At 47.4% G+C, this 65,931-nt stretch overlaps 3 protein-coding genes and 1 pseudogene across 9 annotated transcripts; 1 reads left to right on the forward strand and 3 right to left on the reverse strand.

The window, feature by feature from the left end:
• Positions 1-2,755: 2,755 nt before the first annotated feature.
• ST6GALNAC4 (ST6 N-acetylgalactosaminide alpha-2,6-sialyltransferase 4) lies at positions 2,756-18,609 on the reverse strand. 5 transcript variants are annotated; one of them, XM_028715449.2, is made up of 7 exons: positions 17,625-18,609; positions 15,442-15,506; positions 15,038-15,181; positions 12,026-12,211; positions 10,394-10,596; positions 9,066-9,173; positions 2,756-6,917 (listed from the first exon to the last, which is right to left on the reverse strand). In XM_028715449.2, exons 2-7 carry the CDS (start codon positions 15,451-15,453, stop codon positions 6,728-6,730), a joined length of 843 nt encoding a protein of 280 aa, XP_028571282.2. In that variant the 5' UTR covers positions 15,454-15,506; positions 17,625-18,609; the 3' UTR covers positions 2,756-6,727. The 5 variants fall into 5 exon arrangements, with proteins under 5 accessions (XP_028571282.2, XP_028571278.2, XP_028571277.2 ...); XM_028715445.2 differs by having other exon boundaries at positions 10,394-10,806; positions 17,636-18,596; XM_028715444.2 differs by having other exon boundaries at positions 10,394-10,806; positions 17,625-18,596.
• Positions 18,610-28,254: 9,645 nt separating this feature from the next.
• PIP5KL1 (phosphatidylinositol-4-phosphate 5-kinase like 1) lies at positions 28,255-50,494 on the reverse strand. Its single transcript, XM_028715386.2, has 10 exons — positions 50,134-50,494; positions 45,610-45,810; positions 42,422-42,472; positions 41,336-41,490; positions 36,294-36,418; positions 36,123-36,157; positions 33,750-33,805; positions 32,816-32,928; positions 30,874-31,033; positions 28,255-29,251 (listed from the first exon to the last, which is right to left on the reverse strand). Exons 1-10 carry the CDS (start codon positions 50,149-50,151, stop codon positions 28,675-28,677), a joined length of 1,491 nt encoding a protein of 496 aa, XP_028571219.2. The 5' UTR covers positions 50,152-50,494; the 3' UTR covers positions 28,255-28,674.
• On the forward strand, positions 29,790-30,541 carry LOC114589208 (10 kDa heat shock protein, mitochondrial pseudogene; annotated as a pseudogene).
• Positions 50,495-54,114: 3,620 nt separating the features above from the next.
• Positions 54,115-59,729, reverse strand: DPM2 (dolichyl-phosphate mannosyltransferase subunit 2, regulatory). 3 transcript variants are annotated; one of them, XM_028715468.2, is made up of 4 exons: positions 59,592-59,729; positions 58,507-58,596; positions 56,934-57,036; positions 54,115-55,933 (listed from the first exon to the last, which is right to left on the reverse strand). In XM_028715468.2, the coding sequence occupies exons 1-4, from the start codon at positions 59,592-59,594 to the stop codon at positions 55,875-55,877; spliced, it is 255 nt and encodes an 84-aa protein (XP_028571301.1). In that variant the 5' UTR covers positions 59,595-59,729; the 3' UTR covers positions 54,115-55,874. The 3 variants fall into 3 exon arrangements, with proteins under 3 accessions (XP_028571301.1, XP_077778897.1, XP_077778898.1); XM_077922771.1 differs by lacking the exon at positions 59,592-59,729 and adding an exon at positions 59,251-59,295; XM_077922772.1 differs by lacking the exon at positions 59,592-59,729 and adding an exon at positions 59,093-59,244.
• Positions 59,730-65,931: the final 6,202 nt, after the last annotated feature.

Below are 65,931 nucleotides of genomic sequence, written 5' to 3' on the forward strand. Positions count from 1 at the left end.
CCGGGTGCGTCAGACGGTTGTTCCCCATGGTTACCATGCTCTCGAAGTACAGTCGTCATAGCAACTCTGTCTCACAGATTTAGGTTTCTCAACATTTCCGGAGAAGGAGGCTCTTTGCATGGGGGCAAGGAAAGCCCCCTCCGTTTTGAACGCTCCTCAGCCAACATTTAATGCACCTTTGCTTTTAATGCAAACAAGCATTTGGTTTTTATATGTGGGTGTGGTGGTCCTAGCTTTAATTTTCTTTGTGTGGGGTGGGTGGGTATTTTAAACCCTTTAGTTATCTGGATGATTTGAGGGGGTGCCTATCAAATTTGCAGATGATGTGAGGCATAGCTAATGCCACAGAATACAGAATCAAAATTCAAAATGACCTTAACATATTGGAGAACTGGGCGCAAGCTAATGAAATGGATTTCAGTAGGGACAAATGTAAGGTTCTGCACTTAGGCAGGAAGAACCAGATGCACCAATATAGGATGGGGGACACCTGGCTTACTAGCAGTACATGTGAAAAGGACCTGGGGTCTTGGTGGAACACAAGCTTAACATGAGTCAACAGTATGTTTCAGGGTTATCTGGTCCAACCTCTGCAATGCAGGAATCTCAGGTAAAGCATCCATGACAGATGACCATCCAACCTCTGCTTCCAAACCTTAAAGGAAGGAGAATCTACAACCCCCTGAGGGAGGCTGTTCCACTGTTGAACAGCTCGTACTGTCAGAAAGTTATTCCTGATGTTTAGTCAGAATCTCCTTTCTTGTAACTTGAAGCCATTGGACTGAGGCCTACCCTCAAGAGCAGGAGAATACAAGCTTGCTCCATTTTCAATGTGACAACCCTTGAGATATTTGAATTTGGCTATCGTATCTCCTCTCAGTCTCCTCTCTTCCAGGCTAAACATACCCAGCTCCTTCAAGCGCTCCTCATAAGGCTTGGTTTCCAGACCCTCGATCATCTTGGTTGCCCTCCTCTGCACACGTTCCAGTTTGTCAACATCTTTCTTAAATTGTGGTGCCCAGAATTGGACACAGTATTCCAGGTGTGGTCTGTTCAAGGCAGCATAGAGTGGGACTATTACTTCCCTTGATCTGGATGCTAGACTTCTGTTGATGCAGCCTAGAATAGCATTAACGGTTTTTTTGCTGTTGCATCACAATGCGGATTTGTGGTCTGCTCAGGCCCCTAGATCTTTTTCGCACCATCCTGCATTTTTCAATGGATTTTCCTATCACTTTCCAAACTGCAAAAAGCCCTGAGGCTTTTAAAAAGTTTATTTGTTGCACTAGGGCAGCAGAGCTCCTAAATATTCACTTTGTGTGTGCAAACCTCAACAAGGAATATGGGGAGCTGCCTCATTCTGAGTCAGACCACTAGTTCATCTAGCTCAGTTCTGCACACTGATTGGCAGCAGCTCTCCAGGGTTTCAGGCAGGGAATATTCCAGCACCACCAGGAGATGCTTGGGATTGAATCTGGGACCTTCTGAATGCAAAGCAGATGACGCGGGTGGCGCTGTGGGTAAAACCTCAGTGCCTAGGACTTGCCGATCGTATGGTCAGCGGTTCGAATCCCCGCGGCGGGGTGAGCTCCCGTCGTTCGGTCCCAGCTCCTGCCCACCTAGCAGTTTGAAAGCACTCCAAAGTGCAAGTAGATAGATAAGGTAAAGGTAAAGGTACCCAGTGGCGTAGCATGGGTTGTCAGCACCCGGGGCAAGGCAAGTAATTTGCGCCCCCTAACCCGTGGATTTGCGCCCCCTAACCTGTGGATTTGCCCTAACCCCAGTTGTTGCGCCCGGTGAGACCGCCCCCCCTGCACCCCCCACGCTACGCCACTGAAGGTACCCCTGCCCGTACGGGCCAGTCTTGACAGACTCTAGGGTTGTGCACTCATCTCACTCTATAGGCCGGGAGCCAGCGCTGTCTGCAGAAACTTCCGGGTCACGTGGCCAGTGTGACAAGCTGCATCTGGCAAGCCAGCACAGCACACGGAACGCCATTTACCTTCCCGCTAGTAAGCGGTCCCTATTTATCTACTTGCACCCAGGGGTGCTTTCGAACTGCTAGGTTGGCAGGCGCTGGGACCGAGCAACGGGAGCGCACCCCGCCGTGGGGATTCGAACCGCCGACCATGTGATTGGCAAGTCCTAGGCGCTGAGGTTTTATCCACAGCGCCACCAGGTACCGCTTTCTAGCGGGAAGGTAAATGGCGTTTCCATGTGCTGCGCTGGTGCTGGCTCGCCAGCTGCAGCTTCGTCACGCTGGCCACGTGACCCGGAAGTGTCTTCGGACGGCGCCGGCTCACGGCTTCTAGAGCGAGATGAGCACGCAACCCTAGAGTTGGAAATGACTGGCCCGTACGGGCAGGGGTACCTTTACCAATGGGCCTCTCCCTAAGTTCCAGTATGCGTTTGGATCCCTCCCACAAAATACTGGCTGTCAGGAGGCACCCTGGCTCAGGTCAATTGAGGAGCCAAGTCCCCAATAAATCCAAACTTTCAGTGAGTTATTTGTTTTCCCCCTCTCCTCTCAGAACAAAGAGGGCATTGTTCATGTCATACTGTCATGGGGATGGGGGGAGTGCTGAGTGCAGCAGACGCCATGGAGACTCAACATTCTTTTTGTCAGAACTACATGTGGGATTTTGGCTCAAGGGGCATCCATAGATTTGTTCATGCTTTGGCGACTTAAACCAGTGATATGAACTTGGTAAGGAAAATGGACAATGTGACAAGAACACCAGGACACCAATAATGGTTAATGTTCATCTAGTTTATTGTTGCCGCAGAAGATAATTTTAAAAGTACTTTTCAAAACAGAGAGAAGATAACTATGCATGGGGGAGGGCAAAAGAGAGCTGAGCTTCGATAGTTTCTGCTTCACAGCTTTTCTCTGCCACTGCTCTCAGAGGATGAACCTGCAAAGCAGGGACAGAGAGCCTGTGGTTCTCAGGATCTTGGGATCATGCAACACTGCCATTTAACGTGAATAGCAAGCTTCCTGCACCTCCATTTATTTCCCGTTATCTATATGACATCCTCTAAATCACTGCCTTTCTGCACTTCCTCAATCTGGATTTTCTCATCTTCTGCTTTTCAGAGCATCCCTGGCATGAGAAAACTCATAAAGAGGAAGGGGAAAGTATGGGAAGGCAGTGATTTGAAGGATGTCATGTGAACAGTGGAGGGAGATTGGAGGTAAGGAAGCTTACTACCAACGTCAAACAACAATATGGATGAGCCTATTATCAGACTATGACTTGGCCCTAGTGGGAATTGTAGTCCACAACATCAGGATAGACACGCTCCCCACCCGCTGCATCTAAAGACACATTTCTCCACCTCTTGCATGCAACTGGGAATGCCTCTTCTTAAGAGCTGGTATGGGGAAACCATGCAACTCCCCTCATCCCAGAGTATTGGTCATGCTGGCTGGGGCTGATGGGAGTTGGAATCCAATAAGATCTGGAAAGAATCAGGTTTTCCACACCTGCTTCTCTTTGTGTAGGAGTCTCCCACCAGCTCTTTTCATGACTCCCTCCATTTGGCAGAGCAAATTGTTGGAGAGTGGGAATGCTAGGACAGAGCAGGACCTTTTCAGCTGTGGCCCCAGTGATACAGCTATTCTTCTCTAAAGAAGCCGGCCTCAATTGCAAACACCCTGTTTCCCATCATGATTAGCCTTTACCTTCATGAATTCCTTCAGCCCTCTTTTAAAGCTATCCAAGATAGTGGCCATCAAATCTTGTGGGAGTGAATTCAATAGTTCAACTCTGTGCTGTGTGAAAAAGTACTTTCTTTGTCTGCAGCTTCAGTGGATTTCCATGAGTTCCAGCATCGTGAGAGGAGAAATACTTTTAGTCACTTGCTTCACTCCATGTGTAATTTTATGTGCCTCTATCATGTTCCCTGTCTCCTCAGTTTATTGACCTTCCTTTCTGAAATAAAAAGCCCCAAATCATGGCAACCTCTCCTCAAAGGGGAGTGGCTCCAGCCCCTCAATTGTTTTAGTTCCGCTTTTCTGGAAGTTCCCCCATTCTACAATATCGTTTTCAGGTGTGGTGACCAGAACTGATCACCATATTCTGAGTGTTAGTGCCATAAAGACATTGTGATAGTGGCTGTCTTATTTTCTAGTCTTCTCAGAAAGAAGAGCTATAATATTTTCATTGTGGGGCGGGGGAGGAATAGGATTGAAATAATTTGCAGTTCAGGATTTTTGTTTCTGACACAAACATTATTTTTATCCTTAATGTACGGCTTGGCAGCAGTGAGACACTTGACTGTGAGAAATGCATTTAACAAAATAAACAATAATCTTACCAAATGTTAAAAGGCTGATCTATTCCCCATTCCAGTTCCTCATTTACCATAGCATGATGGGTGTGCTGAATTTTTCAACTTTCAAATTCCCAAAAATGAGGGATGCTAAAAATTTGTTACATGACTTGGCAATTCAAAAGATATTTTGGTTAAATTAATTATATTAATTTAACCAAAATATCTTTTTGCTTCGTAAATAAAATGTGTGTAAAATTGCATAGGAATAGTTAAAAATGATTGCCAGGTACTTTAACTGCATGTTAAATATTAATATAATTATGTATTTATTCATATTACTGTTGTTTAGCATTACCTGACATTTCAGAAGATAAAATTAAAATTATTTGGTTTTCTGAAAACAGTTTATGTGCTTCATCAAATGTAAACTGAGCCAGCCAAATGTTGTCAAATCACAAAAATAATAGCAGATTTGAAGTCCTCACACCCAAAGAATATCTTTAAGACCCCCTCACTGAAGACAGAATGACACGCCCTACTATAACAACCTATTATTATTATTATTATTATTATTATTATTATTATTATTATTATTATTATATATCCCATCCTTCCCCCGAAGGAGCACAGGGCTATAGCTTGGTTGAGGCCCTCTTTATCATCATTGCACATGGCACTTCTACAAAGCCAGAGAGGTTCCCTCACTGTGAGAAGCCAAGTTACAGGGAACCAGACAGAGGGCCTTCTCGGTGGTGGCACCCGCCCTGTGGAACACCCTCCCAGTAGATATCAAAGAGAAAAACAACTACCAGACTTTTAGAAGACATCTGAAGGTGGCCCTGTTTAGGGAGGCTTTTAATGTTTGATGGATTACTGTATTTTAATATATTTTTTGGAAGCCGCACAGAGTGAGGTGAGTGGGGCTGAGAGACTTCAGAGACGTGTGACTGGCCCAAGGTCACCCAGCAGCTGCAGGTGGAGGAGCGGGGAAGCGAACCCGGTTCACCAGGTTACGAGTCTACCGCTCTGAACCACTACGCCACACTGGCTCACACTGGTAAGCCTTTCTCCCAGGGAAAAGGACCGCTTGGAGGGCAGGGTGTGTATTTTTAATTGGGACTGCAGTAGATGGGGGTCAGGAGAAGGGTTGACTCCCTTTCTCACAATTCCAGCTGCACCTGCTATTTCTTCAGGAACAGGAGTGGGCACCTTTTCCCTCTCCCTGTTGGGGGCCCCGTCTGCCAGTGAGAGAGGGGCAGCATCCATGGTGTGGCACCCCACTCTCTACTTCCATACTAAGGCTTTCTCTCTCTGGCTGCCACCCACTTCCCCCCTCCTCGTCACCTGCGTAAAACAAAGCTGAGGGCCACATGAATTTAGTCTGGGGGCCATCTGCGGTTGACAAGGTACACATCCCACCCCTGTTTTCCAACAGCCAAGACGAGTGGAGCACAGCAGTGTATTTCCCAAGTAGCTGCCTCTCATGCTCAGAAAGGCCATGCACTGTCAAGTCCTTTCCATGCTCAGGTTTCTAAAATGTTTGATAATCTCTCGGAAACAGCTGAAGGGAAACAGAAGCACGGAAGGCGGTGGAGATAAGAGGAAGCAGCTGAAGGGGTGGGGAAGGAGTGGAGAGGCCCACAGAGCCACGTGACCCACACACACAGCAAACAGCCACATGGCAGCCAAGGCTGTTTTTGCTACTGAGCCCTGCAGTGAGCCTTCTTTGTCCTGGCTGAGAGTCTCAGGCAGAAAGGGGTCGCTTATTTCATTTCATTTTTTTATTTCATTTTATTGCTAAACCACGTGATGTTCAGCAATCTCTCAGCAGTGCACAAAACATAGGAACAGTTATCGTGGAAACAGATTACTGTATCGTCCCCCTCGTCTGCTTCCCAAGATCCCATTAACTCAGGGAGTAGAGAGCTTTTTATCAGGTAAACTACCTGGGATCTGAGGCATTAGAAAACGTTGCTGCCTAATCCAGGTGTACTTCTCATCACACAATGTGTCAAGCACAGAAAACATAATTGGTGAAGTAGGCCGCAACAATCCCAACACTAGTGAGGATTGCTTAAATATATATATATATATACTACTATATTTGAAATGTTTCCATCCCTCCACTTAAAAAAAATAATTCCAAAGTGTTTCCCACCTACCCATGAGAAGGACTTTCCACTCAGTGTTCAGGAAGAGGAGAACAACTCCTTGCCTCTTGACCAGAAGTTTAGAAATACGTGGCCAAGGGAAATGGAAGAGGCCCTGTACCGGCTGCTCTGCATCCTGAAGCCTCATTGCCCTTTGAAAACCACGCATGCAGGAGCCAGCACTTTGTGCAGAACCAAACAGTGACAAATATGGCTTCCGTCACAAACGTTTGAAGATCGAATTCATAGAAAATACCAAAACAACAATAGCACCATGGGTGGCCTGCCGCGGGCCTCAGCTACCCATCTGGCCACGAAGGGTGAGTGAAGACAATGTTCCTTTTCTTTGCCCAGCGGGAAAAGACGGCCTTCTCTGTGATGAAACGATGCCCACCATGGGGGGCTCTTTCATGGGTCAGGTACATCTTGCATTCATCCAGTTCGCCCTTTTCAAAGTAGTGGTAAGGCACAGTGGGCTGGCTTCTGTCTCTGCCAATCGAAGGACGACAAAAACACAGAAAATGAAAACCGGGTTGCTGCATGCTTAAAGCGGCCTGGACCACACCGTCTGACAGGTTAAGAGCTGGGCTACCATGTGGCTCCTCCTACTGTGAACCCATGTATCCTCCCATCTGCATTACTGCAATGCACTGTAAGTGGGGCTGCGCTTGAAGGAAAAGGCTGCAGCTATTGCGGAATGTGGCAGCAGCTGGGTTGCCCCTGGTCCTGAAAGCTGGTTGCCGGAGAGCTACTGGTCTAAACTCAAAGCTTGGGACTCAAGTACTTATAAGAGCGCCTTCCCCCATAGCAAGCATCTTGGACCCTGTGACTGGCAACTCTACAATTCCATGAATCTATGATTCTTTGGGGACCTCCTATCTCTGCAATTCTGTGATTCTGCAAGCAATGCAGGTACCCCTTCCCCTGCGAGGCAGGAATCTCATACATGGCAGATGGCCATTCAACCAATGCTAAAAAACCTTCAAGGAAGGAGAGTCCACACCCTCTGGAGCAGAGACATAGCGTGTTGGGGGTGGGCAGAGGGGTTGTGGCCCCAGGCGCACATTTTTGAGGAGGTGCAATCAGGCACCCCATGACAGGCATAGAGCCCTGGCAACTGAGGCGCAGCGGAAGGTGGGCTGGTCTAGTGGGCAGGTGGATGGAGACAGTGGGTGGGGAGCCTATTGGGAGTGGGCTCCGTTCATCCTCTCTGCATGCACACCCCTGGTGTGTGCCCCCACCTCAGCTACTTAATCCGCCAGAGGAGCCCAACACTTGCCCTAACATATATATGAAACTATACGAAACTGCCAGGAGAGATCATCAGGGGGTTCACCAATATGCAGATGATACTCAGCTCTAGGTAAAGGCAAAGGTACCCCTGCCCGTACGGGCCAGTCATGCCAGACTCTAGGGTTGTGCACTCATCTCACTCTATAGGCCGGGAGCCAGCGCTGTCCGCAGACACTTCCGGGTCACGTGGCTAGCGTGACAAGCTGCATCTGGCGAGCCAGCGCAGCACACGGAAACGCCGTTTACCTTCCCGCTGGTAAGCGGTCCCTATTTATCTACTTGCACCCGAAGGTGCTTTCGAACTGCTAGGTTGGCAGGAGCTGGGACTGAACGACGGGAGCGCACCCTGCTGTGGGGATTCGAACCGCCGACCATGCAATCGGCAAGCCCTAGGCACTGAGGTTTTACCCACAACGCCACCCGCGTCCCCGATACTCAGCTCTACCTCTTATTTAAATTGGAACCAGTGCAGGGGTGAACGTCCTGTGTGGGTGTCTGTAGGCTGTTGTGGGGTGGATGGCAGTCAAAAGATTGAGACTGAATCCTGACAAGACAGAAGTATTGTTTCTGGGGGATGGGGGGGTGGCAGGTGTGGGGGATTTGCTGGTCCTGAATAGGGTGACTGCTCCTAAAGGACCAGGTGTGCAGCCTAGGAATCAATATGGACTCCCCATGGAGACAAAAGGTAAATTCTATGTCCAGGGCAGCTGTCTACCACCTCCTGCTTGCAGACTGTCTTGCCAGAGTGGTGCATGCTCTGGTTATCTCCCACTTGGACTACTGAAATGCACTACCTTTGAAGGTGACTCAGAAACTACTGTAATCCAGAATGCGGCAGCTAGACTGGTGACTGGGAACAGTGTCCTGGACCATGAAACAAGGATCCTAAACGATCTTCACTGGCTCCCACTAAATTTCTGAGCACAATTCAAAGTGTTGGTGCTGACCTTTAAAGCCCTAAATGGCCTCAGCCCTGTATACCTGAAGGAGTGTCTCTAGGCCAGACATTGAGGTCCACCTCCAAAGGCCTTCTGGTGGTTCCATCACTAAAAGAAGTTACAGGGAACTAGGCAGAGGGGCTTCTTGGTGGCGGTGCCCACCCTGTGGAATGCACCCACTATCAGATGTCAAGGAGCTAGAAGACACCTGAAAGCAGCTCTGTATAGGGAAGTTTTTAATGCTTAATGTTTTGTTGTTTTTGTATATGCTGGAAGCTGCCCAGAGTGGCTGTGGCAACCCAGTCAGATGGGCAGGGTACTATTATTATGTTTATTATTATTCTTAAATAATGTGTGTGTATCTCTGCTTACATATTGTTTCATACCCCACCTCCCTGTGCCATACCTGCAATAGTTCTCGCTGACCATGCCAAAGACAAAGATCTGCTCACACAACTCCATCGCCAAAACCATTGTGAACCAGCCTGTGCTCAGGAAGGAGCCAGATTTCATCCTGTGGATTTGGGAGAGACAAGGCAAACACTAACATAGAGACAGGCAAATCTGTCAATCGCAGCTTCTCTCTGTTTCTCACTTTTCCGAATTTTTAAAAAAGTCACCATGAGAATTCATAGGGCTTTCAGTGTGGATGCATATTTCTGTGTGCAATTCTGCCTGAAATACACATTTTTTTGCAAAGCATTCCCCCCACCCAAAATGCAGCACGTTTTGTATATCATTTTGGCTAGTATTTGTTCTGCACAGAATCGTGAAGGGCTGGAGGATGACTCCTAGGCCACCAAAGCTCAAACCTAGGACTTCCTGCATGCAGGTCAGATTAGACCAATTCATGGAGGACATGGCCACCAACAGCTACTAGCCACAACGGCTAGGCTCTGTCCCCACTGTCAGAGGCAGTGTGCCCTGAACACCAATTGCTGGAATTACAAGCAGGGAGAATTGGTGTTGTGTTTATGTCCTGCTTGTGGCCTTCCCATTGGGACATTGGGTTGACCAGTGAGACAGGGTGCTGGGCTAGTGACTGTAGCTAGCCAGCAGTAAACTACACCAAGCACATTGGAGTTAACTCTTTATTAGCAAAACCAGGATCTGTCAGGCCCAATGAGCACAGCTACTCATATCCAGCAGGTCTTGCCCCCATGAAGCACTGAAGGTCCCTGCCTCCCCACAGCTGCCTAAGCCCCCTCCTCTCCGCGGATTTTCCTAAGCAATTTGAGGCTGCATCTGTGAGAAGCCCACTTCTCCTCTGCCCTCTTCATGCCTCTCCTGGTTCTGGGAGACCAGGGTGGAGGAGGGCTTGTCGCAACTGGAGGGGGAGACACTTGTGCCTCTTCACCGGCCAGACTCATCTCTGCCTCTTGGCCTCTCTCCTCTCCTGCTTCAGCTTCTGCCTCTGATTCTGCACTGCTCTCTGCTGCACACTCTCCCTTCTCACTAAACCCTGTTACCCTCTTCTGCTTCTGGCACCTCCTCCAGTCTTTCTCGGACCACTCACTGTCTTCCCACCACCAGTCCCTGGGCAAAGAATCTGAGCCTTCTTCCCTTGGTGGTTCCCCAGCTAGTTCCTCCCACCATTCCTCGGAGTCCAACCAGTCCATGACAGCTGGACATGCCCCCTTGGCTGGATCCAACGGGCTCTTCTTATATCCTTGGCAGATGTGCTTCACCATTATGGTCCCTGCCTGGTGATAACCCACTCTAGCCACCTCTCACCTGTTCTTCCCTGTCTCCAGCAGGAAGAGCTCGTCACAGTGCACCATCATCTGGTCAGTCAGCGTGTAGAGGTGCAGGCTCGGGTACATCTCCTTCACCTTTAGGAGGGTGCGGTAGACCAAGCCCACCTTCTCCCGGCTCATCAGCCTGGTGGGGCCCCAGATAACATAGATTGTGTCCCGGGACTGCTTGAAGAAATAGCTCTGGTTCCGCAAGAGCAAGGGGATGCTGGTATGAGAAACGACCCGGATAGTGCTCCTGCCACCCACATCCTCCTCGTAGCCCTGGGTGGGGGCCTGATTCATGCGCAGGACACACTCCTTCTCGTCAATCTCCTTCCCAGAACGCGAACCCAGCATCTGCCCAGAACTCGATACCACAGCACACTGGCGACATGGCACTCGGGCCAATGGCTAAAGGTAGAAGAGAATTGAGCCTGGAGGGAGCTTAGAGAAGACCAGAGGCAGTGGCTAAGGCTACCCTTGCTGCACTGCCTCCTTTTCCCCATTAAATATAGGAACCAAACCAAAAGAGAAGACAGACGTTTTAAACAAAATTGGGTTTTGCCTCTACAAAGAGCACCCTCTTTTGGAAATTCAACATGCATCTGAAAACTGGACCAAGGAAAGGGAGGGGATTCCCCCATCCAGAGTGAGGGTAACACTTCCTGATCTCACTCTGAACTGGCTTCGTGACACTGACACACAGCCAGATCTAATTGGCTGTCTGGTAATGTGGTGTCATCCTGTTCAGTGGGTGATATCCAATTGACTGGTGGCGCATTATGAGGCCAGCTTAAAAGAAAAGGAAGGAGAAAAAGGAGTCCTGCCAATTAGGCAACTAATAGCCCACAGGAAATGTGAACTGTGAGGAGGAGTAAACAGAGTAATTTTGTATGCTATTGAAGCATGATTTTCTTTTTGGTGAAAATTAAATTAATGCATCTTTACTCTGGCATTTGATATCTGAGAGAGAGATATTTCAGGACCCACCTCTCACGTCTCACCATGGCCTTTGGTTTTTATTCATCCAGGGTTTATACTGACATCCCAGTGAGAACTACGAAAACACTTCGGGCAAGCAAGGGATTGTTTTGTTTTGTTTTTAAATTTCTATACTGCTTTATATTTTTAATAAAAATCTCAAAGTGGTTTACAGCATATTAAATCAATAAAACAATAGCCGGGCAATGTTCCTCCGGCCTCATGAGGAGCCTCTTCAGTGGGGCTGGTGAGTGTGGGCCCTGCCCCCTAGGCCAGGTGGAAGGGGCCTTGCAGGGAGCGGCCTTCAGGCCTCACAGCCCACACTCACCAGCCCCACTGAAGAGGCTCCTCATGAGGCCAGAGGAACATCGCCCGGCTGTGGGGCATGGAGGAAGTCACATTTCTGAATGCTCCCCACCCCATATGTTTTGCTTTAAAAAAAAAAAAAACCCTGCAAGTAGAAAACAAGCACATAAGGGAGGAGGTAAAACCCTCCCCCTGCTTTTTGCTTATGGGGAGGGTTTCTTTTCTCTCCTCTTCATGGAGGATGAAGAGGACACCCCACAATGCAACCTGAATTGGTGCCTCTCAACTGACCAATGCCATGGTTTGACAATGGTCGCTTTCATAACTGGGAGGCTTGACTCACCTTCCCATCAGGGACGCTGATGTAACCCTCAAACTGGGCAGCTCCAGGACCAGCTGGCAGGACTCCTTCTTGCTCTTCCGGGTGACGGCAGCCAAGCCAACACAACGACAGACAGAAGTAAGGGCAAATCAAGATGTACAGGATGGAGCAGGCGCACAGGATGACCAGAGTTAAAAACAGCTGAGACTGAAGAAAAAGAGAGAGGAGAGTCTGAGCTTCCTCTTGGCAGGCAGAAAGGCAGGTGAACATCATAGCCCGAGGGCCGCATTCTCTTCTGGGCAACTTTCCAAGGGCTACATGCCAGTAGCAGGTGAGCCCAGAGGTAAAAGCGGGTGCAGCAACAACAATAATAATAATTTCATTATTTGTACCCTGTCCATCTGACTGGGTTGCCTCAGCCACTCTGGGCAAATGTTAAATTTTATGTTTGTACTATAGGCTAGTTTCTACACACTCCCCTCTCTAGTCTCTTTCCACAAAAGCAGGAGACGCCGCCAGAGTTGAAGGACATAAACACTCAAGCACAGTGCAAACAGCCTGGGGAGACGGGGCCTTGCTGAGGAGTGTGGCCCAGGGAGAGTCCCGAGGGCCAGAGAGAGGGGGGCATTTAGCCCCCAGGTGCAAGGGTCCCCATCATTGCATTAGGCAGGGAGCGGTCTTTCAACTGAACCTCCTAACAGGGACTGAACCTGGGACTCTGCACATGCAAAGGTCGCACTCTGCTGCACAGCTGGGGTCCTGCTCTGTAGAAACCCTGGCACTCTAAGGACCCTGGGAAAGCAGCGCCACATTAATTGTCCTACAGGATGCTAAAAGACACTTGCCCAAGTGCATCTTGTGGAAATGACAGCAAACAGCTTGATGGCAAACAACTTTGCTGCAGGCAACGCTGAAGAAGTCAGTTTGAACAAAGTCCACCTCACACCCCTTTTCAGAAGAGGAGCAAGTTTGAGGTCTGGCAACTCGCCAAGAAGAAGAGCATTCCAAGGGCAGATCAAGTGAGGAAACAAATATACCAGAGTTGTCCCACATATCTGCCTCTCAGGTTACTGGCAAGCCTGCAAGGGGACTGGAGAATTTCACTTCCACTTTTAGAATCAGAGAATCATAGAACTGGAGTGTTGGAAGGGATCACGAGGAACACCTAGTCCAACGCCTGCAACGGAGGGATCTTTTGCCCAAGTGGGCTAACCAAAGTTCCCTGTTGTGTCCAGACTCGGAGGGATGGGGAGAACTCTTCATTTTAAACCAATGATGGGGAACCTGTGGCCCTCCAGATGTTGCTGGACTACAACTCCCATAAGCCCTAGCAAGCACAGTCAATTGACAGGGATGATGGAAGTCAGAGGTGGTTTTAGGGTAGTGCTGCAACAATGTTGTAAAATGGAGCACAAGGGTGGGGGCGAGTCCAAATTTTACTGTCACACAGGGCACTTCTGAAATTTGAATGCCCCAAGTCTGCCATTGTGGAAGTCGTAGTTTCCCACAGAAAAACATGGTTCTCCATTTCCAGAGATATGGAGGATTTATTTTTCTTTCTAGGGAACCTTTCAGAGGCAAGCATGCCAGTGATTTTTGGGTGGGGGGCAGAAGCAAAAAGTGAGCAGAGCAATGAATGCAAATGTTTACTTTTGTATGGTAATGAGATTCTCCACATTCCCCTCTACCGTCCATGCGGACAAGTATAAGAGGCAGTGTTTGCGGACACCTCGTATCCAAGCAAAAGCAAAAGGAGGGTATGAAGTTGGGGCAGTGAGGTGTGTGGCTTGGGGAGAACCCAGGAGGCCAGGTAGAGAGGTTTGGAAGGCCCTATCGTGCCTTGGCCTATGATTCCACACACCTGGTTTAAACGATGGTTAGTTCAAACAAGCCAGGATCAAACTGTGGCTTAAGAACCACTAAGCAACATTCTGAGTTTTGACTTAATGCGGAGATGGGCTCAGTATAAAAGCAGTTGACTAGTTCACTGGGTAGAGCCTGAGACTCTTAATCTCAGGGCCACGGGTTTGAGTTGCACCTTGGGCAAAAGAGTCCTGCGTTGCAGAGGGTTGGAGTAGATGACCCTTGTGGTTTCTCCCAGCTCTGAAATTCTATGTGTCTATGAGATATTATTTTAATTAATTAATGGGTCAACCTCTTTATCTTGTCCAGGGCAATTTACAGCCAAATATTTCCAAATGTTTTACTTGCAGTCACACTAAAGAACGAGGGGCAAGCGCCACAGGCTAAGGTTTGCACACACCATGCTACAGCACAGTAATCGTCTCTGGACTCCAATTCCCATTAGCCCCAACAAGGCCCAATGGTCAATGAACCTGGGAGCTGGGGTCTAACACCACCTTCCAAAGGGCCACAGGTTAGCCACCCATGGTTTAGGCTGTTTCTGAACAGGGCATTCAACTCAGCCTTACATCGGCTGCTCTGCACCAAACCTCTGTCCCACTCAGACTTCACAGGTCTGCCGATAGTCCCACCTGCCCTTTTTTCCATGAGCTAAGTGGATGGCGATCACTGTGCTCTTAAGAGGCTTGTTTTAGATGCCATAATTGGCTTAGGCCTGCATGGCGCGAGATCTAACAGCAAAGAAGCTTAAAAGAAACAGAGCTTTGGTTTAACTGGTTGCAGGTTAAATTCCTCCCCACTCCACGCAGGTGAGCAGTGAAGTGGCCACACATGGAACAGAATTAGGTATGTGCCCACAACAGGTTTTGGGGAGCAAGATCTTAAGGTTACACTGGGTCTAAAAGAAACCACCATGGATGGGGCAGGCGCTGTAGCTCAGCAACAGAGGATCGGATTTGCATGCAGAAGTTCTCAGGTTCAATTGCTGGCATTTCCCAGTATGCCTCAAGCAATCCTCAAGCAAAGGATTCCTATGTTCCTCAAGGCCAAATGTTGCTGGACTAAAGTCCCCATCTTCAGGGGAATAGCTTCAGTGTCAGAGAATCAGCTTCGCACGCAGATGCCCCAAGTTCAGCCCTTTGCTGAGAACCACAAGGACTAGAACCTTACTTTATCTTTAGGTGAAGAACAACAGCTCAGTAGCAGAGTGTATGTTTTGCAAGCAGATGGTCCCCAGTCCAATCCCTGGCATCTCTCAGAAAGTGCTGGGAAACAATTCCTGTCTGAAATCCTGGAGAGCCCTTGCCTGCCAGCCTGTAGACAAACAATCTGACTTGACTTGAGGCAGGTTCCTCTGTTACTAAAGCGGCTGCATCTGCTGGGCAAAAGGAACCCAAGAGGCAGCGTTCTGAAAGCAGGCAACCCCCTGGGAAGGTGTGCTATGCCAGTCAAATGAGCAGAAGGCAAGGAGGCACATGAGGAATGTTAAATGGAAGGAATATTCCCATGGTGAAAGGAGCGTATGAGTGCAGACTCAGATCCCATACACACCTTCTCCCCAATTGCATACTTACAAACAACTGCATCCTTTTAAGGTCTTATCAGCCATGTATCTTCTCTGGGCCTTGAGGACAATGCCCTGGAAAAAATAAAACCGATTGTTTAAGAGACTGCTTCTTAGGACATCTCCACCACATGAAGACATTTGAAAAAGAGAGAGGAAAAGTGGAAGGAGTGCTGCAGACCATTTTTCATACTTGGATATTATCCTTTGTGCTGGGCATGGTCAGTTCAATGGAAGTGAAGTCCAATACACTTTATGGCACTGTTTGTGTCTGTATGTGTGTTCAGTGGGTGTGGTGGGAAGACTGTTTCATCAAACCTGTGAGCTTATGGCCCTCCATATTTTGTTGGACCACAATTCCTCATCATCCCTGACCATTGGCCAGGCAGGCTAGTACCCCATCCCTCCTGTGCAGGTAGAAAATGCTGCAAGACCTTCCAGGTGGGAAGGGGGAGAACAAATATCCAGGAGGACCTATGAAACTAGATTCAGGAGAAGGGGAAATGCCGCTGAGATTTGTAGGGTGGAAGGGATCCAAATACAGTCATACCTTGGGATAAATACGCTTCAGGTTGAGCGCTTTTGGGTTGTGCTCTGCGGCAACCCGGAAGTAACGGAGCGCGTTAATTCCGGGTTTTGCCACTCGCAGATGCGCAGACGGTCAAAATGAGATCACACACATGCGTGGAAGCAGTGAAATGCGACCCGCACGGACGTGCTGTCGCGTCTTACGTTCTGTTCAGGATGCGAATGGGGCTCCGGAACGGATCCCATTCGCATCCCGGGGTACCACTGTAATATGTGCAGACAGAGTCAACTAATTCTACTTTTGTCCCCATCCACCTCCCTGCTGAGACTAAGGAGGGAGGCAGTGTGGCCACCCATCCCCAAAACAGCAGTATAGTTTGTGTCTCTGCTTTGCCCCAATTTAAAACTAAGTCAGAACTTTCAGAACTTGTCATGTTGGTGACACACTTTTTAGACATGCCTCATTTCATGAGACTGTAATTTAGTTTTACTACCAAACTGGAGGTTAAACTAACCCCAGGTGGAGCACAGGCTTTGCTTGCAGAAGATTCTAGAGAGGTGTAGTATATGTGCATATGTATGTATGTATGTGTGTATGTATACACCTACACACAGGAAGCTGGTTTGTTAGGGCACACAGGGCTCTGCCTCACCACCTCAGCCTGTGCTCAGCCAGCTTTTTTGATTACAATCAGCCCCAGAGATGGCACAGACTGTCAGCTGCCTCCTCCTTAGTTTTTTTATTTAACTGCGGGTAAAATTGAAGCTAATCTGTTGGCTAACATTCCTGCAAATTATTTACTGTTAGATATGTAGGCTAGGCATCAAGTGGCACCTTAAATCTAGCCTTGCAGAATGTCTATTTGCACTACTAGATGATCCTCAGAGTCCCTTCCAGCACTTTTACGATTCTATGATTCTATTATCTCAGCTACATTGCTCTTAGAACAGTTCACTTGTCCTGGGATGCAAGAAGGAAAAGCACTCACAGTGGAAATGGTATTACTTTCTATTTTGTTCTCTTCCTGTCACTTGATCACAACAGCCTGCCTTTTTAACACCTCTCTTCAGCATCACTGATACCGTTTTATTTCAGGCTCTGTGAACTTTTGGCAATTTGGGCAGTTTCAGCTTCTGTAGTGTTGTTGGATCAGTCACAGGAGTTTTTCCTTGTCTGTGGTGGACTTTACAACTAGATTCTTGCTGCTGTGTGATTGATGGGTTGGACTTTTTGATTTCATTATTTTACTGAGTGCTTCAGGTCTGCTCTTCTTACCATACATGTTGGACTTGAGAATACTGTATTTCTATCAGGCAACTCAAAAACTGAGTTAAATAAACAAGTAAAATTTTATAAGTAATAATGAGAATAACTGACAACAATACTGTAATCAAAATAAAAAATTAAAATACTGTGGGTCCCTTCCAACTGTTAAGTCACACCCCAGTGAAGACTCACTGAAATTAAATGGCACGACTAGCTTAGATCCATTAGGGCTATTTTGAATAGGGTTTAGTTGGATACATCACAATCACACACACACACGACCATTTTTGGACAAACCACATGCCCAAATATGTAATCTTAGCCGGATACCGCGGGGGCACAGTTGATCAAAGAGGAGGAGGGCGTTCTGCACATGCTCAACAGCACATTCATCATACCTGCTCTGTACGTGAACTCAAGGAGGGGGCGGAAGCGATGGGTGGTCTTCCTTCCACACGTAAAAGCAAGACTTGGCCTGGGAGCCCTTTTGCTGCTCCGGCTTCCCCGGCTCAAATTCAGACCGCTGACTTCACGAAGCTGGACGAGAGCGGAGGCGCAAGAGGAATTGGGGCCCCCGCTGCTATCTCGGTGACTCGGTCTGGGAAGAGGAGACGTGCGCGACTCTCACAGCGCTGCAGAGGGCCGGGAGGAGAGGCGCGCATGGCCCCCGAGGGCTGCCGCTTGGCGAGGAGGTATCCTTCCCAAGGCGCGCTCTGCAACTAGACTTTGATGTGCCAAAAGGCGCGGCGGGAGGCGGAGGCGGAGGCGGCGACTGGGACTTCCCAGCCTAGCTGTTTGCTCGCGGGTTCCGAGGAACGGGCCTCGCCCGGCGTTTCGCAGCCTCAGCCGAGGTCTGCGCGCAAGGCGGCCGCACGCTCTCCAAAAGCGCAACGCTGCGCGCAACCGCTCGGCCAGCTGGTGCTCTGCTTCCTTCCTTAGCTGATTGCGACTCCGCCCTTTCCCCTCCCAGCGCCGGAGGGTTCGCGCGACCGCAGCTGTTCCCTTTCGCAGCGCGCGGGAAACAATTCCAGGCCGGTTGCCTTGTGCCGAAAAGCACCGCCTCTCCTTCCAGCTCAGGCCCGGGCCGCCGGCTCCCCGAATGATGGATAGGTTCTTAGGCTAGGGTTTCAGGAAAAGAGGGTTCTTCCTATCCCTAGCTAAAGATGTTCCACCTCGGTCCTTTGGGGTGGGGGGAACAAAATGAAAGAAAAATTGGAAGGGGGAAAGCTTGTGCTTCTGCGCCCCTTCCTAGGGGCTGCGATCCAAAACGCAACTTACAATTGGGAATCTGCCCTCGGAAATCCCTGCCCCCGAGGAAGCGCATTGCAGAGCCCTGACCCAAGAGCAAGGGCAACCTTCGGCAAGCCTCGTCGGTGCGGGTCGTTTGGCGCTGTGGCATACTAGCTCAGATCCATTAGAGCCAGTGGCTTCCTGCCAGTCCTACTTAGAACCACCACTGGGGTGGTCCTGGCTTTCAGCTTCCCCTGCCTTAGCCTCAGTGTTGCTGGGAGGGTGGGCACAAAACTTGAATTACACAGACCCTGCTTGTCGTTGGCTCTGGCGCCAGCCACTGTTGGCCCCCCTGTCTTCTGCTCTACCAGCCCCAACAGGCAGCAGCCACCAAGGCCTACAAAGCCCAAAGTGGGCAGATGTTCCTACGGTTGGAGTTACCACTCAAACTTTTGACCAGGACTGCTGTGAACATTTTTTGATCTTGATTCCGGAGATTAAGAAGGCAAAAGGAATTGAAACCTACCTAATTTATTTTATCTGGGTTTGGGAATTAATCCAATACAAAAATGTTTCCCTGTACCCGGCACATCAACACCTCTTCATATTGTGTTAAATAATATTTCCAATTTCGGAATTGAAAAGTCTTTGATTTTGATTTTAAAAAATAAAAGCAAGAAAGACAATTTTCTACCTGTGATCCCTTGGGAGATGTTTGTTGATGGTGCCACTTTCAATTACAACTGGGTATAAATTATGGGAGGAACAAGAACATCTTATAGGGAAAGGGAAGAGCATAGACCCCCCCCCCCAAGAAAAACTGGCTATGGGAGGCTCAGGAGAATCTCCAGAAAAGCACACTGTGGAGGAGAGTTTCCTGTCTCCCACTCAGTGAAGAATTCGAACTCAGGCTGCAGAGTCTACCAAAATCTTTAATGCTCAGATCAGTGTGATACATGGGCAAAATGCCGTTCAATGGCACAGCAGGTGCTACACATAGCAAAGCATTGATCCAGGAACGACATATACCCCAATTTAAGAGCTAACTCTTCTTAAGCCCCCTCCCCAATAAAATATTTGAAGGGGCTGGGACTCCCCCCAAAAAAGTTGATGGGTATTGCCATTCAAATGGGGGGGTGCGCCATGTCATGGGATTGATTATGGAGGGTGGTGCTTACTGCCCCCCCAATATTTTATTCAAGTTGGTACCCCAGCAACCCTGTTATTAGGGACTGGGGTGGGCACTAATACACATTTGTATCCACTGTATTAATGGACAGAGGGACTTTTTTATGTGCCCTTATGACCAACAATGGTGGAAGGAGCGAGCCAGATTCTAGTGAGTGAGACTGTCCCTGGCTATAGTACTGGTTTTAGCCCTCTCACTGGTCAGAGCTGAAGGAGCTAATGGGCAGAGGGAATAGGAGAGGGAGGCTGGGGGAACAGGTTTAAAATGGAAACAAAAACCAGTTTCGGTTAGATTTCTTTTCAAAACTATTGTTAATTTTTTTTTTAAGTAAGCAAAGGAATTGTAAGGCACAGAAAAATTATTATTTACCACTTTAAAAAGAGATACAAGGGAAAACGAATACAAATGAAAGAATGTGAGGGGCGAAATCAAGTTTATTTACCTTGCAACCAACAAGTCATTGGGTGTGAAAAGGAGCACAGGAAATGGTAGGTGGATATGAAGTCTGCTTCAAGCAGAGTGAAGAATAAATACAGAAAATAGAAGGCTTTTCTTTTAAAAGGCAACTGGAGAAGCCATTTCATAAAAAGAAGAATGGGGTTTCTTTTGTCAAAGTTGTTAGTTGTTTGTTTGTTTTCTATACCGCCCTATACCCAAAGGTCTCAGGGCGGTTCACATAAAATATCAAATACACAAAATCAAAACAATAACAGCCCAATAACCCCGCCCCCCCCAAGAGAGCCAGCATTTTTAAAAGGGTATAGGATATAGATCAGGTCAGGCAAAGGCCTTGTTAAAAAGGGACGTTTTTGCCTGGTGCCTAAAGTATATAGTGAAGGCGCCAGGCAAACTTCACTGGGGAGAGCATTCCACAGGTGGGGAGCCACTGCAGAGAAGGCCCCTTCTCATGTTGCCACCCTCTGGACACAGGCCTTTTCCTGTGCCATCACCACACAATAAGGTACATCTTTTGGTGGGACAGGCATCCTTGCTTTGTTCCAGCTCTTTTTTTTTTACAGACCTCACAAAGCTACCTGTGCCTGAAGCAGATCTGCTCAATTGACAAGTAAGAGGCAGTGTCAGAGCTCTTGATATATCAAGTGAACATCTGCAACATAGGAATGAGAGATACCTGCGTCTTGACTGCGCTGCTTTAGGTAACCTGCTGTTTTTGCTCCTCTGTGTCTGGAGGGGAGGGCTGCTCAAGACCCTAGTCTCTTCCAGGTACATCTCAGTGCCACAAGAAATGGAATTTTGCAAGCCTTCAGGAAACTTAACGGCAAGTGAACTTCACACTCCACAATTCAGTGATCTTTTTCAGTACAATCCTTTTGTGCTGGCCTCTCCATTTCCGTTTGCTTGATCTCTTCACAGTTCTGTCCAAGAGCCCACCACACTCAGGGGAAGCCAGCTCCTCCTGCAGAAGTCAGGTTGGTAAGAACAGCTGTGTTCCATTTCTCTAGAACTGGAGGGAATGGGCTGGCGACAAGCTAATGAGTCCAGATTGCTTTTCACAGACCAGCAGAAGGAACTTCCAGGCCCATGAATTCACACTTCAGAGGGACAAACAAAAAGGTGACTTTCAAGACTGGAACCAGCCTCTCTCTCTGTTCTGCCCTGAAAATTAATGGCAGTCAAAATGGCACTCTGTGACTTAAACACATCTAGGTGAATATCCCTAGCTTGGCAAGGGATAAAACTTTGATTGTGTTCTGTCTGCAACTTCATAACTCTTAAGGGTTTTCTTTTTCCTGAGAGAACATTCAATATTCAGAGTGTTCGCTCAGGTTTTGCTTTTCACCTTGTTGCATTGCCCCCCCCCCCCCCCCCAAAAAAGCAAAAGGCGCTGGTGGTTGGCACTCCTGGTTTCCAGGACGGGGTTCAAGTCCCTGCAGTGCCCTTTCTTACTTCCAATGCAACCTCTCTCTCTACCTCTCTATCTCTTCCTCCCTAAGAACTAAATCAAGTAAAGTGCTCCCCTGATGCATTACTGGCATGTGTCTTAAATAAGCCGTATTACATGGATGCTTCCCATTCTAGCACTCCCAGACATAGGGAACAAAATACTTCTTTTTTTATTGAAAAAAGACTGTCTCTGAATTTTGCATTGTTTAGGAAGAAACCTAAATATACAAACAAATGGATCCTATTTAGATTATGCACAATGTGGAAAAAGCCGGGATGAAAAAGAAATGGCATCACGTTCACTCATCAGCATAAGAAGAGCAGCAAATATAAGATGCTCAGGTGTCCTATTTTACAGAAGACAGTTGTCAGTTTTCAGGGCTATCAGAGGATGTGGACAGGTGACCATTCTCTGTATGAAGGTGTCCTCTATTTGAATGGCTGTGCATTCCAGGTCTGGTTGATACAGAAGGAAGAGCGGGGCACTGAAGTTGCCCATCAACAGATATCACCTTGGCAGCAGACTAAGCACAAACGCACAGGCCACAGTCTTCCCCACTACAGTGAGATGTATAATATTCCCATGTAGAATGATAGGGCAACCTAACACTTCAACCATACTCAAGGTAATATCATATATCCAGCTAAGTCATATACGGAATCACTGAAATTAATGGGTCTAGTGACTATGACTTAGTAGGATATAAACTACTTTTTAAATGTGCATCTACACACAGCGTATACAAATCGGTGCCCATTCCTTTGGCCAAGTGTCAAAGGCCACTCTAAACAAAGATGTGTCCAATTTCTGCAATTGAGAGTATCTAGGTATGCAATATTGCATGTTCAGTCAGGCCCTTTTGTTTTCTCCTGATCGTGAGGAATGCGGTTTGACCCTAAGTAAGTTTACTTCGAAGGAAGTCCGAGTGCTTCCAAAGACTTACTCCCTAGTAAGTGCACGTTGGGGTAGGGCTATAGCTCCGTTTCAGAGCGCATGCTCTGTATGCAGGAGGTTGGGTCCCAGGCATTTCCACATAAGGCTGCTAGGAAACATCCTTACAGAGCCACTGCAAGTCAGCGATACCCAGGCATTTGAAGAACTATTCAACCAGATCTTCAGGAGGTCCAGAATTGCATTTTGCAACATTTTCCACATTAGTTTGCGGAAATTTCTTTCTTACTTCGGGGCGGTATGTTGCTGAAAGGGAACGGCACACCTTCCCCTGCAGTGAGATTTTCAAATTCCAGTTATCTGGAACATGCACATTTTTGCTAATTATCTGAGGAAACATTTTATAGTAAACTGGAAGAGGAAGTGTGAGTTACTGGTGCCCCCCCACACCCCAATATGTACATATATTATATATATTGGGGAATGGAGCACCAATGACTCACACTTCCTCTTCCAATATTTATTTTAGTGCGTGTAATTCCCCTCTTTGAGAAAGTTCCAATATTACTGAATTAGAATGAAGTGCATGTGACACAAAATGTGACACTCATTTGATACCAATATTCTGGGCCTGGTTACATGACACAGAAGCAGTGGCGTAGCGTGGGGAGTGCAGGGGGGGGCCGGCCGCACCGGGCGCAACATCTGGGGGGGGGGCGCTCACACTCACAGCTCTCTGCCCCTACCTGGCTCACTCACTCTAGGGGGCGCAAATTACTTGCCTTGCCCCGGGTGCTGACAACCCACGCTACGCCACTGCACAGAAGTGCTCTGGCCTGGCCAGAGACCAACTTGGAAATTTATACATGATTCTACAAACCATCGTGTTCACCATAAATCTACAGCAGTACTCTTAAACCTCTCTGTTGTTTTACAGCTTTCTCAGAAAATCAAGCATGTGTGAAAGGTCACAGCCACGCCATACACGCGAAGCGCATTTAAAGCACACGGTCACACACCCAGAATCGTAGGAACTACAGTTTACCCCTCAGTTTCTACGGACAGCTTGTAAAGACTTTTCCTTTCCCTGACCCATAAAATTGGACCTAGTCCATTGTGCTTGAATCTCTTCCATTTTTATCTGCTCTTACATATTTTTATGCTGTTTTATGGAATGCCAAATGATATTGTTTTGGTAAAATATGCAGGGATATCTGATATGTAAAATGAACCATGGAAAGAGAAGTCAAAGATATCTTAAGGATGTAAAAGTGAGTGCTTTAAATGGTAAAACAGAAAAGTCAATAAAAATTATATACCCCTCCCCCAAATGGTTTTAAAAGGAACGACACGAGAAGACTCGGGTCTAGTGAGCTGCATCCCCTAGGACCCTCGTTTATTAAACCCAAGACAGTACAAAGTTATTCAAAGGAGCGGTTTTCTTTTGCACCTTTCCCTTTCCAATTTCCCGCCCCCGGAGGGAACCGGGCAACGCCGCCTCCCGAAGCCGAGAGCGGGGCAGGGCCTGGCCAGAGGAGGCGGGCGTCTTTCTCCGGGAGGGCGGCCGCAAAGGCCACGAGGAGGGTTAGGCCCGCCTGGCAGGCAAGGAACCGAAGCCGGGGACGACGACGCGGTCTCTCCGCCGACGCCCCCCGGCCAAGGCTCCATCCTCGCCACCGTCCCGGGGAGTCTCTCGGAGGGCAGGGCAGCCGAGTCAGGCGTCCAGAGGGCGAGGGGGGAGCAGGGGCGTCCCTTGCTGTGGGAGTGGGGGACTTCCCCCGCCACGCGCGGAGGGCGGCTCGAGCTGCACCTGTTGGAGTCCCGCCTGCCGCGCGGACCAGGAACGAGGCGGGTGGAGAGACACAACCCCGGGGCTGCCCTTTCGCATGGAGGTTTCTGCAGCAGCGCCTCTTCCTTTTGGAAGATGAAGCAGCGTGGCTGGATTAGAACCTCAGGACGCAAGGATAGCTAGTTGTTCCAGCCTCTCCCTGTGTGCAGCAAAAATGGCATAGGTCTGTCATCCGGAGGTGGCTGAGCAACCCATCTTTACTTGGTTACCCCTGGGGAGAGGAGGTTCAGTCTGCAGCAAACTTCTGTCCTCCTGCCCAGTGAGCAGGAAATAAACGCCTCAATGGATTCTAGTGATGCACCTGCACACTTGCAAGTCCTCACACCCACAAAGTCTCCGAGTCCCACCTCCTTGGCTTCCCCTTGAGTCATGGCGTGATTGCTTTTCATATTGCTTGAAAAGTGCACAGAGCTTAAAGAGGAAATTGGGAGAGTGATCCTCGCTCCCGTTAGGTTTAGGATTAAGGCTGTGTGCGCACTCTCACTCCCGTTGACTTTGAATGCAGTGCACAGAGTAAATGTGCAGATAGGTTGCTTTTCTCAATCTGGATCTAAGCTGGGGGGGGGGTTGGGGGGATGTCATCAAAGTACAGCATTTCACAAGACGGTATACAAGATAGATATGGATTGTGGCTAATGTGGTTGGAGTGCACTGGGTGCAGAATAAGTAGGAGTGTGTACACCCAGTCTAACGGCTGTCATTTTTACCTAGATCCTTTGGGATAGCAAGATTTGTGATTCGGGGGGGGGCAGAGGAGTGACTATAAGAAGCAGCACCCACCACCCACACAGATAACCGCTATTGTGCCCACAGGCCTGGAAAGCTTTGAACCTCTAGAAAAGATTGTTCTGTTTGTGGAATAGGTAAAGGGACCCCTGACCATTAGGTCCAGTCGTGGCCGACTCTGGGGTTGCGGCGCTCATCTCGCTTTATTGGCCGAGGAAGCCAGAGTACAGCTTCCGAGTCATGTGGCCAGCATGACTAAGCCGCTTCTGGCGAACCAGAACAGCGCACGGAAACGCCATTTACCTTCCCGCCGGAGCGGTACCTATTTATATACTTGCACTTTGATGTGCTTTCAACCTGCTAGGTTGGCAGGAGCAGGGACCGAGCAACAGGAGCTCACCCCGTTGTGGGGATTCGAACCGCTGACCTTCTGATTGGCAAGTCCTAGGCTCTGTGGTTTAACCCACAGTGTCACCCGCGTCCCTTTTGTTTGTGGAATACACCAGTTCTAATTCAGCAGTGTCAAAAATGTAGAAGATGGGGAGAAAAGCTCCAGCTATCACCCAGATAAGGGCACTTTTAATTGATCAGCTAATTAGTTACAGTGGTACCTCAGGTTACACACGCTTCAGGTTACATACGTTTCAGGTTACAGACCCAGAAATAGTGCTTCGAGTTAAGAACGTTGCTTCAGGATGAGAACAGAAATCGTGCTCTGGCGGTGCGGCGGCAGCAGGAGGCCCCATTAGCTTAAGTGGTGCTTCAGGTTAAGAGCAGTTTCAGGTTAAGTACGGACCTCCGGAATGAATTAAGTACTTAACCCGAGGTACTGCTAGGTTGGCAGGAGCAGGGACCGAGTAACGGGAGCTCACCCCATCGCGGGGATTCGAACCGCAGACCTTCTGATCAGCAAGTCCTAGGCTCTGTGGTTTAACCCACAGCGCCACTCGCGTCTCCTTAAGACTTTTAGGCTGGGTTTATTTCCTGAACTTTTAGGCAGTTTGTTTGTTTGTTTGTTTGTTTGTTTGTTTGTTTGTTTAAAGAAGGTCCAAATTTGTTTACTAGACTTAGATCAGGGGTCAGCAAGCTTTTTCAGCAGGGGGCCGATCCACTATCCCTCAGACCTGGGGGGGGGGGGGGCGTACTATATTTTGAAAGAAAAAAAATGAACAAATTCCTATGCCCCACAAATAACCCAGAGATGCATTTTAAATAAAAGGACACATTCTACTCATGTAAAAACACACTGATTCCTGGACTGTCTGTGGGCCGGATTTAGAAGGCGATTGGGCTGGATCCGGCCCCCGGGCCTTAGTTTGCCTACCCATGAGTTAGATCTACAGCAGGGATGGGAAACCTGTAGCCCTTGCAATGTAGTTATGATTCCTGTTCCCATCATCTCTAGCCTGGCTGGGGCTGGGAGCTAGAGTCAAACATTACCTGGAGGGCCACAGATGTTCCCAAGTCTTGTTTCAAACAAATGCACTGCTTGTTCTCCTGTCCCTGTTCTCCCTTACCCCATCCCTGATTCTTTCCCAGCTGAAAAACTTGCTATCCCATCAGCCCCAGCCAGAATGGCCAGTGAGCCAAGGATGAAGAGAATTGAAGTCCATCATCATCTGGAGGGTCACAGATTCCTCACCTCTGAAAACAGGACCTTCTGAGAACTGTCGCTGACAACTCTTTTTCTCAATTACTCCTTAATACAGTGGTTTCTTAAACTTTTTCCTTTGGCCCACACTTTCAGAATAAAAATTTGCTTGCGCAAAGTTTTTATTGATAATACATTGGAAATACAACCAGGATTGTACTCAGTATTACTTGGAGCTCTTGCTCTCATTTTGAAAAGATACCCATCCATATTCTGTGAATATATATATATATATATATATATATATATACATGGTATATATATTCTTTGTTATCAAAATACACTGAAATGTTTAAATGTTTCTTTGATGGAACCTTCCTGCTACACTTGCCATCCTCACACTTTGAGGACCATTGCCTTAACAGTTCTCAAAATTATGGAATAGTTGGAGATCCATAACTGCATGCATTAACTGTCTGCAAATATAGGAGAGCATATATTTATTGAATATATGGGAAATAATTGTGTACAGCTGAAAACGCTGGCAGAGTTAAGATAAATCCAACAGTGTAAATAAGGTTTGATGGCTGCAATAATGGAATACTGATTGGTATAGTTTTTGTAGAATATGCAGGGATTTATGATATGTAAAATGAACCATGGAAAGACAAGAAGGGAAGTCATTGCTATCTTAAGGATGTAAAAGGAGTTTTTTTAAATTGTAAAACAAAATGTAATAAAAATTCTGTGTGTATACACAGAGAGTGAGAAAACAAATATAGGAGAGCATTAGTGCCCACCCATTTCAGTGCCATGCCTTTTGTACTGCCAGAGGACAAATGAACCGTTGTCTCTGTGTGGAGCTGGAGCAATAGAGCCTGTTGATCATGACCTTTTGCATTCCAGTTTGTATTATGAGTTTGGGGTGTTAACATGGGTTTCCAGATCCCTCTAATCCCTGGATCCAGCAAGTGTTAAAATATAAGCCATGCGGGCTTTCTAATGAAAGTTAAAGCCAGAATTTAGAGTTGAAAGTGATGAGATGGCAAGCTGGAAAGCCAAAGAGGCAGAGCAATGGTTGGTATCTGTATGGGTCCAAGACTGCAGTTATGAGAGAAGAAAGACCCTTTTGGGGTGTTAATGCCATGAACCCCTCCATCATAGCCTTAGCTTGTATATATAAATAAACCATATATCCTAAAGACAGCACTGTCTCCACTGGGCCTCGTTTCCAAAAAGAAACATGAGCCCTGGGCGAGCACCAAGAACCCCTGGAATTTCGCACTGCTCACAGATTGGAGTGTTGTGAGTGGGGGAGAGGTTGGTTCTTCCCTTATTAAGAACTCTCCTGGGAATTCTGCTAAGAATTGTTTTTTTACGAGATGCTTTATTCCGTATTACTGAAAGTGTTTCCCAAAAAATATTCCCAATTTTAATGAATATCAGTGCAACTTTCTTGTCAGCTTCTTGAAGGGAAAACAAAGTGTGCGTATAGCTATTTGTTTTTTAATCGTTTGCCATCAGTGGGTTGCTGTCGCTGCATGTCTGATGTCTCTTCTCCCCTCACCTTTAACTCCACCTGGCCTCCTTAACACCTCTGTATAACTATGCTCAATAACAAGCTGGGATGCAGAAACACACACAAACACTTTTGTAGATTCCTGTATTGTCACCACCCTCATATCCAGGATGCAGCAATTATGTTTACAATGTCCAGGATTCAGATTTAAATCCCAGCAGTTGCAGCGTCTCAGCTTTTCAAGACACACGTCTCCCCACCCTCACAAAAATACACACCACTCCTGCAGAAAAACCTATTCCCTTCTGGCCCTGTGACATAACCCAGCTACCAGGATACAGGGGAATTTTAGTTTCCTGCAGATGTTGTCCCCATCCCTAGACACCAAAAAGTTTCCACAACGACCTCCAACTCCCTGGAGCAGTCACTTCAAAGCTTGTTCTTGTGTACTTGTTGTTTTCTCTGCAAGGCATGTAGGGGACAAGTCTCTGGGGACAGTCGGGGGATGTTTCCCTCAGCCCTCCTGCAACTGCCCCCCTCCCTGCGTTCATGCGGTATGGTCTTGCACCCATTTGCAAAGCCTCCTAGCATAATAGACGGGGCCAACTGTGGAGAAACTTTTATCCCGGAACCGAAGGGTCTTCCAGAAATGCTCCATCTTCTTGCGGAAGTTGTAGACTGTGAACAGGTCAACGATGCCTATGTAATAGCGATAGTCAGGACCATCGATCACGTGCAAGGCATTCCGCGTGTTGGGAAGGAGCCGCCTGTTCTGGGCCAGGTGGAAGAGTGACTCCGCCAGATGGCTGAAGGTTTGGGGATGCCCACCCTCCTCTGTTCCAACAGGACACTGGGCAGTCGGGTCGAAGTTGATCCCATGGAGCACGTAAGGAGCCAAGACTTCCTGCATGAAGGTCTCGCTTCCCCTAGAAGAGTCTGCCTCCTTGTCTGTGTTTGCTTTCCTCTTCAGGTACAGCGCCAGCATGTTCTGGATGGTGTACCTGCTTTCGGGAGAGAGCTTGTAGAACTGGTCCACACTAGAAGAATAGCCATGAGACGTGTGAGACTCCTGCAAGGCGTTCCCAAAGTTCTGGTTCTGGTGATCACAGTTAGTGTCAATCGACCTGTCAGGGGAACATAAGCGCATTTGAAGAGCCTTGCTGGGTCAGGCCAAGGCCCATTCAGTCCAACATCCTGCTTGTATAGTGGTTCCTTTCAAATGCCCTTTTTTGTCAATTCATGACAGTTATATGCAATACTGTATTCAGTACTGTTTGTGCCTGCAAAGCTTTCAAGGCAGACATACTCCTACATTTCCAACCAGTCCCCCCTAACTTCACCTGAAACCAGGTAACTTTTTAATACCACAAGTGTTCTTTAGTGGTGGACCATGGTGTCTCAAATTTCAGGGGAGCCCTGTACGATGCCAAAATTCAGTGCCCCCACGCCTCTTGACGTCCATTAAACATCATAGTTGTGGTGTCCCCTGTGGGGCCCGCAAGGCTTCGTGCCAGTGTGACCCAACCAGTTGCACTCCCCTAATTCCATCTAAATGTTATGGGGAGGGGGAGTTGTCCCACTTAAGTTGCACTTAGGAGCTCAAGAGAGCCCCTCTGGCCAACAATAATATAGTAGCACAGGGGAAGCATCACAGAACAACTTAGAAAGCAAAATGACATGTGGATGGTCCACCACAATTGAAATATTATTGCATCAGTGACCTGCAAAAATGTCTGCAACAAGTCACTGACTGCAGTAATAGTGCCCTGCTATGCCTTTCACACATGGAGCAACTGGGAAGAGCTTTTGGGGGCCATCCATAAATAAGATAGTATAGAATAAATACCGGTAATTCATATTTATTATAGTATACTGCATATGTTCTCCTCCACACATACAGGAGGACATGCAAACTTGTATGCAGGGGTATACAAGTTTGTAAATTAAAAGAACATGTTTTATTTTTAAAAAAATCTCAAGTTCTTGCAGAGGGGGGAGCAGGTAGCCAGAACAGGGGGCCTTGTAAGTGTGTACCATGGCAAAGCAGGCATTGAAAAAAATTATTCCCCTCTTTGACCGTGTATTGGTTGAAAGGTGTGCAGCTGAGACTGTAACAAAGGAGGCATTGTGATTCTACAAGCCACTGTTGTGGCAATTGGAACAGGCTCTAAAGGCAAGGAGGAAGATACTCATCCAGTTAGTTTAAAAGTTGGTGAGAAGTTTCTGCTACTGGAGAACGATGGAGAAACAGTTCAACTGGATGACAAGGACTGTTTCATATTTAGAGATACTCTTGGAAAATATGTGGACTGAACAGTTCATCTTGATGCACTATCATTAAATTTTCATCATCATCATCATTATTATTATTATTATTATTATTATTATTCTGAAAAAGTGCTCAAATGGTTTTGTTCCACCACATAAATAATTTCTTTATTTTTCCAATAAATACAAACTCTCCCAAATTACCAAGCATCATTCTGACTTCAAATTAAAAAAAAATGTGTGTGTGTGTGTGTGTGTGTGTGTGTGTGAGAGAGAGAGAGAGAGAGAGAGAGAGAGAGAGAGAGAGAGAGAGAGAGAAGGTGGTGTGAGAAGCACCTGGGAGCTTTCAGGGCTTGTAGAAGGTTGAGTTGGCTAGTAGAGGGTAGGGAGAAAGTAAGGGCCCTGCCAGACTGGCTTCCCCTATGACAGATACCCCCCCACCAACAATAACAACAACAACCCCACCGTAGGGCCTCACATGCTTCTGGCAATGATGTTGGCAAGTGCATGGCTCAGGAGCCTCTCATCCTCATGAAGGGGCTGCAAGCCCACCAGAAGGCTGTAGTCTATCACGCCCAAATCCTTCAGGAATTGTGTGTCCAGCTCAAGCTGAGTCAGCATCCAGGCACGCTGTGGACCTGCATGGATGAGAGATGGGCATATTCGGCCAGTCATGGGTGAAGAGGTTGCAAGTCATGGGGGTTGGACTCGATGGCCCTTGTGGTCTCTTCCAACTCTATGATTCTATGATCCCCTGTACTGAGCAGAAAAGCAAACTCTTTGGCCTCCAAGATCTCTCCCAACTCTGAGCAGCCCTCATTAGAGGAATTTTGTCCTGCTTTTGCTGAGCTACAGCACAAGAGCGCACCCCCAGGTGGCAATAATGTGGTAACCCTGGGGAAGCATTGCAGAGCAACTGAGAAAGCAGAATGATGTTTGTGTGGACAGTCCATTAGAAAGCTGCACTATTATTGCATCTATAGCACATTGCAGAATACGGCCCCCCTCCAGGCAAAAACATCAGTCTGGAAGGACAGTAGCTTTCATTTCAGAGATTGTGGTTTTACATGTTGCCATTTATTTAAGATTATTTACTTATTTCGTAAAATTTATACGCTACCAGATTGTAAGGAACATCAAAGCTGTTTACAGAAAGATAAATCCAAAAAATCAGGAAAAACTTACAATACATTAAACACTGAAGAAGTGAATACCAGAATAGATTAAAACTCCCTCCAGCACATCTAAGCATCTTGTCTAAATATGAATTATTTTAGCAGGCATCAGAAAGAGTTCAATGAAGGCACATGATTGATATCAATAGGCAGGGAGTTCCAAAGTGCAGGTGTTGCCACACTGGAGCTCTTACAGGTGTGGAATGGGTACCATGTGGCATCTGTAGCAGTACCAGTTCTGTCCACTGAAGCAGCCAAGTGGGCACATGTAGGTAAACTGGTCCCAAGGGGTTAAGGGTCTTGTATCCTAATAGCAGCCCCTTGAACCTGGCCTGGTCACAGATCAGCAACCAGTGCAGATCTCTGAGAAGAGATGTTATAAATGCTGACAAGGCCTCACTCCTATAAGCAATCGTGCTGCAGCATTCTAAAATAACTACCGTATTTTTTGCACCATAACACTCACTTTTTTCCTCCTAGAAAGTAAGGGGAAATGTCTGTGCGTGTTATGGAGGAAATGCCTACGGGTGGCATGCGTACGGATTTTCCTCCTCTAAAAACTACGTGCGTGTTATGGTCGGGTGCGTGTTATAGAGCGAAAAATACGGTAATTGCCCTGTGGCAACAGGCTGCAATGACAACTCTTTGGGGATGCACGGGTGCGCTACAGAATCCCGGATATTTGCACTTTTCGCCTAAGACACCCGTTGTTGTTTTACACACACAGCTCTTCTGTAGAATGCCTGAACAATGTGGGAGAGAACAGATTTTCAGTACTTTGTACTGTAGATTCCCCAGAGAGTCCTTGGATCACTTGCACTGAAATGTTGCCTGTACACATGCACATATACCCCTGACCCCGCCTTTAAGGCAGAAATGGATGCCAACAAAATAGTCACCGTTGGGAGCAGAATTCTGGAAAGGGTGGTCCAACACAACAGTGTACAAAGGACTTGATGAGTGCACAATATTGTGGTTAGGTGCCCAAGAATGTAAAGAGCAGCAAATTTGCTGTCATCTGAGCAAAACATCTGGTTCAACATCCTGCTGATGCTGTTTTCTTGTGAAAAAATAAATATTAAGCAGTTAATTTATTTATAAATAAATAAACAGCGAAATAACACACACCCCTGGACTGCCTCCCCTGTTTTAGCACAAAGTGTGACTTTTGTAGGGATGGGGGCCAGGAAGGTGAGCATCTCCTTCAGGTCCTGCACAGGTGGGGTGGGGGGTGGCGAGACCTACCAAGGCAAATAGTCTTATCAGCAAAGTTTAGATCCTTAAAAACCACAATGATTTCGCTGCCCTTCGGGGCCGGATCTGTCCAGCGGCCCACGTCACATCCTTTAATATCATACCTGCCAGGGAAAAGAAGGGCTGGTAAGTGCCAGAGACATGGTCTTCATTCCCTCACCTGTCGTCCAAGAAGGCAACAATATCCCCGTGACGTAGGTCAGAAACAAGAGATGGTGACACCCAAGACCACCCCAGTGAGCTTCCTGGCTGAGCAGGGATTTGAACCCGGGCCTGCTGGATCAACACTCCCAACTTGCTTTCAGGGCTCTATTGTTCTTTCAGCAACCCACCTCCCTTTAGAGTAGCAGGCCAGAGAACAATTTTTCTAGTGAGAACAGTGGCTTCCGATTGCAGTCCGAGCGCAATGCTAGGGTCCCTCAGAGGTTTATGAAGGAGACTCAAGATTTGGTGGCAATGGACAAACTTCTCTTGCCCACTGCTACACCTCCTCTCATTCCCTGGCAACACACAACTTCGGGGTGGGGGTGGGGGTGCGTGCCAGACATGTCCCGGGGTGTGTGTAGTTGGGCCCAGGTCTTGCTGAGGCCAGGTACCTGCATCTAAGCTGTGGCAATTCACACTTGCTAGAAACAAAAAAATAAATAAATCCCCGCGCACATAAACCTAGCATGTCATGCAGAGGGATGGTAAGCCTTGCTTCAAAGAGCCCAGTCAGGAGATAGGGAATAAGGTCTTCCTCCACAGCAGAACCCTCCAGAAGTAATCCCCCCACCCACCACCCCTGTTCAATGGGCCTTACTCCGAAGGGCATAAGGAAGTCTAGCCCCAGGAGTGGAGGAAGCCCTTTATCAACAACTCAGATCCACCCCCACCCCCCAGCTAAAAATGGTGCCATTCCTCTCAAACCATGCAAGGAACTCACCGCTCGACAATCTTATCATGAGGGTAGAAGATACTCTGCATGATGATGAAGTATCTCTAGAGGCACAAGCAGAAAACAGCAGCAGGTCAGCCCAGGGCTAAGACCATTCAAGCATGCAGCACTCATGGCAGTGTGCAGTCCCTCCCATAGGGTGTTTAATGCTAAGGATGCTTAATGCTAAGACAAAAAGATGGGTGGAAGGCAAGGGCCTTCCTCAATGGGTGGGGAAGGGAAGGACCCCTAAGACCCACCTCTTTACCCTGGCTTTTGACACTTAAGGTGTATATTTTTAGGACCCACTTTACTTCTGTAATTCCAACTTCTTGTAATCTATTTTTAATATTCTTTGGGTAATAAATAAATTATTGACATCCCCAACTATGATGCCAAAGTCTTTTTTTTTTGTGCCCCACAAAGCTTTCAAAATTTGTCCACTTCCCACTCCTCATTTTCAAGGTTTGCTGCTATAATGCTGTGATGAAAACAAGGCCCCTAAAAATGTGTTCAGTTAAAAAAAAAAATAAAATTATTTATTTATTTATTGTACAGCACTTGAAAATCTCTGGATGACATTAAAAAAAACCTCCAAAAAGCAAGACAGGCCCTGCAAAAAGTGAGGTGGGGACAAGAAAACAAGCAAACGTAGGTGCCCGTTCTTCCCCAAGTTAGATAATAAACATAATGGCTTGTAGCCAAATAAGTTCAGAGTAGAACCATTGGAATTAATGGGCCTACGTAAGCCAGACTTGGCAGTTTTAATGGGTCTACTCTGAGCAGGGCTAGCACTGGGTACAACAGCTCAGGTTTTTCAAAATAAAAATGAGGGTGCTAGGAGAGGAGGGGTGATTACATAACCGCCCCCCCCCCCAGGCCTTATTTATAGATGTTTCTGTTGTGGCAATTATCTAACATTCCCTCTAACAGCAAACTCAAGCGTTTGAGTGCGAACAGGATTGTCTCCAAAACAGGGATATTGAGGAACAAGAGGGAGGTATTTGTAGGTGTGCAGAAGCTGCAACACAGACCCTCCAAGTGTCCCTGATTTAGAGAAGCCATCCCAGTTTCTGATGTGATCCCGGAATGTCCTGGTTTTCCGTCCCTATTTTCATTGGAGAAATGTTGGAGGGTATGGAGTTATCAGACCCTTCTGAAGGGAATTCTGTATAGGGAAGTTTTTTTTTAAAAAAAAATGTTTAATGTTTTATTATGTTGGAAGCTGCCCAATGTTGGGGCAACCCAATAAGATGTGCGGGGTATAATAGTAAAAATATCATCATGGAATGGGATGTCCCTATTTTCATCAGAGAAATGTGGGAGTGTATGGTAACAGGTTTAGCTGAAATCAAGAGGTCAGCCATTTCTTCCCACCCCCCACAAAATGCCCTGGGGGTGATGAGTGGAGTGCCCTGTTTGAGCTCCCTAACTAGCTTATTTCAAGGCTGGAGCCCCAGCAGAAATATTCCGGTAAGGGAGCTTTGAAGCCCTGCAAAATCTCCTCGCAGGTACTGTATATTAACTTCCAGTAGCACCTTAAAGACCAACTAAGTTAGTTCTTGGTATGAGCTTTCGTGTGCATGCACACTTCTTCAGATACCATGCACACGAAAGCTCATACCAAGAACTAACTTAGTTGGTCTTAAAGGTGCTACTGGAAGGAATTTTTTTGTTTTGACTATGGCAGACCAACACGGCTACCTATCTGTAACTGTATATTAACTGAAGGAGGTGAGGACAGGTGACCCCACCTAGGCCCGAAGTCACCCCCCCAACCAGGCCTCAAACTGTCCAAAATTCCTTTTCTCTCTTCTAAAAATCCACAGCTAAAGTTTTCCTCTGTTTTCTCACAAGATGCTGTGGCAAAGGCAAAATGTTATTCTTTTATCAGTACGAGAAGGCTTCAAAAAGCTAATGAATAGGCTCTGTCATTGCCAAGAATGCTCAGGCCTGAGAACTGACTCTTATCTCATTCGGTTGTAACACATCTTGAACAACACGCTGAACCGCAAGGCTCCTCGACCCACCCCCTAGGCTTCTACCCCGCTTTCCTGGGAAGAGTCCAAAAGAGTCCCAAAGACAGGAGCTTTCTGTTCATGCTCAGGAAACTCACTCAACATGGGGCAGGACTCCTGAGGAGGAGGAGAAAGGGGAGGGAACTGGAGGGGAATATATGCTCTGTGCAAATGACTGTGAACCCGTGCTTCTTTGTGAGTTATCACACTTGCTCCTTCTACCAGCCCGGATGGTAGAAATAAAGCTTTTTCTCTGAAACTATCCCTTGAGTGTCTGTTGACTCCCATTTCCCTTTCCCAGGCACAAAGCTCTTCTCACCCGAGGCTAAAAAGGCTACATTCAATAGCTCACATAAAACCTTACCTTCTTTTCCCGAGGGACGATAATACTGTGGACACCTGTTGGAAGGAAGGGAGAAACACACATCACAGCCAAAGGATTTGGCCTGATCATAAGAAACGTATTACTGCTGCTGACTTTTAAGGCTTGTTTTCATTCATGCATTCTACATTTCATTCTACAAGCATGTCTTACCCAGGAATTTGACGAGGATGGAGTGAGGGTATCTCTCCATGTGCTCAAGATACTTGGCTAGGTTCGTGAGAAGGAATTGGATTTCTTGCTTACTCTGAGTCTTCAGGAAGAAGCGCTTATCATTGCTGTTTAAGACGGGGAGGGAAGCAGGAATTCACTTGTTTAAATTTACATAGCACTTCCTCATGCAAGTATGCCCAAATCAGCTTGCAACAGAACAAAACTGCAAATCAGTACATCATTACAACAAAGCTCAAATATGAAATAACTGCATGGAAGGGGGTTGGACTAGATGACCGTTGGGTTCAATGAGTTCAAAAGAAACCCCCCCCCCAACAATCCAACAAATAACTCAGGTTGTTTATACGAACACCATAACATTTCAAAGTCATCATATAGCAAACTTTTGTTCATTAAAATAGAACAATTAATGCAAAATGTAATTAACATTCCAATGTGATTGCATGTCAGTGATATTATAACCAGCAGTAACTGCCTGGCAAGAACTGTATCAACTGGTAGAAAAATTAACAAAGTCCATAAATTTTTGTTCTTTTGCTTTTCTTTATTTGCAATATATTTCATTCATAAACAGTGATTCATAGATAGCATATGTAGAGAGGCTAAAAATTTAAAATGCGTGCAATTTTTAGTAGAGTTAGCGCACAGCTTGGAAGCTGGCTGTATACAGTGGTGCCCCGCAAGACGAATGCCTCGCAAGACGAAAAACCCGCTAGACGAAAGGGTTTTGTTTTTCGATGCGCTTCGCAAGACGATTTTCCCTATGGGCTTGCTTCGCAAGACAGAAACGTCTTGCGAGTCTTGCGATTTTTTTCGCTCCCCCCCCCCTTTTTCTAAGTCGCTAAGCCGCTAATAGCCTTTTAGCCGCTAAGCCTTTAATAGCCGCTAAACCGCTAATAGCGCTAATCCGCTAAGCCACTAATGGGCTTGCTTCGCAAGACGAAAAAACCGCTAGACGAAGAGAATCGCGGAACGGATTGTTTTCGTCTTGTGAGGCACCACTGTACTGAATACATGTTGCTGAACGTGATCTAGTGGTAAAACAATCACACTGACTGAGTGTGGAAAACTTAGTTTATTATAAGAAATACATATTGGATAGTAAGCAGTTCCTACTCCAACTAACAAGCTGCAAAGGAGCAGAGCTTGCTCTCTGATCTCAGCAGGAGAAAGGAAGATGTATCCTCTCTGCTTCAGAAGGGACAGGGTATGGTCAACAACCCTAAGAACAGCAATCTAGTAATACACCGGTACCTCGGGTTAAGAACTTAATTCATTCTGGAGGTCCATTCTTAACCTGAAACCGTTCTTAACCGGAAGCACCACTTTAGCTAATGGGGCCTCCTGCTGCCACCGCGCCACAGCAGCACAATTTCTGTTCTCATCCTGAAGCAAAGTTCTTAACCCGAGGTACTATTTCTGGGTTAGCGAAGTCTGTAACCTGAAACGTCTGTAACCTGAAGCGTCTGTAACCTGAGGTACCACTGTACTGTACAGTCAAACCTTGGTTCTCGAACTTAGTCCGTTCCGGGAGTCTGTTCGATTCCTGAAACCCTTCGAAAACCAAAGCGTGGCTTCTGATTGGCTGCAGGAGCTTCTTGCACTCAAGCAGGAGCCATGTTGGACAGTCAGCTCCTCCCCCCCCCCAAAAAAAAGTTTGCAAACCAGAACACTTACTTCCGGGTTTGCAGCTTTCAGGAGCCGATTTGTTCGACAACTAAGCCGTTTGAGAACCAAGGTACCACTGTATAGGAAAGGCCAACACATGTTAGTTTAAACATGGGTAGGCAAATTACGGCCCGGGGGCCAGATCCAGCCCAATCACCTTCTAAATCCGGCCTGCGGGTGGTTCGGGAATCACCGTGTTTTTACATGAGTAGAATGTGTCCTTTTATTTAAAATGCACCTCCGGGTTATTTGTGGGGCATAGTGATTCGTTCATTCCCCCCCAAAAAAATCTAGACCGGCCCCCTGCTGAAAAAGTTTGCTGACCCCTGGTTTAGAAAGACAGTCTGGGAAGTTTGGAGGTACTGCTGTCTATTTGCTTTCTCCTTACGCAAATCCCATCCAGTATGAATGCAAATTGAGTTGCATAAGAGGCAGATCTGGGAAGCACAACTGGTTTGGTTGCACAGGGCGGGGAGTCTGGGGCACCACAAGGGATGCTGCAACTATGACTTAGAATGGAGCACAAGAGGTGGAGTTTTGGCAGCGAACAGGATGCCGCTGAAGTGTGAGACCCATAGATCTGCCACTGGCTGCATTCTAGCAGCTCCAACATAAAAGGCATAGGAATTCATAAATATATACAGTGGGACCTTGGGTTACAAGTGCTTCGGGTTACAGACACTTCGGGTTACAGACTCCGCTAACCCAGACGTAGTATCTCAGGTTGATAATTTTGCCCAGGATGAGAATGGAAGTTGCACACTGGTGGCGTGGTGGCACGGGAGGCCCCCCCCATGAGCTAAAGTGGTACCTCAGGTTTAGAACAATTTTGGGTTAAGAATGGACCTCTGGAACGAATTAGGTTCGTAACCCGAGGTAACCACTGTACTATAAAGTGCATAAAGAACTTACAGAGGCTAAATTTTAGAGTATGGTACATTTCATAGCAGCTTGATCATAGAAAGTGCCCAGAGAAACACCTTCATCAGTGAGAGATGGCTGCTTAAGGCAGCCTTGGCCCAGTTTGGACACCTGCCTTCACACATGCACACACCCCTGTGTTGCAAAATATGAGTCAGCAATATCAAAAGCAGCACGATGGCCAGAAACAATTACAACATGAAAAACTTTATGGAGTAAGTCAAAACATCAAAACCAACAAACTGAAGTCTCTGAAAGGCCTTAAATGAATCACGGTGCCAGACTTTACCCGGCGGAGAGCAAGCTGTGAAGCCTTGTATAATCAGCAAATGTCCAATTCTGATGTCCAACTCTGAACTCTGCTGAACAGTGTTTCCAGATAACAACTACTGTTTGGCTGAATTCTTCATCAGCCAATTAGTTCAACACTTGTAAGTAGAAAGATATGTAATTTCTTCATTAACCAATCTTTTTTTGAATAGATATAATATACATGAGAATGAAAAATACTCTGGAACAGTGTTCAGGCGATTATGATTCATTGAAGGACTTTCAGAGACTTCAGTTTATTAGTTTTGATGTTTTGAATTATTCCGTAAAGTTTTTCACATTGTAATTGTTTCTGGCCATCGTGTTGTTTTTGATATTGCTGATTCACACACACACACACACACACACAGAGAGAGAGAGAGAGAGAGAGAGAGAGAGAGAGAGAGAGAGAGAGAGAGAGTGAGTGATGGGTTCAAGCCCCACACTGAGCAAAAGACTCCTGCATTCTTGGGGGGGGGGGTGGACTAGATGACACTCGTAGCCCCTTCCTACTTGACACTTCTATGATTCTATGCCCCAGCCAACCCACTGCCTTGCATGAGTGGCAGGGGCCACCAGAGCAGATGGAGGATGAGAAGAGGACAGAGAGCAGGGGAAAAGAGCTGTGAGGGGAGGAGAACCCTTTCCCTATCCTTTGAACTCCCTGGGAAACTCAACAAACTTGCTGCACCTGGAAATGAGTGTGGAGAATGCAGCTGAATGGGAGACAGCTCTAGCCAGTCTGAGGAAGCGCCACCAACCCTGGGCCTGCCCACAGAAAGCAAATCTAGAGTTTGGGTCCTGGGTGAGAACCCAGACGCTGAGAGGGAGGGTGTGTCAGAAGGAAAATGCTTAGTCTGGCTTGGTGTTTAGGCACCAGGCCAGACCAACTCCTCATTGCAAAGATGTGGGCAAACTGGACATGAAGTCTGGCAACATTAACCCCGCCATGTGGGAATTCCTTGCAGACAACCGCAATGCCTGGAGACAGACAGGTCATGTGTGCTTCCATAGAAGTGACCAGAGGAGGAATGATCCCTGGGAGGAGCACAGAGAGAAGAGATGCCCGGGTGCATCTGCAGCAGCACAGCTGGACGCCTTCACCTGCTCCAGAGGCAACAAAACATGTCTCTCCCATATCAGTCTCCACAGCCACAGCAGGCGCTGTAACTCTCCAGTGGTTTGACTTCACCCCCAAAGGCGCACTCCTCCATTGTCACCTGAGACAGATGGATGCCAACAACAACCATGTATTAATGCAACATTTTTAATACAAATTAGCTGTTTGTACTATTGATTTTGGGATGCGGGTGGTGCTGTGGTCTAAACCACAGAGCCTAGGGCTTGCCGATCAGAAGGTTGGCAGTTCGCATCCCCTCGATGGGGTAAGCTCCCATTGCTCGGTCCCTGCTCCTGCCAACCTAGCAGTTCAAAAGCATGTCAAAGTGCAAGTAGATAAATAGGTACCGCTCCGGCGGGAAGGTAAACGGCGTTTCCGTGCGCTGCTCTGGTTCACCAGAAGCGGCTTAGTCATGCTGGCCACATGACCCGGAAGCTGTACGCCGGCTCCCTTGGCCAGTAAAGCGAGATGAGCGCTGCAACCCCAGAGTCGTCTGCGACTGGACCTAACGGTCAGGGGTCCCTTTACCTTTACTATTGATTTACACTATTGAATCCAGTCAGAATAATGCTAGGCTGGATGGACCGCGAGTCTGTCACAGCACAAAGCAGGTTCATATGAATATATTCACATTATTCCCTGTATTTCCAATGTGCAGGCTGTGTGTGCTGGTGCTTATGTATCTAGAACAGAACCACCCATCCACAAGCAGGCTTGGGAGAATCCCAGAGTTTGCCAATGTACCAAAAAAAAAAAAAAACCCCTTTGGAGGGAATCGTAAATGAGGGTGAGGGCAGTGAAGAGACCGCCTCAAAGTAGTCCAGTGAGAACTGAGCATGCTCAGATTGCATAGAAGGCTCACAGATTGTTGTGGGGAGGGGCAACCAAAAGCCAGGGAAGCAGGGCAGGGGAGATATGCTGAACAGCAGCAGGACACGCTGCAGCTCTTTATTGCAGGTCTCACATGTGTCTTTTCTTGCTGTGGACAAGGTAGTTCTCTGACCTGAGGAAGAAGTCAGCCGTGCTTTTAGAGTTGCTGATGAACTGCAAGTATGAGCTGTCACAAGTCAGTGACCGTTGGTAATCGACATCCACCATGCCAAGAATTTTCCGGAACCGGGTAAAAGCAGGAGCAGCGTATGTCCTCATCTCGAAGCCCTGCCGGGAAGCAGAACTGACGTCAGTGCAGAGAAAGGGGCGACCAGAATGCTCAGGGGGCCAAAATTCTGCCCTTCTGGTGGAGAGCCTTACAGCTGAGCAGAGTCCCTGATAGGGACGGAATGATTCAATTCAGTTCCCATTTCAAGGCAAATATACCTGCTTCGCACTTTTCAAAGCAATATGTGGGAACTGAAACACAGCAAGCCTTCAAAATGTGGACTCATCCAAATCACCCATTGCTAAGTTCTCCAGCCAAGTAACGTGTGAAAAAATGCACACTAAAAGTGTGCTTGAAATGCACATATTTGTGATAATAGACACAACATACATTACATTAGGAGGAGATTGCTTAGCATAAAATGTGTTTATTAGGGGAAATTACATACATTGACATGTGCTCACTTCAGTCTACTTCAGTTTCTGGAATTGGCAGTGTTACATGTGCCACATAATACTCATTCAGCATTTGTAAGAAATCTGTCTTTTAGTCTAGCAGCACCCACACTTTGGAACTCCCTGCCTAATGCTGACATGTGTTTCATTTTGTGTTTACCAAATTGTGCTTATTGCTGATTTTTAATGTTATAAATAGCTTTCTAAAATTGTTTTTACTGCTAATTTCATTCCTGAATTTCATTCTTTTTGTATACTGCTCTGAGGTGTTTTGTTTTTTTAAATTTGTATTCCTCCCTATACCCGTAGATCTTAGGGCAGTTTCACAACAAGCGTCATGAAATAGTAAATAAATTAATAAGGAGACACGTGTGCTCAGATGCTGATGAATTTTCATGTGAAGAACTGAACCTAATGCTGGAAAAAAGGAGAAGTGGAGAGAATCTGGAATGTTGTACAGATCTGCCAAGCCCAAACCCAACTTGTGCTTGGGAAGTTTCCTTTGGGGACCCCACCCCCTTCAAAGGATGCCTACCTCGTGCATCTGCCTGAGGACTGCCTTAAACTGATCCTCCCTCAAGACGTCCTGGAGAGAGAAAGAGAGTCAGAACACCCACCCTTCACCCTTCTTGTCCTCAGAACTCCCAGCAAATTCCTCATGTGCTTGTCACCAATATAATACATCTCTTTACAGGTAATAAAAACTTGAGTCTCTCAGTCATTTCTCAAATGCTGAGGCTGCTGAACAACCTCTTGCACTGGGTTGTTGTTTAGGGAGTATTGCATGTGGGGTTGTTGCTGTTAATTTTAAAAAGGTAAAGGTACCCCTGCCCGTACGGGCCAGTCTTGGCAGACTCTGGGGTTGTGCGCCCATCTCACTCAAGAGGCCGGGGGCCAGCACTGTCCGGAGACACTTCCAGGTCACGTGGCCAGCGTGACAAAGCTGCATCTGGCGAGCCAGTGCAGCACACGGAAACGCCATTTACCTTCCCGCTGGTAAGCGGTCCCTATTTATCTACTTGCACCCGGGGGTGCTTTCGAACTGCTAGGTTGGCAGGCGCTGGGACCGAGCAACGGGAGCGCACCCCGCCACGGGGATTCGAACCGCCAACCTTTCGATCGGCAATTCCTAGGCGCTGAGGCTTTAACCCACAGCACCACCCACGTCCCATGCTGTTAATTTTATGTGTCTCTATTTTAGATCAGTGGCTCTCAGAAGATGTGGTGCACCACAATGGCGTAGCTGGAGTGGGTGGCAAGGTTGGTGGAAAGATTCAAGGCCAAGTGTGTGCTCAGAGGAAACTCCCATCATCCCTGGCCATTGACCATGCTTCCTGGGGTGATGCGGGTTGAAGTCCAAAAACATCTGGAGGGCCACAGGTTCTCCATGCCCAGTGACAGGGAACCTTTCTTCAATCCAAGGGCCTAATTGCTTTCTGAGCAACCTTCAAAGGGCCAGTGAGTAGGTGGGTGGGGCTGGGGCAAAACTGGGCAAAGCAAAAATGTCAATACTACCTCTGGACCGTGCAATGTTTGCTCGTCATTCTTTGTGCGAAGAAGACATCTTACATGCCGTAGGCTAGTTTCTACATCCACACTCACACACCCTTCCCCATCCTCTATCTAGGCAAGAAAGAGCCATGATCATGGATGCATCCCAGTGAGGCAGAAACACTCCATGAATGTGCAAAGCAAAGGCAGCTAGGAGTGTGACTTGGGGAAGAGGGGTGTGGCCTCAGGATAGTCGTGAAAGCCAGATAGATAAGCCTGGGGGAGACATTTAGGCCTCAGACCTCAGAGGTTTCCCACACATGTTACCTATGGATTCACATAGCACCATCTATGCATACCAAGAATGAGGAACCTGCCACTCTTCAACTCTTCTCTCACCAGAGTGGCGCACGCTCTGGTTATCTCCCACTTGGACTACTGCAATGCGCTCTACGTGGGGCTACCTTTGAAGGTGACCCAGAAACTACAACTAATCCAGAATTCGGCAGCTAGACTGGTGACTGGGGGCAGCCACCGAGACCACATTACACTGGTCCTGAAAGACCTACATTGGCTCCCAGTACATTTCCAGGCACAATTCAAAGTGTTGGTGCTGACCTTTAAAGCCCTAAACGGCCTCTGTCCTGTATACCTGAAGGAGCGTCTCCATCCCCATCATTCAGCCCAAACACTGAGGTCCAGCGCTGAGGGCCTTATGGTGGTTCCCTCACTACGAGAAGTGAAGCTACAGGGAACCAGACAGAAGGCCTTCTCGGAAGTGGTTCCTGCCCTGTGGAACACCCTCCCATCATATGTCAAGGAAATAAACAACTACCTGACCTTTAGAAAACATCTGAAGGCAGCCCTGTTTAGGGAAGCTTTTAATGTTTGTTGTTTTATTGTGTTTTTAATAATTTGTTGGAAGCCACCTAGAGTGACTGGGGAAACACATCCAGATGGGTGGGGTATAAATATTAGTAGTAGTAGTTGTAACTCTCGCCATCCTTGTAACTGTAACTCAATTGGCCAGGGCCAATGGACCTTGGGAATCCAACAACACCTGAGGGGACACAGCTTCTTCATCCCTGATGTGGGCCTCTCTGCCCTCTCCTTCCTCATAGCATGGGGTGCCAGCACCTGGGTCAGGACAAGTGTTGCCCCCCCCCCCCGGACTGGGCAGCTGGAGTGGAGGCGTGCACCTGAGGGGAGAGGTTTTCTCCCTCCTTGGTGGGTGGCCCGTCGCCCTCCCCCTCCATCCCTCTCAGCCAGGCCAAGCAGCCCGTGAGTGGCGGTAGGAGAGCTGAGGGCCGCTGCCCTCACATATTCTGCTGTTGCCCACCAACCATGGCTTCCCACCGCCAGCAAGGCTAACGCCAGGACCACTGAATGGAGGTGCCACCGCTCCGCACACAACGACGACCCCAACTCAGCCTCTGCCGTAACCTCCTCCTCGCCCTCGGTGGAAGCAGAGGACTCCTCTATGGCCTGGGTCTCAACCACTGCTTCCGCTCGTGCCTTGCGCTCCCCTGGCCCTGCCATCTCCATCTTCGACACCTCGCAGGCTGGGTGAGCGAGCCCTCACCTCTCGGCCAGCCCAGGAGCCATGCGTGTGGGGCCATCTGAGGAGGAGGAGGAGGAAGCACTGCCCCAGCCTGGGCATGGCTTCCCTCCCTGAGTCTCCAGAAGGCAGCAGTAGCTCAGCAGAGAGCCTGTCATGGGAGCACCTAGTTCAGGGGTAGGCAACCTAAGGCCCGTGGGCCGGATGTGGCCCAATTGCCATCTTAATCTGGCCCACAGATGGTCCGTGAATCAGCGTGTTTTTACACGAGTAGAATGTGTCCTCTTTTTTTTAAATGCATTTCTGGGTTATTTGTGGGACATAGGAATTCGGTCATATATTTTTTTCTAAATATAGTCCGGCCCACCACATGGTCTGAGGGACAGTGGACCGGCCCACAGCTGAAAAAGGTTGCTGACCCCTGACTAGTTGAATCCCTCTCAGGATTCTGCACCTGGTCGCCCCCCCCCCCACTCCTGCCTCCTCTTAATCTTCTACACCTGGCTCCAGATGGTCAACCTTGGGGTTCAAGGGGGAAGTGGGAGGAAATGTTGATCCCCCAAACACAAAGTTAGCCCATCCCTGTCCCCAGAAGGCTCCTGTTTCACAGTTGCCAAGGAGGCAACAAAGGCGGGAATAGAACCTGCCCCCCACATCCTGCAGCCCAAACTCACTGTGGTTACTGGGTTATGGATAGCATGATTGACAGACGCCCTGAGCCCCTTCTTTATCATACTGGTGAACTGATAGAGCGGGTGATCCTCGTTGATTTCAAAGAAGCCCAAAAGGTTCCACTGCTGGCGGATTCTCCAGAGGATCCGGTACAGGAATGGGTTAAACCTCCGACTTCTACCTTTAGGTAGGATCTCGCAGGGCTAAAAGGGAAGGAAGGAAGGGGTCAGCAGTGGAAGTCAGTTCCAAAACCAAAGCGTTCCAAAACCAAGGCATGGTTTCCCAGAAAGTAATGCAAAATGGATTAATCCTGAAGGGTCACCAGCTTTTTAGTGTGAATTTCTACCAGTGTATGTATTTTTGTAAGCAATTTTGTGTTTCGCATAGTTTCAGAAAGTGCACGGTTTAAATGCAAACTGAATCAGATTTCTCCCCCGCTGCTGATATTCACTGGGTGATGTCTGACAGAGTGCGGTGCAGCTGAATGTTGCTCAGTGCTTGGAGAAAAGGGCCGGAGTTTCGTTTCTATCAAATGGCCCAGGTCCAGAATCTGTTACAGCTGCTGTAGCGGGTGATAGTATTGATGTATACATTGCCAGGTAGTCTACAGGTGAAGAGGTGCAAAAAAAAAAAAAAGTGTATGTGAAAGGATATCATTAGGATAATCTGCTCACTGTATGTGTCAAGAATGTTTGTGCAGGAAAATAATGCAGCCTTGGACCAGTTTTGTAGAAGGTAGACGCTGAATTATTCCTGCTGAATCAGGCAACCAGCTCTGATAATGCAGGCATGCTTTCCCTCTGAGAATGTGAATTTATATGCATGTGTACAGAAGTATACCTAGACTCCCTTGCGCCATTGGCAAGGCGATTTAACAGTGCCCCCCCCCCAGTCCCTTACACCCTGGGCAATCACTGGCTCTTTCTATACAATTTTTGCATCCCCTGGGTCTGCGCTGTTGGTGGGGGGCAACCAAGCCAACCCCTAGTTATGCCCCTGCATGTGTAAAACTAAGGTGGGGTTTTGCCTTTCTATAAGCATGTATAACTTATGGGCCTGTGGAATCTGCTTTTGTGAGTTCCTCAGTGGCCGCTCTTGTTCTGAACAAACTAAAGCTGTCTTAAACATCATAAATTGAAGAAAATCCACTACAGCTTTCTCCAATCCATGGATCTCCAAACGTTATTTTTCTGGGGCTTGAAAGGTATATAAGGTAAGAATAAATTCCTTGGCAATATCTGATTCACCACATCATGACTGAATTCATGGTTTGCCACTTATCTGATTTTTTGGTAAGACTGTTGGCCAGTAATTTCTGCTGCAAATGTTGTTGAATGGATTCCAAATGATAGTCCCAAGATGTAACATCCTTTGCTAATGTTAATGTACCAATGAATTTATTCATTTAACTACTGTATTTTTCGCTCTATAACACGCACCTGACCATAACACGCACATCGTTTTTAGAGGAGGAAAACAAGGGGGAAAACATTCTGAATGAAACAGTGGATGTATCATTTTTGTGCTTCATGCTGTGGCCACAGACATGTGATCTGATGGTGAATTTGGGGTGACCCAATGCAAAGATCCTGAGAATCCCTGTGGATCCATGCTTTGTAACCACATTTTTGCACCATTGCAGCCCCAGGCAACAGTGGGTGCGTGATTTTTTTGGTGCAGGCTGTAGCCATGGACATGCTATGTGATCTGATGGTGAATTTGGGGTGACCCAATGCAAAGATCCTGAGGATCCATGTGGATCCATGCTTTTTAACCACGTTTTTGCACCATTGCAGCCCCAGGCAACAGTGGGTGCGTGATTTTTTTGGTGCAGGCTGTAGCCATGGACATGCTATGTGATCTGATGGTGAATTTGGGGTGACCCAATGCAAAGATCCTGAGGATCCATGTTGATCTATGCTTTGTAACCACATTTTAAGTGGGGAGCGAAGGAAAAACAAAGAAGGGACATGAGAGGGGTGTGCAGAGAAGCAGCTGGCTAAGAATGCCGGAGAGGGATTTAACGGGTGGAAGGAAAGAAAGGCAAAAGTTCCCCCCCCCCAAGCCACCCATCTCTCTCTCTCTCTCTCTCTCTCTCTCTCTCTCTCTCTCTCTCTCTCTCTCTCTCTCCCTCCCTCCCTCCCTCCCTCCCTCCCCCCCTCTCTCTCCCTCTCCCTCCCCCCCTCTCCCTCTCCCTCCCCCCCTCTCTCTCCCTCTCCCCCAGCAGCACCGGAGCACAGAGAGGAATTAGAAAGAACGACACTCTGCTTGCCTGGGGGGGTATGGGCTTTCCCTGCTCTTTGTTCCGTTTCAGCAATCACAGCAACGAAACAGAGGAGGGTGGGCAGTAAGACCCTGAGGCAGAATGCAGGAAAGCTGCCACTTCCTCTTTTCAGGTTTCCCTTCTCCGTGACTCGCGATTTGACTTTTGCTTGATTTTTTGGCTCCAGGGACCACACATTCGCTCTATAACACGCACAGACATTTCCCCTTCCTTTTTAGGAGAAAAAATCTGCGTGTTATAGAGGGAAAAATACGGTATATATACACCACTTGAATGCAGTAAAACCTCTACGCAGTTTTAAAAATATTAAATTTATCAATTAAAAAATTTAAAACAATGGAACTCATATATATATATATATATATATATATATATATATATGGTAAAAGAGATTAAGCATGTCAACGTGTCTGGATCAGCTTGCCTAAACAAATTTTTTTAAGCAAATTCTGAAAAGTATACAGTGGTACCTCGGGTTACATATGCTTCAGGTTACAGACTCCGCTAACCCAGAAATATTACCTTGGGTTAAGAACTTTCTTCAAGATGAGAACAGAAATTGTGTTCCAGCAGTGCAGCGGCAGCAGGAGGCCCCATTAGCTAAAGTAGTGCTTCAGGTTAAGAACAATGTCAGGTTAAGAACAGACCTCTGGAACGAATTAAGTACTTAACCCGAGGTACCACTGCATAGAGAAAGAACCTGTCAGGTGTCAACAGGCAGGGAGTTCCAAAGTGTAGCTGCCACCACATTACAAGGTCTGTTACTCACAAGTGCAGAGTGAGTCTTCTGGGGCACCTGTCAGTGCCAGCTCTGTAGATCAATGCAGAATTCTATTATTTGTCCTGATTTTATCCCAGATTCAGTCCTCAAAAGGACTAAATGCAAATGTAAGGAGGCAACAGTGGCCTAGAAAATTGTGGATACTTTTTATCAGTGGATAGCATACCATATGTCTTGAAATGCATTCTTGCTCATGAAATATATGCCATTTTCAATTAAAAACAAAAACCAAAAACCTCTCAGTTGCTAAGCTGTGAACAGGGTGAATGGTTAAACCCCATTAAAAGGGGAAATATTCTGCCAATTGTTGTAAATGGATTTATCTCACAGAAAAGTGGCTCTTATAGGAAATGCCTGGATTGGCTCCAGTGTTAGTTCAGCTCAGGCACATTAAAAATAGTGGCCATGACTAACTTAGCTCAACAGTATTTTATTTCAGTGGGTCCTACCTTGAAAAGGGAGTAACACTGCACACATCCCTTAGTTTTAGCTTCTGTGTATCTTGATATTAGTATAAAATACATTTGTTTGTTTGTTTGAAACCGGGGCATACCTGGAGGGTACCAGAGTGGGAAGAGCACCACACCCTATAGTCACCTTCAACTGGACTTAAGTGTCCAGGGGTCCTTTCTCTTTACCTGTGCAATCAAATAAATACCATATGCACATGGCATTGCCATGAGGTCTCATTCCAAGGAAGGGGACAGAAAGATTTAGGGAACATACTGTCACTTATCTGGGAGTAAAGCCCCATTGCGATCAGTGGGACTTTCTTCTGAGTAAACAGGCAGAATTGTCTGGGAGCCCTTTAAAAGGACCTGGCAGTGCGTTCCACTGAGATGTAAGAAACATGGATTAAGAGAGTGTTAGGGGACCCTGAGGGCTGCATTTGCTTCTGGGCAACATTACGAGGGCCACATGACAGTGGTGGGTGGGGGCAAAGGCACAAAAATGGGCGGGGCACTGAATGTAAATATTCCTTTTGTACAGTAGGCTTGTTTCTACACCCACACCCCTCTGTCCTCCATTCAGGCAACTGAGAGGCATGTTCAAAGTTCAAGGACACATTCCAGCCAGGCAAAAACACCTGGGGTGCACTGTAGGCCCAGTGAGGGGTGTGTGAGTGAGGGAGAGTTCTAAGGGCCAGGCAGAGAGGTGTGGAGGGTGACACTTGACCACTGGGCCCGAGGTTCTGTATTAAAGGATTGATTTGTGGATTCTGAACTATCACCAGGAAATGAGCCCACCAATGATGTGGACTGACTCCCACTAGCCTTTCATTTTGTTCAAAACAAGGGGATGTGAATACGAGTCCATTATTGGGATGGTTTATGGTGTGGGGCAGCTTAGCCTTCCATATGCTCCAATAAGTGTCAACTTTGTGACCTGGAGCAAGGGGTATATGAGGAAGGATCACAGACATGGTTTTTGTGAACGAGTGGGGAAAAGTTTCCTACATACCTGACTTTTGGAACTCATGATAAACGGATGGGTCGCACATTCACTTCTGAGAGAAACAAGCTGGTGACGACCAGGTGGATTCTAATCTCCCTAGAAACCACGGAACCCACTTGGAGGTTCCTTTCCAAGATGGCAGTTCAGTCTTGTGGCCTTTCAGAGGACCACATGGGAGTTCCATTGCATGAAGAGAAGAAATTGGATCAGGTTCTTGGGCTAAATGACAGAGGAGGCTGGTCCATACGGGTGAGTGTGGCACTGCCTCCACCAAACGCACTTTGCCCTCAGCCAGTCATCTGTCCATCATGGGCACCAACATATCCTCCAACATTCCACAGATTAAAATAGGGACATTTCTCACTCCCCTCCCCCCCCCCCGATCGCTCCCTCCCCCATATTTCATACCACCCACACTGAGCATTTCCTATCAGAAGAAGGGCGAGTGCCACCACCACTACTCCTATGGGACACAGAACACTTGCCCTCCAAAGTCTTGAAGAAGAAGAAGAAGTAGAAGAAGAGGAGGAGGAGGAATTTGGATTTGATACCCCGCTTTATCACTACCCAAAGGAGTCTCAAAGCGGCTAACATTCTCCTTTCCCTTCCTCCCCCACAACAAATACTCTGTGAGGTGAGTGGGGCTGAGAGACTTCAGAGAAGTGTGACTGGCCCAAGGTCACCCAGCAGCTGCATGTGGAGGAGCGGGGAAGTGAACCTGGTTCACCAGATTACGAGTCCACCGCTCTTAACCACTACACCACACTGGAGAAAACCCCTTAATAGAGATTTTATTTTTTGGTAGATTTACAAAAAAGAACACCCCCCCCCCCCAATAAATAGAGTTTACAAAGGGGCAAGATCAGATCCACAAAGCATTTTTTAAAAAAATCAAAACTCCTTGCACTGTGCTCCCCCTTTCTCCCCACCCAGGGCAGTCCTGCCCTCTGCCTGCCCCTCAGAGCTGGTATGTCACACAGGGCAGGGCCTTAGCGGCAGCAGCCCCTTCTCCTCCTCACTTGCTCTCTAGCAGTCGCTGTGAGCTGCCCACAGGAGAGGAGGAGGGAGGAGAATGGCTGCAGCAGCAGCCATGGAGTGGTAACGTGATGCTGCTTTGCAGCCACCACAACCGCTGCTGCCACTAATAATAATAATAATAATAATAATAATAATAATAATAATAATAATTATTATTATTATTATTATTATTTATACCCCACCCTCCCCGGCCAGAGCCTGGCTCAGGGTGGCTAACATCAATAAAATCACAGTAAAAACATAATAGGGGGGAAAGAGGGGGGGGGGACAACCAATTTAAAATACAGGTTAAAATACAATTTAAAATGCAGCCTCATTTTAAAGTAGCCAATAAATCAAGACCATAAGGGGAAGGAAACATAAGGGTCAGACCGAGTCCAAACCAAAGGCCAGACGGAACAGCTCTGTCTTGCAGGCCCTGCGGAAAATGTCAAGTCCTACAGGGCCCTGGTCTCTTGTGGCAGAGCGTTCCACCAAGTCGGGGCCAGCACTGAAAAGGCCCTGGCCCTAGTTGAAACCAATCTAACCTCCTTGAGGCTCGGGACCTCCAAAGTGTTGTTATTTGTGGACCTTAAGGACATGTGCCACCACCTCCAACTCCCTGAGCTTGTTCGCAGCAGCACTGGCAGGGGAAATAGGGACATTCTGGCATCAAATCAGAAGTCAGAATGACTTTCGTAATTCTGGGACCATCCCTGGGAAATTGGGACACTTGGGAGGGTATGCACTGATGGTCTCCAGGCCTTCTAGTGGTACCAGGTCGGGAGCACCCCAGATTTCACACCTGATACCTAGGGGTGGCCCCAGGTAATATCAAGGGAGAGGCCACCGATTATGTCACAGCCCTGGAGGCAGAGGTTAACTGGGGGAGGGGAGGGGAGAAGGGCAGGTCCCCATAATGTTCATGCTATTGTCTGCCACCAGCTCTTGCCCACTTGCTACCTGCCATGTGAAGGGAGCTAGGAAAACTTGGATACCTCAGGTCATACCAGGAGGCCTGGCAAACTTGGGGCCTTCCGTGCTGCAGTTCCAATAGGTACCAACCACTGCTGCCAATTTACTATGCTGCTTTAGCCTTTGCACCAAAGGTAGGCAACCTGTGTGTGTCTACACGTCTGACAATCATCCATGGAAGCCCTCCTCCACCTGGAATATTCTTAAGAGTCCTGTATTTCAGTCATGTGCATACCAGGACTTTAGGATGGCACAATCAGGGTGAATTAAATCACTCTGTTGGCCTAGCACAATACACCCACTTTTAAAAAAGAGCCTGACTTTTTGCAGCTAAAAAACTGATGGGAAAGGCATTGAAAAGTGTGGAACAAATAATGGGAAGACGTGTAAACACCCTAGAATCATAGAGTTGGAAGAGACCACAAGGGCCATCGAGTCCAACCCCCTGCCAAGCAGGAAACACCATCAGAGCACTCCTGACATATGGTTGTCAAGCCTCTGCTTAAAGACCTCCAAAGAAGGAGACTCCTTGGCAGCAAATTCCACTGTCGAACAGCTCTTACTGTCAGGAAGTTCTTCCTAATGTTTAGGTGGAATCTTCTTTCTTGTAGTTTAGATCCATTGCTCTGTGTCCGTTTCTCTGGAGCAGCAGAAAACAACCTTTCTCCCTCCTCTATATGACATCCTTTTATATATTTGAACATGGCTATCATATCACCCCTTAACCTCCTCTTCTCCATGCAATCAGTTAATAGAGGATGGATCCTCCATGTCATGTAACTTCCCTGTAAACGAATAAAAATTAATGCTCAATAAAGACCAGGTTTGGGGTCACATTCACACCATACAGTCAGACCATGTGATCCCCCCCCCCCCGGGAATCTTAGGAATTGCAGTTTGTTAAGGATGCAGCTCTGTGGTGGATGAACTGTGGTTCTTTGAGGGAAGCCATGTGTTTAATATATAGTTTTCAATGTAAGATATGGATGTGACCCCATAGCCCAACCACCACATAAGCTTCATGCAAGCAAATCAGGACGAAGGCTGAATAAACAGGGCTTCTGGAAGAACACCCAGGCTGGAACATCATCTGCCTTATGCCAGATCAAACTGTCTACAACCAGCGCAGTCTTCTCTCTTCTGCCTGGCAGTGCCTCTTCAGAGAAAGACCATCCCGCTTCTTTTCATTGGAGACACCAGATTTTGAATCTCTTCCCCACTCCTCACTCACCACCAACCACAATGTTTTTTGTTTGTTTGAGGAAGGCAGGGGTGGTGCGTCCCATTTTGCTGCCTAAGGTAAAATGGGAAGATGCTACCTGAGGTAAAACGTGAAGGGGCCAGCTGAGGCGAAACAGGAAGGTGCCGCCCCCCACCCCCACCCCCCGGTCAAAATATGGCTCTATAAAGCTGAAATAAATAATATGGCTCTATAAAGCTGAAATAAATACAGAAAAGAGATGGAGCCTGCAAAACTGTACCCATGGAAAAAAAACATGTTTTATTACCAGAGCTGCTGGGATTACAGGGCAAGAGCCTGGGGAGACAATTCTGAGGAGGAGAGTCTCCAATACATACATAAAAAGGTAAAGGTACCCCTGCCCGTACGTGCCAGTCTTGACAGACTCTAGGGTTGTGCGCTCATCTCACTCTATAGGCCGGGAGCCAGCGCTGTCCGCAGACACTTCCGGGTCACGTGGCCAGTGTGACGAAGCTACTCTGGCGAGCCAGAGCCGCACATGGAAACGCCGTTTACCTTCCCGCTAGTAAGCGGTCCCTATTTATCTACTTGCACCCGGGGGTGCTTTCAAACTGCTAGGTTGGCAGGCGCTGGGACCGAACTACGGGAGCGCACCCCGCCGCAGGGATTCGAACCGCCGACCATGTGATTGGCAAGTCCTAGGCGCTGAGGTTTTACCCACAGCACCACCCGCGTCCTGCGTTCAAGCAATACATAGGCAGAGGAAATAATAGCAATAACCAAAACTAGAAGAAGAGGGGTCATTAACTGTTTATTCTGATAAGCTCAATACACTTTGGTCAGGAAAACTGTTTTTAGCTCAAAGAGCCATACAGAGGGTTGTCCAATGCTAGTCCTATTTCACAGTAGACCCACTAAAATGAATGGGGCTAAATTAGTCATGCCCAATCATTTCAATGGGTCTACGCTGAGTAGGACTGGGTTGGATATTCTTTTGCACTGCTTTTCGGGCACTGCTTCCAGCTTTCCCTCTCCTCTTTCTCTTTTTAACTTTCAAAAGACAGGGTGGTTTCAAAAAGGGTTCTTCCTGCTTGCGATTCCCCATGCTGTGAGTTGAACCATCCACACACCTCAGTGTTTATACCTCCATTTAACAGATGTGCAGTCTGAGCCCCAGAGCAAATGCCAAGCCCAGCTAGTGGGTTAACTTTCCCCGCCTCTGGGTTAATAAAATTACAAAACTGAATTAATACTCCAGGACAACAAAGGCAGGCTCTTGTGTGCTTCTTGAACTCCTTAAAAAACCAGGCCAGCCAGGCAGCCTCAGACAAGCTCTAAGTCGGGGTGAGGAATCTGTGGCTCTCCAACCATTGGAGGACTCCCAACTCCCATCAGCCTCAGTCAGCACAGCCAATGCTTAGGGATGATGGAAGTTGGGAGTCAAACAGCAACACTGGCAGGGCCCTAATTGCACACATACAAACATGCCGCAGCTGTAAGCAAAGCTCTGCTCTCATGTGGGACCCGCTTCCTCATCAGACAACTCTGGGTCAGCACAGCAGTAAGAGTGCCGGTTTCAGCTATATGACCCTGCTTCAAAAGTCAGGCTGTCCAAATGCTGCCAGTGAACATGTGAAAGTGTTCCTAGGACCTCTTTCGCAATTTTGACAAGCAAAGGGGCTCGCAGGATACAGCAGAGCTGCCCGGGGCTTCTGGGAGTAGTAATCCACAGCGACGGCAGGGCACTGTACTAGGGGAGGCCGAACTGAAGGAAAACATGGTCCAAAGAGCTGAAAGGGGAGTGAGATTGGTGGTGGCAGAGAGATGGAATTGAAGGAGGTGGAGGAGGAAGGGGAAGAGGAAAAAGTGTGTCAACAAAAAAAGGCTGCAGTGCAACCAGAGGTAGCCAATATGGCACCTTGCAGCTGCTGTTGGGACTCTAGCTCCCATCAGCCCCCAATGGTTCAGGGATGGCAGGAGATGTAGCCTAACAACATCTGGAAGGGCCACAGGTTCGCCATCTGTACTCCAAGACATCCCCTACAGCATTTGAGAGATGGAGGAAGACCTGTTTGGACAAGGCCTCCCTTCCGGAGAAGGGATGGGGAACCTGGTGCCCTTCACTTTGGGGTGGAGTCGCAACCACTGGATGGCCAATGGTTATGGGATGGTGGGGGTGAGTGTGACAACACCTGGAGAGCATCTTGCTGGCTACCCCAGATTTAGGCTCTTTACTGGGGTAGCCAAGAGGACATTGGGGCACTGATCTAAGTATTCCAAAAGGCTGGAACAGAGCAGCATTGTTTGTGGTGCCTCTGGCTTTGAGTCCCTTTGGTCCATACCCAGACTGGGACATAGTTGATGAGGGTAGCAGCCAAGTCCCTCTGCCCTTCCTAGCATCTGCTGCTGGTGTCTGCTAGTTATTGTGGGCTGGGCTGCCCCAGGGATGTGTTGCTGTTCAATAAAAATGATTTGGTGGGAAAAAACCCACACACGTTGCTGCTGTCAAGAGTGCCTGCAGGATTTCCTGTGTCCTCCTTCCTCCTTGCCACCTTCATGCAGATTTCTTCGCAGTCTTCCGGTTCTTCCATGTGATGGTGGCTATGAACGTTCCTAGCGAAACACAAAGGGAGGGAAATCTGTTTTAAGGCACTGCTGGGCTGCCCTGAGCAACGTCAGACTCTCGGCCATCAAGTTATTCAAGAAACAAAGCTGTTCTACGGCAATAGAACCATTGGTGCATTGGAAGAACTCTTCTCTATATATCGAAGTGAGGAAGGAACCTCATTTCCATGCCCCCTTGGCTTTACATTGCGCATTTCAGGTTATGTGAAAGGAAGAACAGGCAATACAAATAAGACTGTTTTTGCTGAGAAGCCAGTTCCATCAGGCACCTCCCTCGAGCGATTGTCATCTTCCAGCAACCATTCCATCAGGCTGCAGCAGAGGGAAAGAAGGTAAGTGGGGCTACTCCATTGGCTCTGCAAAGAGACCAGCAATTTCTGACTCCTTTCCTTGAACAGTTTCCCATTCCAGTCGGTTGTGGTGAGATACTGCCCAAGCAGGATTACCTCCCCCTGCCTTCTTCAGGGTTTGGGTACACCAAACAGTTTCTAGTAAGAACTTGCTGGCATGCCTGAACCAGGCAGGATTTAACTCTCCGGTCACCAGCTGATGTGCTATTCAATCCTGCTTTCTGCAGCCGTGTCTCTACCTGCCCCACTCCTGATCTCACATGCGACGTCAGGTGTGGGGCAAGTGGGCATGGATTGGGGCTTGTGGGCCAAATGGGGAGGCTGGATGTTTCCCACCCCTGAACTACTACCTGTGTTTGTTTTAATCTCCTCGTTCTTTCTGTGACATGCCTTTTAGATTGTTGGCTGGGGCTGATGGAAGCTGTAGTGCAATGAGATCTGGAGGCTTGGTGTGTGTCCCCCCTTATTATTTTTTTACAGCTTTTAAATTTTGTATCATTTGCTGGCCAGAGAATGTTAATTATTGGGCAGTACACCCATATTATGAATCAATACAGAGATTCCTTGCTAAGTTCTCATCACAAGTTTCCATCTGTAAAAAACACAACACAACATGAAGACACGAAGATTTGACTTACCTATAAAGAGCAGCAACACAAGCCCCGCAACCACAGGGATGATCACCGAATACTCTCGTGGCAAAAAATACTTGTGAATCAGGTGGTCAACTTCAATGAAGGGCTGAAGGAACAGGTGCATACCTCAGTGAGTGCAAATGGGGAAAGGTTTCTGCCTGTACCCTCAGCAGTAGATCAGATTCCAACACCCCTCCACCTTTTTGTACAGAGAGTTTGTAGGGGTCTCAAAGGGACCACAAACGCAATGGTTAGGGAGCTTATGCTTTGCATCTGGAATTTCTGGATTCAACCCCTGAAACCTCCAGTAAATAGGATCACAGAGCAGGCGACGGGAAAGACTTTCTTACAGAAGTTCTGTAGCTAAGTGGCAGACCATCTGCTTGAAATGCAGAAGGCCACAAGTTCAATCGACAGCATCTCCTCGTAGGGCTGGAAAAGTCCCCAATCTAAAATCTAGGGACCCACTGCTGGTCAGTGTTAACAATACTGAGCTAGATGGGCTATTTGTGTGACTTTGAACAAGGCAGCTTCTTATGTTCCTCTTTGGGAAGGTTTGTGGCTCAGTGTTGGAGCATCTGCTTGGCATGCAGAAGGTCCCAGGTTTAATCTCCAGCATCTCTTGGTAAGACAGGGGGAAATTCCCGCCCAAAACCTTGGGAGAGCTGCTATCACGATTGTGCCACAATTGAATTTGCAAGAACCGGTGTTGTGCCATGGTTCAAGTGAGACTAGGGAGCGGGATTTAAACCCACACTCAGTCACAGTGCTTACAAAGTGGTGGTGGTTCAATCACTATTGTTCTGCCTAACCTCCCTCACAGGCTTGTTGCGAGGATAAGCTGGGGATGTGGAGAATATTACAGAGCACCTTGAGCTCCTTAGAGCAAAAGTGGAGAACTGTTTTCAGCACAGGGGCAACATTCCTATCTGAGCATCCTAAGAGGCACATGCTAATGGTGAGTGAGGCCAGAGGCAAAAGTGGGCCAACCAAGGAATGTAACATTTCACCCTTGTAAAGGTAAAGGGACCCCTGACGATTAGGTCAAGTCGTGGCCGACTCTGGGGTTGCGGCGCTCATCTCGCTTTACTGGCCGAGGGAGCCGGCGTACAGCTTCCGGGTCATGTGGCCAGCATGACTAAGCCGCTTCTGGTGAACCACAGCAGCACACGGAAACACCGTTTACCTTCCCGCCAGAGCGGTACCTATTTATCTACTTGCACTTGATGTGCTTTCGAACTGCTAGATTGGCAGGAGCAGGGACCGAGCAACGGGAGCTCACCCCGTCGCAAGGATTCAAACCACCGACCTTCTGATCAGCAAGTCCTAGGCTCTGTGGTTTAACCTACAGCGCCACCCTTGTACAGCAAGTTAATTTCTGCGCACACACCTCTCTACCTTCCATTCAGGCAGGTGATGGGTGAGCTCTGGGGGACAGTTCTGAGGGCCAAATAGAAAGGCCTTAAGGGCCACATTCCACCCCCAGGACTCAGTTTTCCTACCCTTGCCTTGGAGGAAAGGCTGGGTATAAATGTACTAAAATAAGATTTTTTAAAAACAATAATAAATAACATACCAGAATGATAATCCAGACAGTATAGTAAGCAAAGAGAATGAGACTGAAGGCTACCAAGCCATACCCAACCAACTGGTCAGTAGCAGTGGCCTAAAACAAAGCCAGAGGTAGAAGAAAAATTAGGGTCATCTCAATGAAAGGCAGTCAAGATATAACATACACCAGCATATACACCATTTACTCAACATAGAACTTCCAAGTGGTTTACAGAACACAATGTAAAACATTCGTTAACAAAATACTGATAAAAGGCAAACATTAAAGACAAGCTCACATAAAACGTTACAAAAATATGAAGAAAATCAGAAATTTAAATGTTATGCTATTTGTGCTAGGTTATTTTTAGCAGGGGGTTGAAACGGTTGATTTTTTTTAACTGATTTAAACTGTTCAAAATTATTGTTATACTGTTAGAATTGTATATTATTTTAACTCCGTGCAAACAACCCTGAGGACTTTTTTTTTAACCCTTGCTTCTTCTTTCTTTAAGTAAACGATTTTCAAAAGAGAGTAGATTGCATTAAAGAATAATATATTGAAACCCAATACTTGACGTTATGCTGTATAGATTGAAAACAGATCAAACCAATGCATCGTTCCACAGTTGTCCATGAGAATCGACCCGTGTCGTATAACAAGGTCCAACACCCCCCACCCCACCCCACCCAAGGGCAGTGCGGTGTTCTCTTCGCAGCGCCGCCAGCTTATTCATAAAACTTATGTGCCCTATCATCGTGTGACAACCATGCTTCGGAGAGGTCCTGAGAAAGGTCCGTTGGAGAGCGCTGCTCTCTGGCTGCAGATGGTTCTAGTCCAGCCTTTCTCAAGCTGTGGGTCCCCAGATGTTGTCGGACTACAACTCCCATCACCCCTAGCTAGCAAGGACAGAGCTCGGGGATGATGGGAGTTGTAGTCCAACAACATCTGGCGACCCACAGCTTGAGAACCACAAGAAAACAAATAAGGGAGGCGGCCTCCCCAGCAACGCCCAGCCCCCCCAATCTGAGTCCCGACGAAAGAGAGGCAGCAAAACGCCCTTTCCCCGCAGCGAGACCCTCAACCAGCGGGGAGGGAAAGGGACTCACCATAGTAAGCGCGGCTAGTCCGGTCTCTCCCTTTCCAAGGCGGGTTGACGGGTTCACTTCCGGCCAGACTGTCCAACCAGAACTCAGGACGTAAGACAAGCGCCGGAAGAGAGCACCCAACCATAGAGATAGGAAAATCAGGAAAGGCTATACTAGCGAGTGACTTTCGGGAACGTCGAAACCGCACCATAGACTTATTGAATAATCAGACGGAACCACGGACACCATATTTTTTATTTTTCGAAAGAATATTTATTTCATTCTAAGTGGCAGGCTGTTCACATTACCAGTGGAGGGAGCTGTGACTGGGGAGGAGGGGGCAAGTGTCCCTCCCCCCAAAAGCATCAAGAACAGGGACCGTCAAAGAAAAAACCCTTTCCCAACCACATACTGTTTTGTGTGAAATGTTCCGTTGCAGTCCTGCAAATGTCTTCCTAGAGGTAAAAACCCTGATTAGTTGAATGGGGCTTTCTGTCCTATAAGTGAGCCTGGGCCTTAGGGAGCTTCCTTACACCCAGTCAGCTCGTCCTCTCTTTCAAATCAGAACCAGTGCAGGCAGTGAAGGTCCTGTGTGAGTGTCTGAAGGAGGTTGGAGGATGGATGGAGGTTAACGGATTGAGGTTGAATCCTGAAAAGACAGAAGTACTGTTTTGGGGGGACAGGGGGCGGGTGGGTATGGAGGACTCCCTGGTCCTGAATGGGGTAACTGTGCCCCTGAAGGACCAGGTGCGCAGCCTGGGAGTCATTTTGGACTCACAGCTGTCCATGGAGGCTCAGGTCAATTCTGTGTCCAGGGCAGCTGTTTACCAGCTCCATCTGGTACGTAGGCTGAGACCCTACCTGCCCACGGACTGTCTTACCAGAGTGGTGCATGCCCTGGTTATCTCCCACTTGGACTCCAATGCACTCTACGTGGGGCTACCTTTGAAGGTGACCCAGAAACTACAACTAATCCAGAATGCAGCAGCTAGACTGGTGATTTGGAGTGGCTGCCGAGACCACATAACACCGGTCCTGAAAGACCTACATTGGCTTCCAGTACATTTCCAGGCACAATTCAAAGTGTTGGTGCTGACTTTTAAAGCCCTCAATGGCCTTGGACCAGAATACCTGAAGGAGCATCTCCACCCCCACCGTTCAGCCCAGATACTGAGGTCCAGCACCGAGGGTCTTCAGGCAGTTCCGGCACTGTGAGAAGTGAGGTTACAGGGAACCAGACAGAGGGCCTTCTTGGTAGTGGTGCCTGCCCTGTGGAACACCCTCCCATCAGATGTCAAGGAAATAAACAACTATGTGAGTTTTAGAAGATATGAAGGCAACCCTGTTTAGGGAAGTTTATAATGTTTTGTTGGAAGCCACCCAAAACGGCTGGGGAAACCCAGGCAGCTGCCCAAGGCTGCAGGCAGGGGAATTTTCCCAGCCCTCCCTGGAGATGCTGGGAGTAAACCTTCTGCATTTAAAGCAGATGTTTTATCACCACCAATGTCTCACTCACACCCAATACATTTAAAGCACTCTTAATGCTGCTTTTACAGATGGTCATGGAGACTACCAGGAACTGTAAATTCTTCAGGTTGCTGGGAATTAAAACTCCACATGGTCAGCACCCTTAACAAACTAAAGTTCCCAGGATTCCAATGACTCCAGCCAGCCAGCACATTCATCCTCAAGGAATCATCCTCCCCATTGCCTTGCAGTTAAAGCCCTCCAGTTGTTCACCCATGCTCTAGGCCTCCAGATGGGCTCCTGGGTCACTCCTAGCGGTTGTAGCATCTTGCCAGGCAGGGCTCCTGCCTTGCATGGAGTCACTTTTCTCCTCAAGGAAGCTCCTCATGCACTCTGCTCGCAGGTGCTTCCCTTCAGCGAACTGCTAGCCCTGTTGCTGCTCCATTTGGTCAAGCCATTGGCTTTGCTGCTCCATCAGCAAGTTGAACTGCTCCAAGAGTACTTTTTGTTTTCTTCCTCCATTTTGACTTCAGCCATACTTTGTTCTCAGGACTTTTTCCATTAGGAAACACAGATCCCGCTCCTGACACGACCATTTAAGTGGCATAACAGTGCTTTTAAGTGTATAGCGTGAATGTGACCTGAGTTATGACCCATCTCCTCTGGGAATGTAGCCAACCTGCTAACAACTATCCTGGACGCTATTGCAGATATATTCTGCGCACCACTTCTCTTCCTGATTTGAGCACTGGAACACATTTCTGAGTTTGTCCCAACCCTTTCCCTGCCACTCCCTTCATCCACCTCTCTGCCTCAGCCAACTTGTAAATAGCATGCAATACAACTAGACTACACTGTAGGGTTGTCTCAGCCCAATGCCCAACGTAATATATCCAGGAAGACCTGCACGACACAGCTGTCATCAGCCACTGTCCCCCGGACTCAGGCTTCTCCAATATGCAATATGTAATTTTCATTATGGATGTTTATGTTATTTTTGTCCTCTGTAAACCTCTATAAGGAGCTGAATGGTTTTGTATATAAATTAAACAGAAATAACGAAATTTGCATGGGATGTATATTGATGAAAGGTGGGCAACTTTTTCTGTTGAGGGCCGCATTTTCTCAGAGTTAACCTGTCTTATTTGGTGGGGTGGCCCCCCCCCCCATTTTCTTTCTCATTCAATCACTTTTTCTTCAATTTTTTTCTACTTGCTACCTACATTAAATTAAGCCAAGGCCTTAATTGCACCTGAGGGCTGTAGGTTGCCAACCCCCATTTTACTTGAGCAACACCTGAATCAGAGCAGAAAGCTCCCCTCTTTGCTACCATTTGTTTGATGATGGAGAGGCCACGTGGGTGGCTCAATTGCCAGCTTTGTTAAATGGGATTTCCACACTGATTCCTAGCAGCAGCTTTCAATTCCTCTCCAGTGTCGGGGGGCATTTAAAAATGGCTTCTCAGTGTGAACCAGGAAATGTCATAAGCGGAAAATGAGATTGTTCTTTTTATTTTCTGGCTATGTCACTATCAATGAGTGCCTGTCACTCTAACCCAGAGTTTTCCAAACTTTTCGTGTTGGTGACACACTTTTTAGACATGCATCACTTCACAACATAGTAATTCAGTTTTACTAGTAAGCCAGAGGTTAAACTAACCCCTTTCCAGCTCCAGGAGGAGCATGGGGAGCGTTCACGCGTCACACTAACATGTTACAACATGCAGTTTGGAAAGCTCTGCTCTAACCTTTGGGATCGGTGTTTATTGTCCAAATCCAGTTATATTATCAAACAGATATTTCCGGCTATGAGAGTGACATCGGAGAGGGCCAGCTGTGGCGTGCTCTGTGACCCAGTGTCCTGCTGCTTGCACCTTGATGCAAGCTGACAATCTCGGACAATCTGCGGGTCTCCAAGACAGTCCTCCCCCACCCTGGGGAGTCTGCCAGGGCTAATTACCCCCATATCAGCCCTGAATTACCGGCACGGCTGGGGTCTGGTCGTGTGGGAGTCAGCCATTTCCCACCACCAGAAACAGGAAGTCCACAGCATCCTTTTCTTAGTGCTTAAAGGTAAAGGTAAAGGGACCCTTGACCATTAGGTCCAGTCGTGGCCGACTCTGGGGTTGCGGCGCTCATCTCGCTGTTGAATGGTTTCTTTAAATGTAGAGGTTCATCATTGTTCCACTCGATGTGTGTGTCTTTAAGGGGCCAGAGCAAGGGCCAGAGCAAGATAATGAGACCCAGCTTTACAGCTGTGAAACATAGCAGGTGCTGCTGAGTTGTATTTGATTAAGGTGTGTCAGCATTTGGGTGTAGTATATAAGGAGCAGCACCTAGCTCTCCCATTACCCTGGGGATTGGGTTGGTGGTTGGGTCTGGTTTGGTTGTTAATGTATTTAGTGTAAAAGGAGTTTTTGTTTTTCTTATTAAAACCTTGTTTAAGTTATTTTTGAGTCCTTTTTTTTTTTTAATGCATGGTCTCCCCAGCAAGCTTTCCGCTGCGCTACCATACTGCAAACAGCCATCCCGTCGCAGGGATTCAAACCGCCGGCCTTCTGATCAGCAAGTCCTAGGCTTTGTGGTTTAACCCACAGCGCCACCTGCTTACAGACTGTTTAATTATGTGTTTTAGGACCTTTACTGATATCGATATCAAGCTCACCAGTTGGTAGTTACCTGGGTCTTTCCCCCCCTTTTGAAAATGGGAACATTTGCCCACCTCGTCTGCAGGGACCTCACCTGTTCTCCCAAGAGTTCTCAAAGATTATAGACAAGAGGCTCTGAGATTACATCCACAACCTCCTTTGTGATTTCCCTTTTCTTCCATTTCTTATGCATGCCCTTCTTAAATCTCACCTCATCTGCAAGCTCCTTATGCGGCCACACCTGTTTCCTTAGATGCCTCCCACTTTTATTTCTTGTTGGAATTGTCTGCATTTGGACCTTCAATATTTCACCTTTTAAGAAAGTACTGTCTACTGTGCACCTTTCCCCCCATCTCTCCTGTTGGGGAACATCAGGGTGGAATGCAACCCTCCAGGCCTCCCCTCTTTGGTCCAAGGCCATATGCTCAGATTGAGGTGTGTATAACAGTAGCTTTTGCATATACATAGTTAAGTTGCTCTGCCTACTTTGGCATCTGGGCCATGGAAGGCTTCCTCATGATAGATATACAGCCATTTTGCTTAAAGTAATTCCCCACTCTGGTGGCTCCCTGCTTGCAGAATGTTTCCCCCCAGGCGGCTTGCCTGGCACCAGCGCTAGTTAGCATTAGGCACAAGGAAAAAACATTTTTCTCGCCACGTCTTTGTTTATTAATTATTTGCGGCCTCCTTGAGTAGGTGGAATGTTTCACTCCTTTCCTTTAAAAATAGGATTGTCTTTTAGATTTTTGTTGTTCTTTTGTGCCAGTTTAAAATGCATTTGTTTCTATATTGTAAAACTCTTTATATTGTTACCTTGGTAACAATATGCAACAAATTCAATTTAATAAAAATTAATTGCATTGTCGGAATTCCCTCTTTTCAGAACCAAGTAACACAATATTCAATCCACCCAGGCATATTTAAAAACTTTATAAGTGCTATAGGTTTGGAGTATTAGTCTTGATGATATCTGTGGTCCTTTCTAGGCCTATGGTTCTTCATCCAGCAAGGTTTAGAATCTATTAGCAGCAGTTGAACAGTCAGACCAGTTTCTTCTTCATAAGGTACTGGCCTTAGTTAGGTGCCACCATTTACACATCCAAAGACAAATGGGGGTGATTCTCCCCCACCCGCTGGAAGCAACATCACCTTCCAAGGTTTAAGTGCTATTGTCAGTTTGGTGTGTTTTGGCTGATGCTGGAAGATGAAGACAAAGACTCATTTTGCTCTGTGCTGGCACCAAAGCTGTGGCTTGGAGCTTCCCCAGAAACCCAAGGGGGAAACCAGTATCTGTTGAAGTGTTAATACAGCAGGCCCTTCCATCGTATGCTCAGGTTGAATATATGTGTAAACAAAACCATGTATTATAAAGAAGCCAGACTCCATTGACCTTCATCTAAAGGAAACCAAACCCTGGGTAAGTGGGGGAACTCCTGGAGACTCTTACCACTCCAAGACAGGGATACACATCTTTCCTCTCCCTCTTAGAAAATAAGGTAGAAGCAGGAAAAGTGCACTAATAGAATTTGGGATCTCCAGTTTGACTGACTTTTTTTCTAGTATCAGGATATATCTTTACTATGTTGGGCTCTTCTGAGTATTACATAATAAGTGTGGATGGATGTCACAGAATCCTAGCCCCAAAAGACAAATGCAGAAACTTTGTAGAGGGACTTAGGCTTGTCTCCAGCTGTGGAAGAGTTGATGTGCACACTCTCAATAAGATGGGCATCTGCCATGAATGCTTTAGTTGAGATTCCTGCATTGCAGGGGTTGGGTTATATGACCCTCAGGATCCCTTTCAACTCTACAATGCTGTAACTCATTGTACATTAAGAATCCCACTTACAGTGGAATAGTATATATGCCTACTTTAGAAGCAAGTATGTTTATATTTAAATAGCTGTACTCCCGGGTAAGCAGCCCATTCTTTGGCTTAGGATTGCTATGGCGGCGCGGGGGGGGGGGGGGAGAGGTTCTTGTACTTTCTAAACAGCTGTATCTCCACAATCAGGACCAGTAGGACATAGTGGACTTCCCATGGTGAACAGGTAGGTTTGGGGAGCAGAATTAACTGTGCTCCATAATTTTGTTATGGTGCCCATGGTAGTGTTTTGCTGTTATGCCAAACCCCTATGGCAGCCATTTTGTGACTGGACCGAAAACACTCTCAAAATTCAGAATGTGCCCACTGTTCCAAAAACTATCATTAGCTAATATTTATATCTCACTGCTATTCAACTCCCA

This window comes from Podarcis muralis, chromosome Z (assembly GCF_964188315.1).
Source record: "Podarcis muralis chromosome Z, rPodMur119.hap1.1, whole genome shotgun sequence".
Taxonomy (NCBI): domain Eukaryota; kingdom Metazoa; phylum Chordata; class Lepidosauria; order Squamata; family Lacertidae; genus Podarcis; species Podarcis muralis.

Bases quoted from the DNA above. Each gene is read 5' to 3' on its own strand.
- ST6GALNAC4 (XM_028715445.2), bottom strand. The intron at 12,212-15,037 runs GTAAGGTTCTAG...CTTTTTCTTCAG, and splicing joins GTTCTTCACCTAAAGATAAA to TCTCAGCTGTTTTTAACTCT. The intron at 10,807-12,025 runs GTGAGTCAAGCC...TTCTACCTTTAG, and splicing joins TCAGCGTCCCTGATGGGAAG to CCATTGGCCCGAGTGCCATG.
- DPM2 (XM_077922772.1), bottom strand. From the start codon at position 59,239: ATGATAGGGCACATAAGTTTTATGAATAAGCTGGCGGCGCTGCGAAGA. The intron at 58,597-59,092 runs GTTTGATCTGTT...GCTTTGTTTTAG, and splicing joins AACTGTGGAACGATGCATTG to GCCACTGCTACTGACCAGTT. The intron at 57,037-58,506 runs GTATGTTATTTA...CTGTTCCTTCAG, and splicing joins CTGTCTGGATTATCATTCTG to CCCTTCATTGAAGTTGACCA.
- PIP5KL1 (XM_028715386.2), bottom strand. The intron at 41,491-42,421 runs GTAGGCATCCTT...GCTTCCCGGCAG, and splicing joins TCCTCAGGCAGATGCACGAG to GGCTTCGAGATGAGGACATA. The intron at 31,034-32,815 runs GTAGGTCTCGCC...TCATCCATGCAG, and splicing joins TGATAAGACTATTTGCCTTG to GTCCACAGCGTGCCTGGATG.